Source organism: Mustela erminea, chromosome 3 (assembly GCF_009829155.1).
Source record: "Mustela erminea isolate mMusErm1 chromosome 3, mMusErm1.Pri, whole genome shotgun sequence".
Taxonomy (NCBI): domain Eukaryota; kingdom Metazoa; phylum Chordata; class Mammalia; order Carnivora; family Mustelidae; genus Mustela; species Mustela erminea.
This window is the reverse complement of record NC_045616.1, coordinates 3136370-3208458: the sequence shown is the minus strand read 5'-3', so window position 1 is coordinate 3208458 and position 72089 is coordinate 3136370. Positions and strand designations below refer to the sequence as shown.

The 72089-nt window shown below is 40.6% G+C and overlaps 2 protein-coding genes across 2 annotated transcripts; both read right to left on the bottom strand.

Annotated features, from left to right (window-relative positions):
- Nucleotides 1-26417: 26417 nt before the first annotated feature.
- On the bottom strand, nucleotides 26418-27362 carry LOC116585528 (olfactory receptor 2W3). Its single transcript, XM_032334913.1, has one exon. It carries the CDS (start codon nucleotides 27360-27362, stop codon nucleotides 26418-26420), a length of 945 nt encoding a protein of 314 aa, XP_032190804.1.
- An 11527-nt stretch (nucleotides 27363-38889) lies between these two features.
- TRIM58 (tripartite motif containing 58) lies at nucleotides 38890-62869 on the bottom strand. The gene is made up of 6 exons (XM_032335057.1): nucleotides 62423-62869; nucleotides 47244-47339; nucleotides 45888-46118; nucleotides 43865-43887; nucleotides 43669-43769; nucleotides 38890-39655 (listed from the first exon to the last, which is right to left on the bottom strand). The coding sequence occupies exons 1-6, from the start codon at nucleotides 62843-62845 to the stop codon at nucleotides 39066-39068; spliced, it is 1464 nt and encodes a 487-aa protein (XP_032190948.1). The 5' UTR covers nucleotides 62846-62869; the 3' UTR covers nucleotides 38890-39065.
- Between the last annotated feature and the right edge of the window lie 9220 nt (nucleotides 62870-72089).

Here is a 72089-nt window from a genome sequence, read left to right as displayed (position 1 = left end):
AGAGAGAAGCCTCAGTCTGGCTGCAGAGCCCATATAAATCCCCCCTTGGCCACTGGCAGATCAGGTTCCCAGTTGCAGTCCCTGGGAACTCAGGATTGTTTGCTTGTACCGAAAACCAAGGCAGTGGTGGCTGTCTGGACAGCTCCAGACTGCCAGAGAAGTTCCAAGCAGGGATCGCACACTGAGATTTTCCTGCTGGCCCGGGCTGGGAGTGCCTGGTCTTTCTGGTCTGAGAGCACCTGGCTGGCATTTGTGTGCACCTCTCAGGGGAGGGCACGGGACAGGACTTGGATTCTGATGGCAGGACAGGGCACTTGCGTGGGGCCTGCAAAAAGGCTGTGCTTCTGTTGGCTGGTGAGGTTCCCAGCCCCTCATGGGAGCCAGGCGCCATGCCCTCTCAGGCGTGCTGTTGGTTCAGGGACTGAGACCTAGTTTCTCTGCTGCTCTGTCTCTGGCTCTGTGCCGGGGAGGCTGTCCTGGGTCTGGGGACTTAAGCCCTGACCCTAACACCCTGATTCCCGCATTTTGCCCCCGTGATCCTTTGCTCTTTTTGAGTGCTTTCTACCAGAATCCCGAGTTAATGCTGGTCCCCAGGCACAGGGCACTCTCATATTGGGATATTACTTTCCAATGGTCACCTCTGGTGGCTCCCTCCCCCTTTTGTTTATCTTCTGATATCAGTCCGACTTTCCCACTCTGCTTTACCTGCTCACTGGCGTCTTCTGCTCCAGTAGAGATCCAGACGTGTATAATTCTAATCTCAGGCTGATTTCGTGGGTGATTGCGGAGTTCTTTGGAAGATAATCAGCTCACTTTAGGGTCCAGGTTGAAAGGGCGCCTCCTCCTACTTCCCTACCATCTTGTCCCCCTATATAGATAATTTTTTAACCTATTTACCATCACAGTGAGCTGTCCAGTATATCAAATTTTATAATAACTTTCTAACCTGAACTTTTTGATACATATACGTGTGTTTTCCTTTTCCATTTCTATTTTTTGAAATTTTTAAATTTTAGTTTAGTTTAGTCTAGTTTATCCTTTTAATTTTTATTTTCTAATATTCATATAGAATTAAACTTCAAAGTAATCCCCTTTCCCCAGTCAATATTACCCTTATAGGTAAACCAATTTTTAATCCCTCTTTATCCTATGAAAGTTGAGTCCTTTAACAAAGATATCAAGATACATCCAGGAAGAATCAAAACAACCTTCCTCGCCCACACTGAGAATTTATAATTACTCTCCCGTCTTTTTCTTCAACCAGTGTTTCTGTGTTTTTGTGTTTGTCCTGATAGTATATAAATCTTACATTTGAAGTTCTTTTCGATGAGGTTCTTCCTTTATTTGCATATATATATATATTTTCTCTTGTTATGTACTTTTACAGTCTTGTTGTTTGTTTGTTTTTGTTTGTATACCTCATAAATCTTACCTTGGGGCCCATTTGGGCTGAACCTTCTCTTTCATCTTCCCTTTTTTCCCTGTCTCTCTCTCTCTCTTTTTTTTTTTTACTTTTCCTTTTCTTTTTTCTCTCATTTGGGTGGGGAATTCTGATTTCTCAGAAGTGTTCCAGGGTGCACCCTGACTGCACCACCGTCGATACATCTAGCTACATCTGTTCAGTCATCTATCACCAAAATGACTAGGAGGAGGAATCCCCAACAGAAGAAAAACGCAGAGGATGGACCTTCTGCAACAGAGCTAATGGTTATCAACATAGACAATATGTTGAAAAGAGAATTCAGGCTAACAATTATCCAGACAATAGCTAGGTTGGAGAAAGCCATGGATGACCAAATGGAATTGATTAAGGCTGATCTGAAAGCGACCAGACAGGATATTCACAATGTTAGGGCAGAGCTAAAAGCTATCAGGGCTGAGGTTCAAAATGCTCCCAATGAATTCCAATCTAATCTAAATTCTCTCAAAGCTAGGGTAACTGAGTCAGAAGATAAAATTAGTGATTTGGAGGATAAACAGATAGACAGAAAGGATCAAGAGGAAGCCTGGAACAAACAACTTAGTAAACAATATGTCCTGATGAAAATGCTTCAAAGTATAGGGGTAGAGGGAACATTCCTAAACTTCATCAAATCTATCTATGAAAGACCCACAGCAAATATCATCCTCAAAGGGAAAAAGCTTGCAGCCTTCCCGTTGAGATCAGGAACACGACAAGGATGCCCACTCTCACAACTCTTGTTCAACATAGTATTAGAAGTCCTAGCAACAGAAATCAGACAACAAAGATAAATAAAATGTATCCAATTGGCAATGAAGAAGTCAAACTCTCTCTCTTTGCAGATAACATGATTCTTTATATGGAAAACTCAAAAGACTCCACCCCCAAACTACTAGGAATCATACAACAATTCAGTAACGTGGCAGGATACAAAGTCAATATACAGAAATCATTGGCTCTCTTATACACTAACAATGAAAATACAGAAAGAGAAATTAGAGAATCAATTCCATTTATTATAGTACCAAGAACCATAAGATACCTGGGAATAAACCTAACCAAAGAGGTTAAGGATCTGTACTCAATGAACTACAGACCACTCATGAAAGACATTGAAGAAGACACAAATAGATGGAAGACCATTCCATGCTCTTGGAGCAGAAGAATAAACATTGTTAAAATGTCTATACTGCTTAGAGCAATCTATACTTTTAATGCCATTCCGATCAAAATTCCACCGGTTCTTCAAAGACCTGGAGCAAATAATCCAAAAATGTGTATGGAATCAAAAGAGACCCTGAATCACTAAGGAAATGTTGAAAAACAAAAATAAAACTGGGGGCATCACGTTACCTGATTTCAAGCTTTACTACAAAGCTGTGATCACCAAGACAGCATGGTACTGGCATAAAAACAGACACATAGACCAGTGGAACAGAGTAGAGAGCCTAGATATGGACCTTCCATTCTATGGTAAATTAATCTTCAACAAAAAAGGAAAAAAATATACAGTGGAAAAAGACAGCCTCTTCAATAGATGGTGCTGTGAAAACTGGGCAGCTATATGTAGAAGAATGAAACTCGACCATTCTATATTACCGTACACAAAGATAAACTCAAAATGGATAAAAGACCTCAACATGAGACAGGAATCCATCAGAATCCTAGAGGAGAACATAGGCAGTAATCTCTTCGATATCTGCCTCAGCAACTTCTTTCAAGATATGTCTCCAAAGGCAAAGGAAACAAAACCCAAAATAAACTTTTGGGACTTCATCAAATCAAAAGCTTCTGCCCAGCTAAGGAAATAGTCAAGAAAACAAAGAGGCAACCCACGGAATAGGAGAAGATATTTGCAAATGACAGTACAGACAAAAGGTTGATATCCAGGCTCTATAAAGAACTCCTCAAACTCAACACGCAGAAAACAGACAATCATATCAAAAAATGGGCAGAAGATATGAACAGACACTTCTCCAGTGAAGACATACAAATGGCTATCAGACACATAAAAATTGTTCATCATCACTAGCCCTCAGGGAGATTCAAATTAAAACTACATTGAGATATCACCTTACACCAGTTAGAATGGCCAAAATTAGCAAGACAGGAAATAACATGTGTTGGAGAGGATGTGGAGAAAAGGGAACCCTCTTCCACTGTTACTGGGAATGCAAGTTGGTGCAGCCTTTTTGGAGTACAGTGTGGAGATTCCGCAAGAAATTAAAAATAGAACTTCCCTATGACCCTGGCTTTGCACTCCTGGGTATTTACTCCAAAGATACAGATGTCATGAAAAGAAGGGCCATCTCTACCCCAAAGTTTATAGCAGCAATGGCCACGGTCGCCATCCTGTGGAAAGAACCAAGATGCCCTTCAACGGACGAATGGATAAGGAAGATGTGGTCGATATACACTATGGAGTATTATGCCTCCATCAGAAAGGACGAATAACCAACTTTTGTACCAACATGGACGGGACTGGAAGAGATGATGCTGAGTGAAATAAGTCAAGCAGAGAGAGTCAATTATTATATGGTTTCACTTATTTGTGGAGCATAACAAATAGCATTGAGGACATGGGGTGTTAGAGAAGGATTTGGGGGAAATTGGAAGGGAAGGTGAGCCATGAGAGTCTATCGGCTCTGAAAAACAATCTGATGGGTTTGAAGTGTTGGCGGGGGTGGGAGGTTGGGAGAACCAGGTGTTGGGTATTATAGAGGGCACGGATTGCATGGAGCACTGAGTGTGGTGCAAAAATAATGATTGCTGTTATGCTGAAAATAAAAAATAAATTAAAAAATAAATAAAAACAATGAATACTGTTATGCTGAAAATAAATAAAAAACAAGTAAATAAATAAATAACCCCAAAAGTATGGCATATTTCTTGTGGGCGATGACTAAAATTCCCCAATAATCATATGAAGCAATATGAATGAATTCTTTTTCTCCACTACTGTTCCCCAACATGTGTAGATTATGTATACATTATCTGTAACATACTTCCTAACTTCTGTATCTTAAAAGCACACACACACATATATGCAAACACAGTTATACACACATATGTGTGTATGTTTTGTCAGTGACCAAGAATTCTTGGTCCTTGTAGCCTAAGAATCAAATTGACAGGAAGCAGATTAGTTTGGAGAAAATCAAGTTAATAGTGTATACAGTGGAAATTCACACAGACATAGAAATTCCAAAAGCAATGAGGCAATATGATGCTTAAGAGCTAAGGAGAAGGATAGGGGTCTGAGAACACAAAGGGGAGGACGACCATGAAGAAGAAGGTGAGAGGACATGTTTTAAGACAAAGGTTGCCCTATTATATAGACAGGTGTTTTAGATAATGAAGATTTTGTTAATAGCTCTCTTCCTGGTATAGGCAGATAGCTGAGGGGGAGATAAAAGAGCTTTTCCAGAATCTGCTGGGTTTTGATTACTTTCAATTCAAAGTAATGTTCATACCAGAGTGGCCTGTTTGGGGTAGTCTGTCCTTGGCTCCTACAATATTATGTATATATATTTTATCTGTGTCTATGTGCATATAATATGTAAACATAACAAAACAAAACATCAATCACAGATTAAATAGCTATAAGTATTTACATTTTTTATATAGAAAATATTTTTAATAATTTTATGTTAAATATTCCAGGAGATTAATTGGGATTCCATAGAATCCCAGAGAGTTCTCCCTATGGCCATAAAAAGTCATAAAATTTAGAGTCATAAAAATCATAAAAAGCTGGTAAGAATCTTCAGTGAGATTGATACTAACACCTATGCAAAAGTAAGGAAGTGAGACAAAAATCAGAGGTGAAATGACTTATCTTTGGATCTTCATAATTTTGTTGATTGCCAGAAGTAGAGTCCCTGCTGTAATTGTTTTCCCTTTAAAAATATTCCACAATACAAGATTTGGCCTCTCAGGGAACATTGTATTTGTGTACTATAAATATTCTATAAATATTATGGGAATTTTCCTCATCTAGGAAATCCATAATTTCTACCAGATCTGATATCACTGGTAATATCACCCCCAAAGGGACAAAAATTAGTTCTATGAGTTCAGAAAAATATCAACTACTGGAGTGACTTTTGACTCTCTCTTAACTACTTAAATAAATTTAGACAAGGGGCCTGAATCAGAGAGAGAGAGAGAAATTACCAGAGATAAGTGTTACCTGAGGGACCTACAAATATGACAGGGAAATCATTACTTACCAAACATCTGACTGTGGGTCACCTTCCCTCTTTTTGAATCTCCAGGTGCCATGCCATTTGTTAGTTCAGGTTGGCACATAAAACTCAATCGGCTAATTTGTCTTCAGGTCTCATATTTTTAGGGCACCCTTTACACATGTCATTAAATTTGTTTAGCTCTTATTCATCTGTCTTATGTTAATTTGAGGGTTAGAGCATACAGAAGCCTAGAAAGGTAGAAGGAAAAGCCTAAGGGATAAGGAAAGAGCAGATTATCTCACTTTCCTGTGGGGGATAGGAAGTGTCCATGAGAGAGATTACTTTACTCATCCCAACCAGAAAATTAAAGACTGAATGGTCAAGACTACTTTCCTGGGGAAGGTTGAAGCTGCAGTTTGGTGAGGCATCAAGCTTATTTCACTGTTGTGGACTTTGCTTAAGTGACTCCATTTTGGCCTACTCTTTCTTTTTAACAATCCCCTCACTTTTGATCAAATTCTTAGCTTATCTGAGAGAGGTGATCTGAATTCAAGGCATTGGCACTAATCTCAGCTATTGATTGCAACTTTGGTTGAATATTTTTAGTATCCAGAGGTCTTGACATTTTTGTTTAACTCCTATGTTATTCATAGCTTATGGCTTCAGGTAAACTTTTTTTTTTTTTTTTTTTTTTTTTTTTAGTCAGCTATTTTCTTCATTCCTACCTGGCTATCCAGTCTTACAGAAATCCTTTGCTCTGTGGCTAACAGCTGGAAGCAGGTGTTTAAGGTTTTGAAGAGAATAAAACACACCAGGGAGACCACTATGGTTATTAGAAGTAGGACCATTTTCAATATTTGGAGTTCACTGCAGAGTCATGATCCCCAAGACCCAAACCAATAAAAACCAATAAGTCAAAAAAAGACCCCATTGGAGTCATATCTTTAAGCCAAGTGGCTTGCTCAGTGATCTTCCATAATTGAGTTTCAATGTCCCCAAAAGTTTTAATCCAGGTTAAGCAGGTGGGAATAGTGACACACAAATATCTTGTTCAACTAAAAGATGATAAAGGGCTATCCTTTTATCAAAAGTAACTTTGGCTGGAGTATCCAAGAGTCTTTATTGAGCAGATTTTGTCTTAGTGATAAATTCCACAACATTGTAAGGAATTAAAAAGAGGTTCCTGCTCATAGCCTTATTTACAATTTCTCCGTACCAGGGACATATGATCCTGTTAAAGAAAACGAATCTGAATCATGAGTGCCTCCTTAAATTCCCACTTGAATCTGTCAGTCAGAACCCAGGTAGTTCTCTTCTCATTAACATTGATGTGCACCCCTTTCTTAGAATGGAGCTTAGAACAGGATTTCCTAAGTTTGGGATTCTGAACCAGAGGCAGGGAAATAGTCCAGGGGTCTCGATCATCATAAATAGATCAGAGATTTTTAGGAAAAGTCCAACAGACTGAAAGTTTATGCTCATTAGCAATGACCTGGAAGGTGATGGCATTATCTTTCCGGCCCAGTTATAGAATAAAGGGAAGATAAATAGGATTTTTTGTTTATTTGTTTTTCACTTTTGTTTTTGTTTTTTAAACAAGATGTTTTCATACAGTGTCTTGGGAGACAGCAGTCTAGGTCAATGTCATACAATGCCTTCTTTAGCTATGAGATTTACAAGTCCCTGAAGTTTGGTTGTCATCTGGGTAGTGAGGAAGTCCTTGTAGAGTCCCTTCCAAGGAGATTCAAGGGCAATCTTTATTCTTAGTGACTCCAAATCTGAACAGTGAAAGAAAATTGAAAATGCTAGTTTGGAGAATTGAGGAGATTAGAATTCAGGATCCAACCCAGTTTAAGAAATGTAACAAAATGTCAAAAACAAGCAATAGGATTATAATCTAATAACTTGAAAGGCATATTTTTTCTTTCTACAATTACCCCACAATTTTAAAAGATTATCACAGTAAATGAAGTTATTTTTTACTCCAGTGTGGCCTAAGTATTCACATACATACATACATACATACATACAACAGGAGTAATGAGTGACATATTTGAAACTCTTTTTGAGATTGTTTTGCCAAAAACTTGTAAATAAGCAACCAGGTAAACTTTTCAAGGGACTTTATTGGCTTTATAGAGTCAACCTTAATTTATCAAAACTGTCTGGTCATATCTGAGTCTATGCATACCTGTATTAAATATGACAATTCAGCTAAACCCTTGACAATATAGCTGATATTGTCAATTATGTCCTGTTACAAGGAGAGGAGACTCTCATTGCACTTATAAAAATAGCTTACTATATTGCCCTGAAAAGAATACACAAGAGTTTCTGAGATCTCTTGGGAGAAGCTAGGGAAAAAGTAAGTATGTCACCTTTATTTAAAATGTACACTTGAGTTGTAAGTCATAGATTAAGATGATAGTTTCCTTAAATCTGGAAAAGCAAAACAATAAAGAACAAATGATGTTTCAAGCAAGAAGTCAAAAAATATAAGGTTTCCCTCAGTCATTCAGTCCTATGTGATTAATTCTTATACTGCTTGAAACAAGTATTTCTATTGATTTTGGTAATTCTTACCCAGTTCAGATTTATGATCATGAAGTTATGAGAAAATGTACTTTTCAAAAGTCCTTTTCCTGAATGTCCTTGAAGATGAAGCACTTCCACAGGAGCACTTTTGCATGTGGTGCATAAACAATGAGTCTTGGAACACTGAAAAAATAAAACAAAATTTAAAAAAATAAAGAACACTTCTGCAAAGTATCAGAGTAAAGCAGTAACTGTCAACATTAAGCAAGACTTCTTACCATGTGCATTGTTAGAGATCTAGTGAGAGTTCATTACGATGAAATTGACAAGGAAGTTTTTTTTTATTTCTCTAATATACCACATTTCAAGATGAATAACTGAACTTATGACTGATAATATTATATAAAGACATATCAAACTTTAGGAATTTCACACAATTTCTAAAACTCTTTTTTTTGTTAAACAAATATACAAGTTATACAAATACAACATAAAAGCAACTTTGTATCATTTCTTATTTGACAATGATTCCTGTATAATTTAACATATCAATAAGTCTAATTAGTTTAACGTGTCCTTTTAAAAAAATAACTAAAAAAGAAATAGAAAAAGAAAGAGAAAGTTGGGATTGTTACAGGGGCCTTCTGAGAATTCTCAGTTGTTTGAGATCAGAAAGATTCCATTCAGAATTTGATTTGGGGAAGTCAAAATATCAAAAGGTTTTAAAACACTGGATCAAAGAGTAACATAGGTCACTGTTAAATAATACTTAGGATTTATAAGACAGAATACTCAAAATTTTAAAGTAATCAGCGACCTGATTAAAATAATGCAGGAAATTATGTTGATTAAACTCAAAATATGTTCTTTCTAGGCAAATGTTTAAAAGGTAAAGAAAACAAAACAAAACAAATATATATATATATATATATATATATAAAGAGGAATTTAAACAAATATATATGTATATTTGTTTAGATATTTGTTTAAATGTATATAATATAATAATGAGGAATTTAAACATATATATTTGTTTAAATTCCTCATTATTATATTATAGGACAAGTTTTCTTAATTTTTTTCACTGTTTTTAATGAGGAATTTAAACAAATATATATATGTTTAAACATATATTTAAACAAAAATATATTTATTTAAATAAATATATATATTTCAACAAATATACATATATACATATATATATGTATATACATATGTATATTTGTTTATATGTTTGTATATATGTTTAATATGTTTTAATATATGTTTATATGTTTGTATATATGTTTAAACATATATTTAAACAAATATATATTTATTTAAATAAATATATATATTTAAACAAATATACATATATATGTATTCACATATGTATATTTGTTTAAATTCCTCATTAAAAACAGTGAAAAAAAATTAAGAAAACTTGTCCTTTTAATACAGAGAAAATGGAATTGCAATTTTTATTTATTTATTTTATTTATTTATTTTTTTTTTAAAGAATTTTTTTTTTTAAGATTTTATTTATTTGTCAGAGACAGAGGGAGGGAGAGAGAGCGAGCGAGCACAGACAGACAAAGAGGCAGGCAGAGGCAGAGGGAGAAGCAGGCTCCCTGCCGAGCAAGGAGCCCGATGTGGGACTCGATCCGAGGGCCCTGGGATCATGACCTGAGCCGAAGGCAGCTGCTTAACCAACTGAGCCACCCAGGTGTCCCTAGAATTGCAATTTTTAAACCAACTTGCTCTTTCTTAAAGATTTTATTTGTTTATTTGAGAGAAAGAGGGCACAGGCAGAGAGAAGGGACAGATGGAGAGGGAAAAGTAGACTTCCCTGGTATGGAGCCCCTTGTGGGGCTTGATCCCAAGACCTTGGAATCATGACCAGAGCCAAAGGTAGACAGTTAAATGACTAGCCACCCAGGAACTTCCTCCCCCAACTTGCTTTTGATACTAAAAATCTTTTACCTAAATTCACTTATATTTATTCCAGTCTTAGTTAACTCTAACTTTTTTGTTATTTCTAGTAGTTTTAATTACACATATTATCATTTTCAGCCTTAAAGATCTTAGATTTCTAGTGGGAAATAAGGAGCAAGCAATTATGAGTTGTCCTTTACATTAGCATTCTGTAGAATGGCAGACATAAATAGTTTTTATAATTTCTAGAAACAGTTTTTAACAAAAATTTCTCAACATGGCATAAAATATACTTACTAACAGACCCAAAATCTTTACTTATTTGTAATAAAAAGTCAAAAGTAGAAATGCTATGTTCACTAATTAATGTTTCATTGCTTTAGATTTTTTTAAAAGTGATCTATTTAATGATTAACCATCATTTAATTTAACTTGATAAAACAGTAAGACTTCAGATTACCTAAAAGATCTGAGGAAACTAGTTTAAAAATCACTTTAAAACTTGTATTTATTTCACATTCATTTATTTACTTATCTCAACAATTACATTTTGATTACTTATGAGAATTTCATCATAATAAGTTGCTTTTCTTGATGACAAGCTTTTGGCAGAGATGATATGAAGTAGCTTGACAAATAAACAGAATAGACTAATAGATTATGTCTACATTATAATCAATGTTGGTAACACTAGACATTTCCATTTAATTAAACCAACAAAGTCTAATTGAATATTTTCCCAGATTGTGTGGACCTGAAAAGCATTTGGGTTATTTTTTAATAATATTTCTGAGAGTTTGGGCAACACTTCATTCATATAACCACTTATTTATTTTTAAACCAACTAGATGGCACTATTTTACAACTTTTTTTTTTAATTTATTTTTTTTTTATTTTTGGCATAACAGTATTCATTATTTTTTCACCACACCCAGTGATCCATGCAATCCGTACCCTCTATAATACCCACCACCTGGTATCCCACCTCCCACCCACCTGCCAATTCAAACCCCTCAGATTGTTTTTCAGAGTCCATAGTCTCTCATGGTTCACCTCCCCTTCCAATTGCCCCCAATTCCCTTCTACTCTCTAATTCCCCATGTCCTCCATGCTTTTTGTTATGCTCCACAAATAAGTGAAACCATATGATAATTGACTCTCTCTGCTTGACTTATTTCACTCAGCATCATCTCTTCCAGTCCCGTCCATGTTGGTACAAAAGTTGGGTATTTGTCCGTTCTGATGGAGGCATAATACTCCATAGTGTATATCGACCACATATTCCTTATCCATTCATCTGTTGAAGGGCATTGTGGTTCCTTCCACAGTTTGGCGACCATGGCCATTGCTTCTAGAAACATTGGGGTACAGATGGCCCTTCTTTTCACTACATCTGTATCTTTGGGGTAAATACCCAGGAGTGCAATGGCAGGGTCATAGGGAAGTTCTATTTTTAATTTCTTGAGGAATCTCCACACTGTTCTCCAAAGAGGCTGCACCAACTTGCATTCCCAGTAACAGTGTAGGAGAGTTCCCCTTTCTCCACACCCTCTCCAACACATGTTATTTCCTGTCTTGCTAATTTTGGCCATTCTAACTGGTGTAAGGTGATATCTCAATGTGGTTTTAATTTGAATCTCCCTGAGGGCTAGTGATGATGAACATTTTTTCATGTGTCTGATAGCCATTTGTATGTCTTCATTGGAGAAGTGTCTGTTCATATCTTCTGCCCATTTTTTGATATGATTGTCCATTTTGTGTGTGTTGAGTTTGAGGAGTTCTTTGTAGATCCTGGATATCAACCTTTTGTCTGTACTTTCATTTGCAGATATCTTCTCTTAGTCTGTGGTTGCCTCTTTGTTTTCTTGACTTTTTCCTTTGCTGTGCAGAAGCTTTTGATTTTGATGAAGTCCCAAAAGTTTATTTTGGGTTTTGATCCTTTGTCTTTGGAGACATATCTTGAAAGAAGAGATTACTGCCTATGTTCTCCTCTAGGATTCTGATGGATTCCTGTCTCACATTGAGGTCTTTTATCAATTTTGAGTTTATCTTTGTGTACGGTGTAAGAGAATGGTCGAGTTTCATTCTTCTACATATAGCTGCCCAGTTTTCCCAGCACCATTTATTGAAGAGACTTTTTTCCACTGTATCTTTTTTCCTGTTTTGTCAAGGATTATTTGACCGTAGAGTTGAGGGTCAATTTCTGGGCTTTGTACTCTGTTCCACTGGTCTATGTGTCTGTTTTTATGCCACTACCATGCTTTCTTGGTGACCACAGCTTTGTAGTAAAGCTTGAAATCAGGTTGTGTGATGCCCTCTGTTTCATTGTTGTTTTTCAATATTTCCTTCGTGATTCGGGGTCTCTTCTGCTTCCATACACATTTTTGGATTATTTGCTCCAGCTCTTTGAAAAACTGGTGGAATTTTTACCGGAATGGCATTAGAAGTATAGATTGCTCTAGGCACTATAAACATTTTAATAAGGTTTATTCTTCTGATCCAAGAGCATGGAATGGTCTTCCATCTTTTTGTGTGTTCTTCAATTTCTATCATAAGTGTTCTGTAGTTCCTCGAGTACAGTTCCTTTATCTCTTTGGTTAGGTTTATTCCCAGGTATCTTATTATTCTTGGTGCTACAGTAAATGGAATCAATTCTCTAATTTCCCTTTCTGTATTTCCATTATTAGTGTATAAGAAAGCCACTGATTGCTGTACATTGAATTTCTATGCTGCCACGTTGCTGAATAACTGTATGAGTTCTAGTAATTTTGGGGTGGAGTCTTTTGGGTTTTCCATCTATAGCATCATGTCATCTGTGAAGATGGAGAGTTTGACTTCTTCATTGCCAATTTGGATACCTTTTATTTCTCTTTGTTGTTTGATTGCTGTTGCTAGGACTTCTAATACTATGTTGAACAAGAGTGGTGAGAGTGGGCATCCTTGTCGTGTTCCTGATCTCAACAGGATGGACACAAGCTTTTTCCCATTGAGGATGATATTTTCTGTGGGTCTTTCATAGATAGATTTGATGAAATTCAGGAATGTTCACTCTATCCCTATACTTTGAAGCATTTTAATCAGGAAAGGATGCTGGATTTTGTCAAATGCCTTTTCTGCATCCACTGAGAGGACCATGTGGTTCTTCTCTCTTCTCTTATTAATTTGTTCTATCACATTGATTGATTTGCGAATGTTGAACCATCCTTGTAGCCCAGGGATGAATCCCACCTTGTCATGGTGAATAATCTTTTTAATGTGCATTGGATCCTGTTGGCTAGGATCTTGTTGAGAATCTTAGCATCCATATTCATCAGTGATATTATTCTCAAATTCTCCTTTTTGGTAGGATATTTGCCTGGTTTGCGGGTCAGGGTAATGCTGGCTTCATAGAAAGAGTCAGGAAGTTTTCCTTCTGCTTCAATTTTTTGAAACAGCTTCAGGAGAATAGGTGTTATATCTTCTTTGAAAGTTTGGTAGAATTCCCCAGGGAATCTTTCAGGTCCTGGGCTCTTATTTTTAGGGAGGTTTTTAATCACTGCTTCAATATCATTACTAGATATCAGTCTATTTAGGTTGTCGATTTCTTCCTGGTTCAATTTTGGGAGTTTATAGTTTTTCAGGAATGCATCCATTTCATCTAGGTTGCTTAGCTTATTGCATATAACTGCTGATAATAACTTCTGATTATTGTTTCTACTTCCTTGGTGTTTGTTGTGATCTCTGCCTTTTCATTCATAATTTTATGAACTTGGACTTTCTCTCTTTTCTTTTGGATTAGTGTGGACATTGGTTTATTGATCTTATTTATTCTTTCAAAAACCCAGCTTCTAGTTTCATTGATACGTTCTACTGTATCTCTGGTTTCTACCTCATTGATCTCAGCTCTAATATTGATGATTTCCCTTCTTATGTGTGCAGTTGGTTTGATTTGTTGTTGATTTTCCAGTTCTTTCAGGCGTAGACACAGCTGCTGTGTTCTGGATTTTTCAATTTTTTTGAGAGAGGCTTGGATGGCTATGTATATCCCCCTTAGGACCAATTTTGCTGTATCCCATAGGTTTTGGGCCGAAGTGCCTTCATTCTCCAAGGTTTCCATGAATTGTTTCAGTTCTTCTTTGATCTCCTGGTTGATCCAAGCATTCTTAAGCAAGGTGGTCTTTAGCTTCCAGGTGTTTGCGTTCCTTCTGAACTTTTCCTTGTGATTGAGCTCCAGTTTCAAAGCATTGTGATCTGAAAATATGCAGGGAATAATCTCAGTCTTTTGGTATCGGTTGAGTCCTGATTTGTGACCCAGTATGTGGTATATTCTGGAGAAGATTCTATGTGCACTTGAGAAGAATGAGTATTCTGTTGTTTTAGGGTGGAATGTTCTGTATATATCTATGAGGTCCATCCGGTCCAATGTGTCATTCAATGCTCTTGTTTCTTTATTGATTTTCTGCTTTGATGATCTGTCCTATTCTGAGAGAGGCATGTTAAGATCTCCTACGATTAGTGTATTCATATCAATATGACTCTTTATCTTGATTAACAGTTTTCTTAAGTAATTGGCTGCTCCCATATTGGGAACATAGATATTTACAATTGTTAGATCATCTTGGTGGATAGTCCCTTTAAGGATTATGTAGTGTCCTTCTGGATCTCTGACTACAGTCTTTAGTTGGAGTCTAATTTATCTGATATGAGAATCGCTACCCCAGCCTTCTTTTGAGGCCCATTGGCATGAAAGATTCTTCTCCATCCCTTCACTTTCATTCTGCTTGTATCTTTAGGTTCAAAATGGGTCTCTTTTAGACAACATATGGATGGGTCCTGTCGTTTTATCCAGTCTGCAACCCTGTGCCATTTTATGGGCGCATTTAGGCCATTCACATTGGGTGACTATTGATAGATACGTTTTTATTGACATCGTGTTACCTTTGAAGTCTTTCTTTCTGTAGATTGTTTTATATTTCTGTTCAATGCTATTCTTAGAACCCCCCTTAATCTTTCCTTGCAGTGTTGGTTGCATAGTCTTTAAAACCTTGCCGTTCTTGGAAACTCTTTATCTCTCCATCCATTTTGAATGTCAGTCTTGCTGGATAAAGTATTCTTGGCTGTAAGTTTTTCTCATTTAATGCCCTGAATTTGTCTTTCCAGCCCTCTCTGGATTTCCAGGACTCTGTGGACAGGTCTGACGTTATTCTGATGGGCTTTCCTCTGTAAGTAAGTAGCCTCTTTGTCCTAGCGGCTTTCAAGAAATTATACCTACAATTATGATTCCTCAATTTGACTATCAGGTGCCTTGGAGTTTTTTGGAATCTATAATCTTGGGTGGAGACCTTTTGGCCTCTAGTACATGAATGCTGGTTCCATTCGCGATATTGGGAAAATTTTCATGAAGAACTTGTTCCACTATATCTTCTAGACTTCTTTCTTTCTCCTCCCCTTCAGGGATTCCCATAATTCTGACATTGGAACGTTTCATGGCATCATTTATTTCCCTGATTCTGTTTTCGTGGTTTTGAAGATGTTTGTTCCAGGCTTCCTCCTGATCCTTTCTATCTGTTTGTCCTGGAGATCACTAATTCTATTTTCTGTCTTAGTTACCTGAGCTTTGAGAGAATTTAGATTAGATTGGAACTCATTGAGAGCATTGTGAAGTTCATCCCTGGTAGCTTTCAGCTCAGCCCTAACATTGTGAACATCCTGTCTGTTCACTTTCAGTTCAGCCCTAATCAATTCTGTTTGGTCACCCACGGCTTTCTCCAACATAGCTATTGCCTGGATAATTGTTAGCCTGAATTCTCTTTCTGACATATTGTCTATGTTGATAGCCATTATCTCTGTTCCAAAAGGTCCATCCTCTGTGTTTTTCTTCTGATGGGCATTCCTCCTCCTAGTCATTTTGGTGAGTGATGACTGAATAGATGTAGCTGGATGTATTGACAGGTGCATTCCAGGTGCACCCTGGAACACTTCTGAGCAATCAGGATTCCCCACCCAAACGAGAGACAAATGAAAAGAAAATGAAAAAAAGAGAGAGAAAGAGAGACAGGAAAGAAAGGGAAGATGAAAGAGAGGTTCAGCCCAAATGGGCCCCTATGTACGATTTATGAAGTATATAAACAAAAACAGACAAACAAAAAGACTGATAAAAGTATATGACACGAGAAAAAAAATATATGCAAATAAATAAGTACCTTGTCAAAAAGAACCCCAAGTATAAGATTTATATACAATCAGTACAAACACAAAAACACAGAAACCGTGGTGGAAACAAAAGATGGGAGAATGCTTATAAATTCTCAGTGAGGGTGAGTAAGGTTGTTTTCATTCTTCCTGGATGTATCTTGATATCTTTGCTGAAGGACTCGACTTTACTAAGATAAAGCGGGATTAAAAATTGGCTTACCTATAGGGGTAGTATTGATGGGGGAAAGGGGATTACTTTGAAGTTTAACTCTATATGAATATTAGAAAAGAAAGTAAAAAGGGATAAACTAGTCTAAACTAAACCAAAATTTAAAAAAAGAAATTCAAAAAATAGAAATGTAAAAGAAAAACACAGATGTATGTAGCACAAAGTTCAGGTTAGAAGGTTATTAGGGAATTTGATGTACTGGACAGCTCACTGTGATGGTAAATAGGCTAAAAAATTATCTATATTAAAAAAAATAAACCAGAATAGTGGGAACGAGTTGAAAATAAAAGTTATCTTATGAAGTAGTGGTGCTTGTTCTCTTACAGTCTTTTTTATTTTTTTGGAAATTTCTTCTTTTAAATTTATTTTTTATTTTTAACATAACAGTATTCATTATTTTTGCACCACACCCAGTGCTCCATGCAATCTGTGCCTTCTATAATACCCACCACCTGGTACCCCGACCTCCCATCTCCCCTGCCACTTCAATCCCCTCAGATTGTTTTTTAGAGTCGATAGTCTCTCATGGCTCACCTCCCCTTCAATTTCCTCCAACTCCCTTCTCCTCTCTATCTCCCCATGTCCTCCATGCTATTTGTTATGCTCCACAAATAAGTGAAACCATATGATAATTTACTCTCTCTACTTGACTTATTTCACTCAGCATAATCTCTTCCAGTCCCGTCCATGTTGCTACAAAAGTTGAGTATTCATCCTTTCTGATGGAGGCATAATACTCCATAGTGTATATCGACCACATCTTCTTTATCCATTCGTCTGGTGAAGGGAATCTTGGTTCTTTCCACAGTTTGGCGACCATGTCCATTGCTTCTAGAAACATTGGGGTACAGATGGCCCTTCTTTTTACTACATCTGTATCTTTGGGGTAAATACCCAGGAGTGCAATGGCAGGGTCATAGGGAAGTTCTATTTTTAATTTCTTGAGGAATCTCCACACTGTTCTCCAAAGAGGCTGCACCAACTTGCATTCCCAGTAACAGTGTAGGAGAGTTCCCCTTTCTCCACACTCTCTCCAACACATGTTATTTCCTGTCTTGCTAATTTTGGCCATTCTAACCGGTGTAAGGTGATATCTCAATGTGGTTTTAATTTGAATCTCCCTGAGGGCTAGTGATGATGAACATTTTTTCATGTGTCTGATAGTCATTTGTATGTCTTTATTGGAGAAGTGTCTGTCCATATCTTCTGCCCATTTTTTGATATGATTTTCTGTTTTGTGTGTGTTGAGTTTGAGGAGTTCTTTATAGATCCTGGATATTAACCTTTTGTCTGTACTGTCATTTGCAAATATCTTCTCCCATTCCCTGGGTTGTTTTCTTGACTGTTTCCTTTGCTGTGCAGAAGCTTTTGATTTTGATGAAGTCCCAAAAGTTCATTTTCGCTTTTGTTTCCTTTGCCTTTGGAGACATATCTTGAAAGCAGTTGCTGTGGCTCATATTGAAGAGATTACTGCCTATGTTCTCCTCTAATATTCTGATGGATTCCTGTCTCACATTGAGGTCTTTTATCCATTTTGAGTTTATCTTTGTGTACGGTGTAAGAGAATGGTCGAGTTTCATTCTTCTACATATAGCTGCCCAGTTTTCCAAGCACCATTTATTGAAGAGACTGTCTTTTTTCCACTGTATATTTTTTTCCTGTTTTGTCGAAGATTATTTGCCCATAGAGTTGAGGGTCCATATCTGGGCTCTCTACTCGGTTCCACTGGTCTATGTGTCTGTTTTTATACCAGTACCATGCTGTCTTGGTGATCACAGCTTTGTAGTAAAGCTTGAAATCAGGTTATGTGATGCCCCCCGTTTTATTTTTGTTTTTCAACATTTCCTTAGTGATTCGGGGTCTTCTTACAGTCTTTTTAAAAAATTTTTCTTTCTTGGTTTGTTTTCTGGGGGAGGAGCCTGTCACGTGGGTTTTCAGTCAATGATGTTCCCTTAGTTAAGTCCTCCCGCCCTCCTCTAGGGCGTGGGCTCTGAGGAAACTGGTTTTTTTTTTAGGCTTTTGTTCTCTGGCAGTTTTTATGTTTGTTCACTTTTTTTTTTCCTCTCACCTTGACCACTTTTGATGGTTTTGTAGTTTTAGAGGAAAATGAACTGCACCCTGACCTCCCTCTCAGAGAGAAGCTTCAGTGTGGCTGCAGAGCCCAAAAGAGTTTCCCCTTTGCCCCTGGCAGAGAAGGTTCCAATTCGTGGTCCCTGGGGACACAGGATCTTTTGCTTGTTACCCCAACCACAGCAGTGGCGGCAATCTGGGAGCTCCAGACTGCCAAAGAGGTTCCAAGCAGCGATTGCACACTGAGTTTTTTCTGCTGGCCTGGGCTGGAATGCCTGGTCTTTTTGGGTCTAAGAGTGCCTGGCTTGTGTGCACCTCTTTCAGGGGAGGCTATATGTCGCGTGCGCATATCAGGCACTGAGAACAGGGCGCAGGTCCAAAACCACCAGGCTTGGCTTTTGCGCACCTCTGTCACGGGAGAGATTGGGACGCGTGTCTTCGGCTCTGAAACAATAATGTGGGTCAAAGAGTGCTGGCTTGGCCTTTGTAACTCTCTCAGGGGAGTATGAGGGAGGCGCGGGCCTATCTCAGGCTTTGTAGCAGGGCTCGTGAGTTCTGCCATCTAGCGTGGCTCCCATCCCCTCACAGGAGCCAGAACCCACACATTCTTGGGCACACTGGCGGCTTAGGGACCAAGACCCGGTTTCTCCATCCCACTCTTTCTGGCTCAGCTCCAGGGGAGGCTGTTCTGGGACCAGGGACTTAAGCCCCTCTCCCTAGCGGCCCGATTCCCACAATTCCCACCCCCCCACCGGCTGCGATCCTTTGCTCTTTTGGAGTGTTTTCAACCAGTCTCCAAGTTAATGCTAGTCCCCAGATGCAGGGCACTTTCGGATTGGGGTATTACTTTCCAACCGGTTGCCTCTGGTGGCTCCCTCCCCCTTTTGTTTATCTTCCGATATCAGTCTGCCATTCCCACTCCGCTTTACCTGCCCACTGGCGTCTTCTACCCCTGTAGAGATCCAGACATGTATATTTCTGATCTCAGGCTGATTTCATCGGTGATCGGAGTTCTTTGGTAGGTAATCAGCTCACTTTAGGGTACAGGTTGAAAAGGCGCCTCCTCCTACTTCCCCGCCATCTTGTCCCCCACAACTTATTTTTTCAGAACCATCCAGATTTAGAAAAGGCTCCACATCTACAACACACTTATAGATAGACACATATGAACATATGGGCAGATAAAGAATCCTCATCCTACAGTTTCTGTAGCTAAAGCTTTTTATCACTAGTATATGTGAAGAGGACACTTATGATTTGTAGAGTTCTGACAACTAATCTTATGGAAGCTGTGAACAGCCTTTTTTTTTAAACCTCTTATATCCTTTATTATTATTTTCTCTTTAGTCTCAGTAATTGGGATGCTATAGATAAGAATTCCTAAAGAAATGAAGAAGGGAGGCAAGTTCTTCAAGTAAGATTTGGTTTCTCAAGGTCAGTATTTGCAAACCCTTTTGAGAAAAAAAAGGGAGGTTTTGTTTATAGCAGCAATGGCCACGGTTGCCAAACTGTTGAAAGAACCAAGATGCCCTTCAACGGACGAATGGATAAGGAAGATGTGGTCCATATACACTATGGAGTATTATGCCTCCATCAGAAAGGATGAATACCCAACTTTTGTAGCAACATGGACGGGACTGGAAGAGATTATGCTGAGTGAAATAAGTCAAGCAGAGAGAGTCAATTATCATATGGTTTGACTTATTTGTGGAGTGTAACAAATAGCATGGAGGACAAGGGGAGTTAGGGAGGAGAAGGGAGTTGAGGGAAATTGGAAGAGGAGGTGAACCATGAGAGACTATGGACTCTGAGAAACAATCTGAGGGTTTTGAAGGGGTGGGGGATGGGAAGTCGGGGTACCAGTTGGTGGTATTATAGAGGGTATGGATTGCATGGAGCACTGGGTGTCATGCAAAAATAATGAATACTGTTATGCTGAAAATAAATAAAAAATAAATTCAAAAAATAAGGGAGGTTTTAAGAGTGGTAAAAAGAAATAGGTAGACTTTGAACTGCCTCTAGAGCTGTATTTCTACTTTTGTAAAGATGTGTAAGAAAGATCAGTTGCTCTCAGTTCCTCAAAGAACTGCAGACTAAATGGCATAAAAATGACACCCATCCATTGAATTATTCTCCCTTCAATATGTCTAGGGGAGACACCTAAAAAAATGTTAGCATCAGGCTCTGGATGTCAGCTTCCAGTTTGGCCAACACTTGACTGCAGAGCCACTTACAAATTTCATTTAAATATCTTCTAATTTTTACCCAGAACAACTACAGGCAGATCTGGGGTGGGGGCTGACTTTGGAGAAATCTTACATAGTTTTCATCACTTTGTCAAGGAGCTCATCTGCATAGGTTCTGAGTGGGGTTTCAGTGGAGAATCACAGCTTCAATATTTAGCAGGGTTTGGAAAGATTTTCCTTTTAATTTTTATTTCCCTCAGCTGTTTAAGGGAATAATGTATCAATTTACCAGAAAATCCTTCAGAGTGTCATCAAATCTGGAAGGTGCTCACAGAGACCACCTTTCAAAGGTAGATATGGGGTTGTCTGGAAGGCCATTAACTTGTCTGACTTCTGTTTATAGACCAGTAGTCTCTTCAGAGTAGAAAGACAACTCCTACAGAGGATTGCTAAGATGAATATTCAAATAAGGGAGCAGTAAGAATTACATCAGTTTTATGTTTTTTTTTTTTAATTAGGTACCTCTTGCATATTTATTTGTTTTTTTAAGGTTATTTAAATATATATATATATTTATATATTTATATATTTAAATATATATATATATATATTTAAATAACCTTAAAGAAAAAATATATATATATATAACTTATTTATTTGAGAGAGAAAGAGAGACAAGAGAGAGGACAGGAGAAGGGGTAGGGCAGAGGAACAGAGGGAAGCAGACTCCACACTGAGCAGGGAGCTCAATGCAGGGCTTTTGATCCCAGGACCTTAGGATAATGACCTGAGTAGAAGGCATACACTTAACCAACTGAGCCTCCCAGGGGCCCTGGTATCCCATTTTCTTTGTTTAATTTGGGAACTCTTACTTTCAAGTGCACTTCTTCTTTTTTTTTTTTTTTAAGATTTTATTTATTTATTTATTTGACAGACAGAGATCACAAGTCGGCAGAGATGAGCAGAGAAGTGTGTGTTGGGGGGGAAGCAGGCTCCCCGCTGAGCAGAGAGCCCAATGTGGGGCTTGATCCCAGGACTCTGGGATCATGACCTGAGCCAAAGGCAGAGGCTTTAATCCACTGAGCCACCCAGGTGTCCCTCAAGAGCACTTCTTAACTAATCTTATCTAACTGGAATTTTCCTCATAATGACCATTATAAATCCCCTGAGGGCCAGCAGCCATGTGGTAGGACCCTTAGTTGTAAATGGAGTTTAACCCACATTTCTGTCCAGCCATATCTGGATACAAATGGGGTGCAGCCCACGTTTCTGTCCAATCATATTTTGGGGCCCTAGCCTGATGGATCCCAAGCCAAGTTCTCAAGGACAAAGCTGATTTCAAACAAAATGTGAGACTTTAGTTGCCACCAGTAGTTCTCAGTGTGTAATCTGAGGAAGATTTCCAAACAAATGAGGAACTCCAGCTGGCAGTTCTTAAGGAGGTATCTGGAACAGAAGAAGCAAGCGCTGGGGCTCCAGTCAAATGGGGAATTGTGGTCCAAAAGTCCAGCAGTGCCTAAGGTAGAACTAGTGATTTCAAACAAATGGAGAATTGACTGAAAAGCCAATTAATTTGGGAAGTTTAACGCAAAACAAACAGAGCTCAGAACTGGGAGCAACTTACCTACAGCCCTCAGATATGGCAAGAAAGAGAACTGGAAAGGGTTTATAGGCACCATATACCTGTGCTTCTCCTTGTCCCCAGATGGGAACAGTGTGAGAAGTTTCCTTTGGATCCGACCATCATTTTCCAAAATCTATTAAATAGCATGAGTTCAACACAATAAATTTTTAATATCTAATTGGGCTTCTTAACAATTTATGAATCAGACCGCATCCTGTCTGGCAAATAGAAAGGCCCTCCAAGGAGTTGTGCACAATGGAAGGCTTTTAGACAGAAGGAAAAAGGGATAGGGAAAGAGCAGATTAGCTCATTTTTTTCTTTGGGGAATGGGAAGGGTCTCTGTGGCAGATTACCTCTTGGTGCTGAGTAGAAAATCCCAGGCTGTCCAGTTCCTTTACATTCCTAGACAAGTATGAAATGACAGTTAGATGAAAGCCTTGGTGTGATGACATGAGCTGAGCCCACATGACTCCATGTGAGGCCTATTGTTTCCTTTGAACTGAATTTGCCTGGAATTTGAAGATTGGCTTCTTGGATATATGGTGTTTCTGGACAATCAGAGTATTTACAGGAATACAAAAGTTCGGTTTGCTGACATGGCACCTGCTCCATCTCAGGTCTAGAAATTTATTTCAACACAAGGAATATCACCTAGAAAAGGAAGGGGCCTAAAGACTTATCTAGAAACTATGTAAGGGTGTCCTGACTCTGAGGAACAGGAGGGAGCATGTATCTGAGTCATTTAGAGAAGTCTTTTCTCTATAGTTAATATTCCCCTGGGGCACAGAAGAAAGAGTAGAGGAATTTCTTATGTGTACCTGTTTTCTGGGAGCACAGGGCTCTGGTAAAGTCAACTTTGCTCTGGCTCAGCTCCAGGAAGTGGAGTCTTTTCCAGGATTGAACGACTACCTCTATGCTGACTCTGTCACAAGAGAATCAGATGGGTTAAAGACAAAACAATGATCCCCAAATGTAGTCATTTAGATGAAGCCCCACATTACCAAACCAAGACTTAATTCCAGTTTCAGTTCTCCCAGAAATGGAATCTTACACTGGCTCATCGGGAATTTCCTGGTAAGCCCCCCCCCCTTTTTTTTAAGATTTTAAAAAATTATTTATTTATTTATTTGACAGACAGAGATCACAAGTAGGCAGAGAGAGAGAGAGGGGAAGCAGGCTCCCGTTTACCAGAAAGCCCTTTTTGGGGCTTGATCCCAGGATCCTGGGATCATGATCTGAGCCAAAGGCAGAGGCCACAACCCACTGAGCCACCCAGGCTCCCCCTGGTAAGCCTTCTTTAGAGGGTTGCCTGGGAAGCCTCTGCCATCGTCTACAAGGACAGCAGCCTTGCAATACTCAGGTCACTTTTGCTTGGCAGTACTTCCCTGTTTTTGCTCTCTTCTGCCTGTAAGAACCTTTCATTTGGTAGAGCTCTCTGGGATTCCTATCCACCTGTCAGACTGAATGTTGCCCAATTCTTTTATCACCAAATAAAGCAATAAGATCTTTAAAACTGGCTCCACTGGATTTTTCTCTTAACAGAGGAAACAACAAAACTATTCAGCAGAGTGCACATGACTACTTTTGTTAGAGTTCTGCAAACTTTCTTTGTTCTCTCTGGGGCACTTTTCCAAAAGTAGAAACACTGCCTACTTCAGAGCCCACGTAGGTGTACCTCTGGTCCCCTTGGGGCATCCCGCAAGTTCTTTCCAAAATGAAGGTGGGTTTGCAGAAGTTCTGGGCACACTGCCCCATGGGCTGTGTACTAAGGAGGTGTTGTGGAGTTTTAAAACTCTTTGGAGGAAACCTTGTCATACAAGTAACTCATCAACTCCTGAACATCACTACTTCCGCAGGATGGCAGTTTTGAATATTCTGATCAGGGTCACCCTGAAATGTGGTATGCCTTCTTTAAAGAGGCCCTGGTTTGTCCACAGTTAAATAATTTCATTGGGCTGGTACCATTCAAGATAAGGTGAGGTCAGGCAATAAGAAGGTTAGAAAGGGAGAGTGGCATTTGAGGACCATTGTGAAACAGGGGAGACTATGAAGCTTAGCTGCTGAGAATAGAAAGGATGGCATCACTTAGCCAGGCTCTTTTCCTCATTCCTTCCCCAACCTCTCTCCCCTTGTTCTATGCATCCCATTTCAGCTTATTCTAGAAAATGTCTGTCCTCCAATTACTGCAAAATCTTTATGTCTTTATGTTAAAATGTGGTCCAAGAACCAACGGCAAACAAGGGAGGTCTGCAGAAATGCAGAATCTTCAGCCTGTCCTAAGACCTGCTGGATCAGAATCTGCATGTTAATAAGACCAAAGATCATTCATTTGCACATTAAGTGGAAGACGCCCTTGATGGGGTTTAGTTCACGCTGCCTAAAAATATGGCACTTTGGTGTGCTGAATATTTGGAAATGGAGGAATTTGTGAAATGGTACAAGTAGTAAGGGCTTTTTGATCTTCTCCCTGAATCAAGTCCTAAGATGCTCATGTGGGATTGCTCTCTATTCCTAGAGGACAGAGACATCTTTATTCCCAAGATGGCAGGACCCAGAAAGGAGTCTGAAGACACAGGCCTTGATAGATTTCCCCCGTTTATTACATTTGACTTATATCCCCACTTGTTCTATCATATTTCTCCATTGTTGTCCACCCTTCATCAAATCTAGCGTAACAATCATTCTTCAGGGCCTTTATCTCCTTATGAAGTCTACGATGTCATGTAAACTTATATTAAACAAATTTGTATGCTTTTCTCTGATTAACATACCTTTGCTGGTTTAATTTTCACAACCAGTCCAGACATGATAAGGGTCCAGGAAAACCTTTTCCTCCCCACACTCTGTGCTCTATTATGCAAGCAATGACAGTAAATCCTACTCTTCTAGACCTAAAAGGTTTTGACACTACTTAAATGCCTAAGGATTTTTGCTCTTTAAAAATTAATGTAGCAGGAGAGATAGCAGGAATTGGGAGTCAGATGAAACTTGGAGTAAATCTTTCATTCATTTATTCATGAGTGAGTGATTTAATGTGCAGCCTCAAAGACCATATAGGTAACATAAAAACAATGAAAATCATGCTGATTTCTGACAAATGCCAAGAGGACTATATGATTTAAGGGCAACTGACTCACAGCAGGACCTTAATAAACATCAGGTTTTTCTCACTAATGAAATAAAAACATACCTGAAAAACAGTGCTGCATTAAGACTGAAATGACTCAGGGGCGCCTGGGTGGCTCAGTGGGTTAGGCCGGTGCCTTCGGCTCGGGTCGTGATTGCAGGGTCCTGGGATCGAGCCCCACATTGGGCTCTCTGCTCAGCTGGGGGCCTGCTTTCTTCTCTCTCTCTCTCTGCCTGCCTCTCTGCCTGCTTCTGATCTCTATCAAATAAATAAATGAAATCTTAAAAAAAAAAAGACTGAAATGACTCATGTGTCATTTATATGAGTTAACTTCTTGATTTGTCTACAACTTAAGCCAGATTTGATGGAAATGCTGAAGATTTGGGACAAAGGGTAGGAGAAAACAAAAACAAAAACAAAAACAAAAAACCTTGACTTGATGAAAGGCTTTGGTATTTGGGGAAAAAATACCCAATGTGTTAAAATAGCCCATGTTTGATGGTTTTCACCTAAAAGAACTTATTATTCCTGATCATTCTAACTAAAATACCCAGCAAGTTGTTAATAAGTTAAAAATATTAATAAGTTACAAATAGATGAAAAAGGAAAAATTCTGATTAAGAAAAGTAGTTTCCCACTTGGCATTCTGGTGTAAGTTGTGAAAAATATAACAACTCAGCACTCTGTACTTCAGTCCTGCTTTATAGATCATTTGGCGGTATTCGAATGCCAAGCATTGTGCATTGAAACATCATTTGGGACTGAAATGGTTATAGAAATACAGGAAAAGTTATGTAATTTTGGAAGGACAGGTGAAAAGCAGGTCTGACTCAATGGTTCGAGATGCCATCATTGGCTTCTGAAGGAGCTGACCACCTGATGGAGATGCCTGTCTCCCACTCACTCTCAATCCTTCCCCACCTCTCTGTTGCCCAGCAGCAGCCTCCTCAGGGCCCCCTTCACCTCCTTGTTTCTGAGGGTGTAGATCAGAGGGTTCAGGAGTGGTGTGACAATGTTGTAGAAGAGGGTGAGGAACTTTCCCTGGTCCTGGGAAGAGCTGTTTCCAGGTTGCATGTACATGTAGATTATGTTTCCATAGAAAAGGGAGACCACGGTGAGATGGGAGCCACAGGTGTTGACGGCTTTGTGCCTCCCTGAGGATGACTGGATGTGCACCACGGCCCGTACAATGTAGCCATAGGACACCAGGATGAACACCAGAGGTGACAGCACAATACCCACTGCGAGGACAAAGACGGTGCCCTCAATGGCAGCCGTGTTGACACAGGCCATCCGGATCAGAGCAGGCATTTCACACAGGAAGTGGTCCACACTGTGGTGCCCACAGCGGGGTAAACGCAGGGTTACTGGGGACATGATCAAAGAGTTGGCCACCCCACAGCCCCAGGCTACCAACACCAAGCCCAAGCAGAGTTGTGGATTCATGATCACCATGTAGTGAAGGGGCTTGCAGACTGCAACAAACCGGTCATATGCCATGACCGCCAGGAGCAGGCATTCTACACCACCCAGGCCCAGAAACAGGAAGAGCTGGATGGCACAGCCTGTGTAGCTGATGGTCTTGTCATGCCCATTCAGGTTATAGAGCAGCTGAGGGATGGAACTGGTGGTGAAACTGAGGTCCAGGAAGGATAGGTGGGTGAGGAAGAAGTACATGGGAGTGTGGAGTTTGGGGTCCAACCGGGACACCAGGATGATGGTGGTGTTGCCCACAAGGGTCAGGAGATATGCAATCAAGATGACCACAAAAAGGATCCTTTCCAGATAGGGGCGGTCAGAAAACCCCAAAAGGATGAAATTTCCCTGAGTGCTCTCATTGGTCCCATCCATCTCTACTGTACCTGAGGAGGAATATTGATACTAGTAATAGTAGCACCTATTAGAGAAGAACACTTACAATGACTCAAATGTTCCTTCATGCTCTTTACACTTATTTAGCTATTTAAGCCCTAATATCAAATATCAGTGATATGGAGTTGGCCTTCTTATTATCCATGACTTACAGAAGAGGAAACAGAGACAGATGTGTTCAGCAAATTACCATATTCTAGAATGGAGCAGAGCTGATTTTGAATTCAGGAAATGGAATTTAGAATCTTCATCCTTTACTGGAAAAGATTCTAATTCCATGACAGGAAAGGAAATGCTGCTTCAGCCCAATCATTGATTCCTCTCAAAAGCCAACTTCCTAAGCTCCTGCTCAAACCTCAAAGGCACCCAATGGAGCTCCAGAATAACCAATTAATAGTATTTGGAGACTATCCCTTATATGTGGAATACTTTATCCAGTCTTTATCCAAAAGACAAACCTCATTCATTGTGATGTTCCTGAGATGATTTTGAGTAGATAAATAATGTAGGAACAATAAAATATTACTAAAGCAACATACACATAAAATCACCCCCCCCCACACTTCTCTCTCTCCTTCTTTCAACTGGGGATGGTATTTAAGAAATGAGTATCTGGGGTGCCTGGGTGGCTCCATCACTTAACTGTCTGTCTTAGGCTCAGGTCATGATGCTGGAGTTCTGGGATCGCAGCCTGTGTGGGCTTCCTGCTCAGCTGGGACCCCATTTCTCCCTTGCCGTCTACCCCTCCCCCGATGCACTCTCTTTCACACACGTTCTCTTCCTCTCTCAAATAAGTGAAATCTTTAAAAAGAAAGAAATACGGGTATATCTTTTTCTTTTAAAACATTATATAGTGTTTGAGGAAAAAATATCACATTATCCAACAGACAAGAAAACTTGAAGGCAATAATTCACATGTATGTGCAGAAACATCGATCCCATTTAAACACCAAGAATGAATCACAATCCAAGGAGAGCCTAACCCACAACTCTTGCAGATCAGTGTCAAGGAAGAGACATAAAAAAATCTTGGGCTACAGCTCCAATCTCCCTCTTCACAATCCCTTAGCCAACAAGACACAACTATGAGATCTCAGAAAGTTCTTCACCTTCTTCATAGTTTTCTAATCTAAAATAGTAATAAACAACATAGTTTATTTTACAGGTGAGTTTTAAGATTGTTTTTTAAATAATGAAAGAACGTCAATCAGTGTGAAAATCTGTATGTATGTGACATAAAGGTTATGTCTCATATGAACAGGTAATGGTAAAATAAGCCCATGAGACTAGAAAAGGAATTTCTTTTTTTTAAAAAAAGATTTTATTTATTTATTTGACAGAGATCACAAGTAGGCAGAGAGGCAGACAGAGAGAGAGAGAGGGGAAAGCAGGCTCCCTGCTGAGCAGAGAGCTTGTTGTGGGGCTCGATCCCAGGACCCTGGGATCATGACCTGACCTGAAAGCAGAGGCTTAACCCACTGAGCCACCCAGGCGCCCCTAGAAAAGGAAGGTCTGAAGAAAAAAAAAAATTCTAGTGAGAGGAAAGTACCTTTAAGTATATTCAGACATACTTTGGAAATATAATAATTTTTTAAAGATTTTATTTATTTATTTGACAGAAAGAGAGATCACAAGTAGGCAGAGAAGCAGGTAGAGAGAGAGCAGAGAGCCTGATGCGGGGCTCGATCCCAGGACTCTGAGACGATGATCTGAGCTGAAAGCAGAGGCTTTAACCCACTAAGCCACCCAGGCACCCCCAAAATACAATGATTAAAATAGGATCACTGACAAGGAATTTGAATGGGGTCACTGTGGATCCCTAATTCACTACTTTCACAAAAAAATTTAAATCAAACAGCTAGTATATAAGGAAGAATGACAGTTCTCTTTTTTTCCCCCCTGATTATCTTGGATTTAGTCAGTTCTCACAAAACAAGTTGCAATTCTCAAAAGCTCTGAGGCAAAATACAAATCAATTTGATAGCATATTAAAAAAATATTTAAGAACTACTACTAACAACACCTAAGAAATAATCACAATAATAGAAGAAATCAACATGATGATGGACAGGGTACCTTGTTTACCATTTTTTTCAAGAAATTGGAGTGAAAACATGTAATGAGAAATAGGTAAGGACTTAAAGAAACAGCGCACAAGAAAATAAGTTATTTACAAAACTGTGATTTGAAACATTAAGGTTTTAAAATATAAATATAAGGTTATTTGCTTTTTATATAGGTTAGTATTTGAACATGTGTTATATACAGAGCTGGGAAAGTATGGGGAAATAAGCCCATTAAATTTTGATAAGAATTAAATGGGGATAATATCTTTGGAAGGTTAAAGATCATTAATTAAAAATTTTTATCTGGACATTGTTGACATTGTCCATGTCATTTTAACAATAGAAACACCTATCTTCTATAAAATTTAAAATTAATTAGTCCGCTCCCCCGGTCTATCTCTTCCTTTACCCCTTCCTCCATTCATGCACTCCCTCTCTTTCTCTAAAATAAGTAAATAAATCTTAAAAAAAAATACTGCTCTATATATTATATTAAAATAGAAACATTATCTGAAAGCATACCCTGAACTGTTAAAGAGACCTACTTCCAGAGAGTGTGATGGATTTTTTTTTTAAGATTTTATTTGTTTATTTGACATACAGAGATCACAGGCAGGCAGAGAGGCAGGCAGAGAGAGGAGGAAGCAGGCTTCCTGTTGAGCAGAAAGCCCAATGCAGGGCTCCATCCCAGGACCCTGAGATCACGACCTGAGTCGAAGGCAGAGGCTTTAACCCACTGAGCCACCCAGATACCCTGAGTGTGATGGATTTTAAAGACTTTGGTTTTTACATGATCTATTCTTTATTAATTAGTAATACATAATCATGTATTGGGAAATCAAAAAGGATATATGTAGATATTGGATGTCAGCCCTTTGACTCTAGTGTCATTTGTGAATATCTTCTCCATTTCTGTGGGTTGTCTCTTTGTTTTGTGGACTGTTTCCAGGAATATGAAAACAAACAAACAAACCAAAACAAAACGAAAACCAAAGGGGCTCTTACATTGTAAAAATTGATAAATGAATGAATGAATGAAAAAAATATATATATACACATAAATAAAATAAAATATTTACAGCAAGAAGAAAAGGAGATTTGATATTCAGGAAATTCCCCTATGGATGATTTTTTCCCCTGAATCTGTTAATATGTCTTTTTAACTTTGACATTCCTTTTTTACAGAAATCATTGTCCCATTAATTAACAAACTAAAAAGGACATAAACATAGGAAGAAAGATAGAAAATAAGGAGGCAAATAAGACTGAAACAAATTTCCAATCACTCTAATAATGTCAGTGTTTTACATCAAACAGCTGCACAAGCTTCTCACCGTAAAATTATGAATCCTCTGAAATAACAGAAAAGTAAGACTGGGGAGCTCAAAATAATCCAAATACAATGAAAGGGCCTGAGTTTGCCTTTCAGGATAATTTGAATTCTAGTCTCCTTCTGAACTGTTTCCACAGCTCCCATGTGGAGGTAAAAAAGACCCTAGGGGAAGGTGTGGGAGACAATGAGGAGACACCGTTAATGTCATAGCTCATCTCCCAGCTCCTTGTCTTGTCTTGTGTTTGGGATGAGGGGAGTCCCTTGTCCCACCACTGGAGTTCTGGGAGGGCTGATGCAGGAGCCCTGCGGCTTGCAAAGGCTCTCTCCATGGGGGAACCTGGTGTCTCACGAAGAACATGGAATACAGTCATTTTATGAATGATTCTGGGGAAGTCACACCTATTTTTTCCCTTAAATTCAAACTTTGGAAAGAATGTGATCATTTTTTTTCCTTGTGTGGAGATCCTTCTCAGCACACTAGCTCAGCATTAACAACCTCCCAACACACATTTCACATGTTAGAAGGACTCTCTAGAGCCACTGTGACTGTCTTCATACTTGACCTTATTGGACACCCGCCCCTGCAGAAAGCATATCTTACTGTGTGTCATGCAAATTTGCCACTACTTTCCTGGTGTTGGAGAGATTGGGCAATACCGTTATTTTACCTTTCATACATGGACACAACTTAGTAGCTCAAAGGATAGACAATTAATTGCCTCATGTGGCATTTCAACTTTGCCCTCCCTGGAAGCACATCCTCTCCATTGCTCAAAGCTGGAGAAGAAAGGCAGCATCAGATGCTTAACTGGAAAGACCTGGCCTCTCCCCACCCATGCAGGTGGCTACTCGTGGAAAGGTCAGGACATCAACCTAGTGACTGATGACTCGGTTTTTCAGACCTAGTTTTGTGTGGAATTGGAGCTAAAAGAGCCTCGTGCCTGCAGAAACGAGATTATTGCTTTGCAAAAGAACAGATTTTTGTGTTTTGGGGTGTGTATTCTGGCAGGGTATGGAAAGGTATAACATGTTTCTCCCTGTAGGTGCTGGTTGAACTCTGGGAATGCCATTGCACCTAAATGCACCATCCTACTGCAGAAACACCCACCTTTCAAACACAAGTCAAAGAAACCTACTGCCTTTCAGTTCTGGAGGGCAGGTGGCCATGTGATCCAGAAGTTTAGCTTGTTTTCCAAGTATTTTTAATCTTAAAGACATTTAAACTCACAAGAACTGTGGCCCCAATGGTGGATGATAAGGAATTCGATCGATGTATTGAGGAGGGGATGGGGCAGGCCCATCTCCAGGCGAGGGCTGACATCACCCCAGCTCCCTCCAAGAAATTGGGAATATTATTTCCTTTTCTTTCTTTTTCTCAAAAGGAAACCCACATCTCAGATCTTGTTTTCTCAAGTTTTCCTGACTGCCTTCCTTATTAACACTGATTCCAACATTAAAAAAAAAAAGGAACTCACATGTTTGTTTCTTCATATTTTGCCTTGTTAGCACTTTTACTTGCTTTCCTTTTTTTTTTTTTTTTAAAGACTTTTTACTTACTTGAGAGAGGGAGCTAGTGAGAGAGGGAACACAAGCAGGGTGAAGGGCAGAGGGAGAAGCAGGCTTTCTGCTAAGCAGGGAGCCTGATACAGGGTTCAATTCCAGGATCTGGGATCATGACCTGAGCCGAAGGCAGACATTTAACCGACTGAACCATTCAGGTGACCACATGTTATCCTTTAAAGTGATTTTGCTTTGGTAGATGTTTTTTTTTGTTTTTTTGTTTTTTGTTTTTTTCTATTGTAGTTAAAGAACATGAGTTGTGAAGTCTGGGTTTGTGTGCAGCTTTTGTCTTGATCTGTTGGCCATAACCCATAAGCTTTCCAACAGCAAGAACAATGCTCCTCATTTACTACTTTTCTGTTCCTTTGGTTCATTCCATACAACTTTTTTTTTTTTTTTTTTTAACAAACCAAAAGAAAAGTACAGATTCATAAGTTGAGTCCCTAAATCCAGAGATATACTCACCATTTTTACTTGTATGTACTGGATGCCACTAAAAGTCAGAAGGCAGAAGGTGAAGATCTAGGTGGAGGGTTCCAGGGGATTGTGCAGTGTCCTCTCCCTGACTGTGCATTCACACGGCTGCTCTAGGCAGGGGTAATTCCAGACATGGGAAGAAAGGAAGGCACCTCTCCTGGGCTTGCCGTACCCCTATAAATGCAATGGACCACAATGTTTGTGCAGAGAGCCAGGAGGGCAGTGCAGATGGCTGTTCTGAGGAGAGACGGGAGGGGTTTTAATGGTGGTCCTGATTAATCAACAGCCCAGTGCTCTGGGGAACCTGTAAGCCCACAGGGGTCATTAGTACATGCACGGAGCTGTGCTGTAGGCATGCATGACATTGAACTGTTCAATCCCCTGTAGGGTCTAGACTCAAAATGAGGACCAGGAGAATTTGTCCCTTGATATAAAAGGGATTTATTCCTTCGTGTAAGTAAATCTGGGGACTCAGTGTGTTGTTCTTTAAACATAAACACTGATGGGCCCTTTGCTACCATCAATATTGCCCCCCAATTTCCCCCCAATCCCCAAATTTCCCAAAGTTGCTCCCAATTTTGTGTGTCTAAAAAACAAATGAGGCATAATCAGTCCCACACAACCTGGAATAGGATCATGCTTTATCTATTCCTACTTATTCTTCCTTTTTTTTTCTTTCCTCTTTAATCTATGGAAAATATAGCAAAAGTATTTTGACTTTTTTTTTTACTAAAACTGTAATGTATGATAAGAAGACAGCATTATCTAGTAAATAATAGTAAAAATAGTAGTAAATAGTAAATAATTACTTATTATAATAAATAGTAAGTAAATAGTAAGAAATATAAATAATAGTAAAAGTAGTAGAAATAGTAAATAATTACTTATTATAATAATAGTAAATAAATAGGAAGAAATATAAATAATAGTAGAAATAGTAAAAGAATGACACAGGTGCATTGATTAAGAAATATTTTGTTATTAATTTAAGGAGGTAATTGAGTGAAGTCATTTGTTTCATTTATTTATTTGTTTTTGGACCTGAAGGGAGGATGTTAGCATATACTGATCTATACTACATCATTTTAAAACTAGAGGAACATTAAGCAGGCATCATAGGCCCCTAATTTTATCAGATTATGTGCCTATGAGCGTGTTTTTTAAAGCTTTTGGAGAAGCCAGTATGACTTCAGGTAGCTAGTTTATTTTTTTTAATAATGATAAAGTGAATAAATTGAAATCGAGTCCAGGCAATCAGCCTCGTGATATCAGAGAATCATCTGACCCATTTGAGTCAATCAGCAAGGGGATTAGAGGGATGGTTTGGGTGCTTCTGCATTCATACAGCTACAGAATCAGGGGATGAGGAGGATATCCCATATAAAGTAAGAGGTGTGACATGCAGGTTGGTGGACTGTACCCTCTCTGTATCAGACCACCTTTCCTGTGTAAGAGGAGCAGTGTTGGGCCCCAGCAGAACCCAGGAAACCCACGTGCTTGAGGGGCAGACAGGTTTAAGGAATCCCAGTGTTCCCAATGTCTCTGCCCTTGGAAACATGCAGACTTGAGATCACCACCCTAAATTTGCTGAGTGCTCTCTCCCCACTAACCTGGGTTTTGGACTCCCTGCTTCCACCCCATCCTGCATATGACTCTCCTCCCTCTTCCCCTTATTCTGTGCCTTCTTAACACCTTGGAATCATGGCCTTACTTCCATAACTCACCTGAAAAAAGCCATCCCCCGACAGTTAGGGACATTACCCGCTTTGGTCTTCGACTTGCCAGGCTTCTGTTAATCCGTAAACAGACCTTTTTCCATGATTTCCACGATTTAGTCTTCTATGTCACTGACTGTCTCCTCTACCTCATTCAACCTAGTGGTCAGGGCCTCCATTTTTCACTTCATCTCAGTAATGACATTGTTAACTTCTGCATGATTAGATCTTAGTTCTATTATTTCTGCACTGAGGGATTCTCCCGTTTCTTTTGTTCCTTTTTCAGCCCCAGACTGTTATCTTCACAAAGATTGTTCTGAATTCCAGCTCCAACGTCTTACATCCTGATTGATTAAATCTATGGCAGGGAGTATTACCTCTGGTTCTTTCTTTGGTTGTGAATTTCTCCTTCTAGTTGTTTTGTTCAGAGAAGAAAGGAGGAAGGAAAGAGAATGGGGTGGGGGAGGAGAAGAAAAAAAAAACAAACATAAATCAGCCCAAACAGCAATACTTCTCTCCACAGCTACCACGTCTTCAGGAAACAATTCTGGTGCATGCTGATTTATCTCTGGCCAATGCCTAAGATCCAAAACTCCAAGTTTGAAAAAGCCTGGTTATATGGGTTTACCCACTGCTGTTGCAAGTGGGGAGGCTCCAGCCTTGCCCAGCACCATCCAGTCCCCAAAAGTCTTCACACAGTGCACACACAGAGGTCAGAGTTCATTGTAATACTCAGCAAAAACCTGCAGCCAGGGTACCAGCCATGTGTCCCTGACTCAGTCCCCTCCTGCCCCGTGTCCCAGAAAAGCTGCTGCAGAGGCCTGAAACTGTGTGGTAGACAGCAAAGCAGTGTCCAGGCTAGTGGTGATCTACTCCATTCTCTGCTCTGTGCCTAGCTAGTCCCAGAAATCAGCTTCCTCAAGCACACACAAAGGTTCAGGCCTGCTTTGGCTCACACCAAAAAGTAAGAGGTTTTCTGGCTCTCTGCATGCCCTTCTGACCCCACCATGGAGCTCCACTCCATGCCTCCCCAGATGTTCCTGGTCTCTAGAGAAGACAAACAATGCTCTTCAGCTCCCAGAAAGGGGAGAGATCTCTCCCTGAGCAACCCAGGGATCTGCTCGCCAGGATGTACTCAGAGTCACAGACCAGGGCAGTCTTTCCCATGTTCTCCCTCTTCCTGGCTTGGCTCCGTGAACCCAGCTTCCTTCCATTCCCAGACCCACAGCTTCCTGTCCCCCAGTTCATGGCTCTGAACCTTCCTCCTGCCAAATTCAGTCACTCTGAATGTGCACATTGTTTCTCTACTCCTCTGATCTTCTTCCTAGTTGTTCAAAATAGTTGAAGGTTGTATTCAGAGGACAGGGCAAGTTCAGGGTCCCCCTACTCCCTGCCATTTTGGAAACTACTAGCTCCAACTGACCCTTCTAATCAATTTTCTCTATACCCAAAAATTGATTCTATGCATTTAGCATTTGACCTTAAATGTCATTGCTCAGTGGTTGTGCAGTTATAAATAATAGTGATGATAATGACAATAATAATAATATATAACATTCTGAAAAACACTTTTAGACCATTAAATTCTGTCCCGTGAAAGTCAATAATGCGTTTATTCAACAAATATGCATTAAGTGATAACTACATTCAAACCAATAGTATTTGAGGGGCTTGAGATATGTAGAAAATATTGTTATCAATAGACAAAGATCCCTTCCTTCAGAGTGCTCGCATTCTACCAAGAAAAGGCAAAACAAACAAACAAAAGCAAACCCATTAAATAAGATAACAATATAGTAGAATGCATCTAGAAATCGTTAAGTGTAATATTGGGGCGAAAAATCCTCCATTGGGCCTAGTAAAAAGGACGGGGAGAGTGGGCTCTGAGTAGATCCCGAGGTGGTTCAGACTGTGTAGTTTTTTTTTTTTAATATATCTCTGTCATTTGACAGAGAGAGAGAGATCACAAGTAGGCAGAGAGGCAGGCAGACAGAGAGGGGGAAGCAGGCTCCCTGCTGAGCAGAGAGCCTGATGTGGGGCTCGACTCCAGGACCCTGAGATTATGACCTAAGCTGAAGGCAGAGGCTTGACCCACTGAGCCACCCAGGTGCCCTATATTAACTTTGTCTAGGGACTATAATTCTCTGTTCATGCCTTGGACATGGTAGAAGGTCTGAGAGTGTGCCATGGAGTCCTTCTGTGTGTTGAGCTCCAGTGGATGGGTGGGACCTACTGGGGAAACATGCTCTCAGAGCAGCGACTATGTCCCTCTTGAAGCCCATAGACAAAGGTCCCTACTTCTCTGAGGGTATGTTCTCTGTATGGCCTCCTCTCATGGACCCCTGGCATTACAGCGATGTGGGTAGGTGTTATGCTTGATAAATTGCCAGCTCCTGGTTAATCCCTGAGGATGGGGAAGTGTGAATGGAAACCTAGGGCATGAGCCTCTTCTCCACTTAGACCATGCATGGAAGAGGCCTCAGGTATGTGTGGTCTATAAAATATCAACAGGAGGCATAAATAATACATTAGTATTACCTCCATCTGGAGAAGAGAGATGAAGAGAGGACTTGCTTCCTTATGATCAAACAAAATGCATCACACATGAATGCACAGAAATCTGTTTAATGCAAGGACTCATCAATAAAGTATGTAGAGCCATCTGGAAATAGAGTTTATGAGATTGTTCCATTAAAATTATTATACTTTAGGATAGCCCTCCAAATGTAAAAGGACTGTCAAGAAAAAGAAAAATGTTTGAAAACTCTAGGAAGAAAACTATGTTAATGATGTTATTGGAAAGTAAATGAAAGATTTTAGTCAAAGAGATCATTTAGGAAGATAAAAATATGTTAAAGTTCAAGGTGGAGTTAAAGTGGTGGATTAAAATGTTGACAGATTATTATCAAAGTCATGTTAACTAAATTTCCCATTAATTAACAATTGTATGGTACTTAAACATTTAGCATTGAAGTATTTTACCCCCTGTCTGGCAACTATTAGACAGAGATGTATAGAAACATAGCAGCAAAGTTAGCCCTCAATGACATAATTTTTTTTTTTTTTTTTTTAGGAAGAAGAGTACACTTGGATGCAACATGGGGGCTTAAGTGGGTAGGAGAAGAATCAATGAAACAAGATGGGATTGGGAGGGAGACAAACCATAAGTGACTCTTAATCTCACAAAACAAACTGAGGGTTGCTGGGGGGAGGGGGTTTGGGAGAAGGGGGTGGGATTATGGACATTGGGGAGGGTATGTGCTTTGGTGAGTGCTGTGAAGTGTGTAAACCTGGTGATTCACAGACCTGTACCCCTGGGGATAAAAATATATGTTTATAAAAAATAAAAAATTAAAAAAAATAAAAATAAATAAATAGAAAGTAAATGAATATAGTCATAGGAGAATTGAATGTAAAAAGAAATGTTTCTGAACCTGCTAATCTAGAAGAAAAGAGATTATCAATCATATGGATAAAACAATAAATAAAAAGTCAGGAGCAAGAAAGAAGGAAAGAGGCAGAGGCAGACTGAGAGAGGAAGAGAAACAGAATTATGGATCTGATACTGGAGTGACATTGGACTGTTCCACCAATTTAAGTGTTGCCATATCTAAAAAGAAATGATATTTCTTCTTCTTAATAAGAGTTGGAATGAAAGGAGATTTAAAGGAATGAGAAATTATAACGAATGTCTAGAAATCTTTAACACAAGCTCCATTGACTTGGACAAAGCCTCATCAAGAAAATGGGTAGCGCCCTTTGGAAGACTTAGGAAGTCTGCTCCATTTCTAAAATTATGATCTATGTGGGTGCCTGTCCAGCTCAGCCAGAAGAGCATGTGATTCCTGATCTCAGGTAATGAGTTCAAGTTCCACATGAGCTGTAGAAATCATCACTTACAAAATTAAATATATATATTTATTATTCATATATAATTTATTTATAAAGCATGTGTGAATATATATTTATATATAAGTCATAATATATGTATATAATCATTATATATTTATATAAATGTATATTTATATATGTAAAATATAATTTATAATTATATTTGATATAATTATACATTTATATAATATATAAGTTTTATATATAATATAAATGTATATTTATATCAAATATAATTCTATTCTATATTCTATTAAATATAATTATATTATCAAATATAATATATATAATTTTTATATATATATTATATATAAATGTATATTTTTATCAAATAATGTATAATTTATAATTATATTTGATATAAATATACATTTTATATATATTATATATTATATATAATATATATTTATATGTTTATTTCTAATATATTTACATATTATAAATATATGTGTATTCTACAATTCTCCTCCAAATATAAATATTTAATATTTTCTGTTTTATCCTGATGGAAAAAAGTGTCCATAGCAGGAAGGATTAAAGAACTGGTCTGAATGGGGGCATTTGCTGGGGCCTAGCATGTCTGTATCCTCATTCCACTCCAGGAAATTCTGCTGGGCATAAACTCCTCAGGAAGTGAATTTTAGGAGCAATCGTGTCTTACACTAGAAGCAGAGTCAAGATGACCACTGCACGCCCAGTCTCCTGACTCCACGTCTGTCATAGATGGTAAGGTAAGAGGAATCGTGTCACAGATGAAGAAATAAGGTCGGAGAATACCAGAGAACAGCTGATTGAACGTGTAGATGTAAGACCCATTCGTTACATTGTAAAAGGAGATTTCCCCTGCTTCGTAGTCAAGAAAGATCCCAATGCAACGAGGCCGGTCCAGGTGGAGGAGAGGCACCGATGGAGAGGCAAGGACCATGTATTCATTCCCTTTCAGCAGCCACATGGCCCAGACCCCATTCTCAGGAGATGGTGTGGTCTCCCCCTTCCTGGGCATGGTCTCCTGACATACACCTAAGCCCCACTCTGCTCTGTCTCCCACCACGACTTCCCAGTAATGCCTCCCCGAGGAGAAGGTCTGCAGACCCAGGATACAGGGCCATGTGTCAAATCGCTCGGGGTTGTTGGGGAGCTCCCTCCACAGCTCTCCATCTTGCACGCTGCGCAGATCGGCGGTCAAGAGAAGGCTGGGGTGCGCGGTGACGGGGTCCAGTTTGACATCAACTGTAGGAAGGATTCGGGGGGGGGGACAGGGAAATGGTCAGAGGAGACTGGTAAAAGCCTAGGAAGAACAATATCTCATATAATAGCCACACCTCTCCTCACTCTTCCCTCTCAAATGAGTACTAAAGAAAGCAAAGTAATATTTGACCCTGGAGGTCACTAGTAGACTTCTCATTGCTACCTCTGCATCATTCAGGATTCATTACTACGCCAGTAAACACACAACTGTCAATGACGTGATGAACCATCAGCGCAATTATTTAGATCCCTGTCACCTACATTCAGAGTACTTGTGTGCTCTTAGGGAGATCTTCTGTATTTACTTATTTTCTTCTCAAAATCACAGGAAAATGTCTTTAATTTGAAACCTACCACTTCCAATGTTATGTCACTCTGGTAGGCAGAATTCTAAGATGGCCCCATGATCTGTAGCCCCTGATGCTACTCTCATGATTATATTTTATGATAAGAACAGTATCTGGGTGGATCTCCTCTAATCCCAAGAGCCCTTAAATCAGAAAGGTCTCTCCAGCTGTCAGGCTGGTGGTAGAACAGGGAGTCAGAGAGATTGGAATCTAATGTGCCCTTGCTGGCTTTGAAGACAGAGGAGACCACATGAGGAGAAAGGCCAGTGACCTCCAGCAGACAGCCAGCAGGGACACGGGGATCTCAGTCCCACAGCTGCCATAACAACATTCTGCTCTTCTGAATAAGCTTGGGAGTGGACCTCTCCCCAGGGTCTGCAGAGGAGCCCAGCCTAGCTGAAACCTTAATATGGATCTTGTGAAAACCAAGCAGAGAAATGAGCTCATCTCACATAAATGTCTGGTCCATGTAACTATGGCCCAATAAATTCAGGTGGATTTAAGTAATGAACTCTGTGGTAATTTGTTACATGATGATAGAAAACCAATACCAATACTGTGAAGTCCCAGGACATGGATGTGACATTTTACTCAGGCACATTAGTAAACCCATTTATGAGTAAAATCTCTGCAGGGAGGAAGGATGGAAAGTAGCCTGTGTCTTCTCTTTAGAAGCATTAAAAATGATAAATTTCATTAATATAGTTTTTTAAAAATATCATAATAATAACAAATTTGTCTGTAAATCCACATCTGTGGGTCTTGTGTTGACATTCCAACCCGAGCGGGTCATGTATGTACTATATCATCCCTACTCACCTGTTTAACCACCCTCAAGCTGACTGGTATCATCCCCACTTTATAGAGGAGGAGACTCAAAGTCAGAGTTCATGTGACCTTCCCAAATCTAGAGGTCATAACAGACTGACAGGTGGGTTTCCATGGAACCGTGTTAGGCCTACTCAATATCTGTTGTCTTTACACATCATGTCCACCCCAGCATATGTCCTTGTTCCATTTATAAGAAAATAAATCTGTGAAATGGTTGTGAATAGGGTCTATCCCCAATAGCTTCCTTTCTCTACCTTTCTCTCTCTCTTTCCTTTTTTTCTATTTCTTTTTTAAAATTAAATTTAATTTAGTTTAATTTTTTCGGTGTTCCAAAATGCGTTTATGCACCACACCCAGTGCTCCATGCAATACGTGCCTTCCTTAATACCCACAACTAAGCTCACCCAACCCCACGCCCCCCTCCCCTCCAAAATCCTCTCTGTTTCCCAGAGGCCATCTGGGATCATCTCCTATACTCAGCTTCTCATCACGCTATAATGGTACTCTAATGGGAATTCCCAAAGACCTCCACACTGGTTAGTAGTCATTGGAGTTCAGCTTAAATTACTTTTCTGCAGCATTCAGTGCTGTTGAGAATCCCTGCATTCTGGAAAACCTCCTTTCTCTTTCCCAAAGACACTGATCATCACACTTTCCTTCCCTCCCTACTCATCACTCCTTCCTGGTCTCCTTGGCGGTTTCCCCCTCTTCTCCCTCCAATAGCTCCAGGACCAGGACTTCTTTCTTTCTCAGCTCCCTCTCAATGTGTTCTGGGCTGGCTTGATCATTGCTTTGATTTAATTCCACTCATTTACTTACTGATTCCAAATGCATGTGTCTACATTTGACCTTTCTCCCAAAACTCTGCATTTGCAGAATCATCTTCTTACCTGACATTAAACTCTGGATTTTTAACATACACCACCACATTGATACATTCAAAACCCAACTCCTTCCTCTGCCACACCTGCAGCTTTAACTGTCTATGTAAAAAACAACTTCTGGCATCATTTCTGACTTGTCTCTTTTTTTCTGACAATGTGCATCTAATCTCCCAGCAGATTTTGGCAGTTCTACCTCTGAATCTGACCAAGATTCTGTCCACACTCCACATTTCAGCCCCTGGGGTAATATTACCATGTTAATCGAACCATCATCATCTCTGACGGAATTATAACAAGAGTTCCTAATGGCTTTGCCCACTGAAAGCCTTGCCCCTTTGAATTTATTCAAATTCAGAGTAAGACTTCCAAAACATTAATCTAGTCATGTTATTCTTGCATTTACTACTTTCCGGGGATTTCCTGTTTTACCAGAAGGTAAATCATCCTGGTCCCAGTGCCCTGCCCAGAGCATCCTATGCTAGCTGGACTTCCCTTGGCCTCTCTGACCCTGCCTTTATGTACTCCTCCCCAGCCACACAGATCTCCTCATCACTCCTGGAATAAATCTTTTGTACTTCTGCCTCAGGCCTGTGCACTCCTTGTTTCTGCTGCTTGAAAGATTTTCCTCCACATCAGATATGTGATGAGTTAGCCCCAAAGTGACTTCCTTGATCATTAAATTCAAAATTAGATGTCTTAACCTGAAAACTTTTGGCCACCCTGACCTTATTTTTTCTCCCATTATTCTGTCAATATTCAAACATTCTGTGCATTTTGCATAATTTACATAAATATGTACAACATGAAAACATGAAGTTATGGATTTGTAGGATTTTTTTGTTATTGCCAGATAATATATTTCAATACTTAGAAAAGTGTGTGGAACAAAATACAGAACATTTATTGAATTGATCCATTAATTATTCGATTCATTAAAAATAGGAATATGAGGACACTGATTATGGGAGTGTAATAAATTTCAAGAAGTCATTTGGTTAATACTTGTTAATCTGCCCATCATTGAATAGGGGGGCTAAAATGGGTTTTCTCATTATGGGTTGAAGTTTCCATCTAAGTAATGAAACCAGTAATTAGTTTGTGTGCAATGTGTGCATTGCACTGTTTTTTCCCATTTGCATACATTGTATATATTTTTCTCATTTGTATACATTAGTATACATTGTATTTCTTTTTCACATTTGTATACATTTTTCAGTGTTTTATAAATAAGGAAATAATTATTCATTGGAATTAGTGTTACTCATATCATAGCTAATAAGCTGGGAACCTCACTTTCAAGCCTATTGTGATAACTAAGTGGAGCTTAAATGGGGGTTAGGGACTCTGCTACCCTTTATGACTTTACACAAATATCCCTGTTCTCTTGCTTCTGAACATGGTGCTCTCTCCGGTTCCCCTTCTAACTTGGCTTGATCATGGGACCCACTGCAGTCCTTAAAATCTTCAGGGAAGCTGTGTGCCACTTTAGTGTGGATGCCCTTAGGACCAGTGCCTAATCCACCCTAACCTGACCCTTTCCAGGGCCACCAGCAACAGAAGGGATGTGGGGCTCTATCTGCATGGGTCCTAGAGGGAGATAAGGTGAAACAAAATTGTCTGCAATCCCTAGTAAACCAGTGACATCATCTAAAAATGGACCTTTGCTAGGCAGCCTGGAGGCTCAGTCTTGGTTTTAGCTCAGGTATGATCTGAGAGTCATGAGATCAAGTCCCACATGAGGTTCCACCCCCAGTGAACAGTCTGCTTGGGTCACTCTCTCCCACTCTCTGTCTTAAATAAATAAATGCAACTTAAAAATCAAAACTAAACTTTGGGTTCTGTGACTGCAGCCTGACCTGCATGGTAGAAACCGTAGAAATCCCTGAACCCTACATAGACATTGCAGTTGTCCCAGCTCAAAGACGCAGCCCACCTTGGAACTTCCTCAACATTTCCCTCATCCCAGGGATGCGACATGTTGTCCTCAGCTCCATGGGGACAGGCTCCAGTTCTGGCTGTGTGACATCCTTACTTCTGAGAAGGTCAGAGAAGTGAAAGTTCTCAGTAGTGTTCATGCACCTGCATCCTTGTCCTCCCTAGCCCAGTCCCTGGTTCAGAAAGGAATATACCTGCTCAAGGCTCCTTTCACACCCTGGAAGGAAAGGGGAAACAGAGGCAGGGGCGAGTTATAGCTGAAGACTGTGTCTGACAGAAACAAACCACCAACCCTGCTTTAGGAATAACCAGACATGGTACAGTATGAACATAAAACTGTAGGAGATGTGAGTGTCTCTCAACAATTTTAAAATCTGTTGGCCTCTACTACAGGGGAGTCAGACCACACCAAGTTTAGGTTAATTCCAATGGTATCAACCACTTTAACTGTTTTCTGAATTGATAATTCTGGCTTTTGGATATATTAGTAAAGAGTTATGTTCTGTAACAAATGTAGAAGGAACTAGGGTAAAAATAGACCTTAAATATCTCCAGAATTTAGTTGGGGACAGAGAATGGTATAGACAAAAAATGTTACTCCCAATGCCTCTGTAAGACCTTAAATATCTCCAGATATTTGCTTGATGGAGAAAGGTATAGCCCAAAAATTTTACTCCCAATGTCTCTGTGAAAAAAAAAAAAATTCCTCTTTCTTTGAACCACCACACCATAGCTATGAACTCATGGGTGAGTTTGTTACCTTATTGGATAAAAAAGGAAGTTACTAATTAATTCCAATGTTTTATCTCAAAGGACATTATTTAAATAAATCACTTGCTTTATATTTTCCTTGTCCCTCTAAAAATAGTCACAGTGTCAGAAAAATTTTGAGAAGGCACAAAAACAGGAATATAATTGCCTTTCCTTTTTATGGGGATGGCAGGCCTTGTTTTTGGCCTCTGCTTCATTTTGGGGGTAAAATGCTGCTTACTGGTACTGAGGAGGAAAGCAAAATGTGGATATAAAAATGAAAATAAATATAGAAAAAAATTTTCCATAAGATTTGTAGTATAATTCTGTTAACAAATTCTTTTTCTCAATGTTGTGTTTTGAAATATAGTAAAAGAAGGTGATGGATGTCATTATGCAAAATATGAAAGTTCTGTGTATATTTACTATTTGAAATTCAGAAATTATTTCCCTTCTGATGCTCAGTTTGTTTGCATGAAAATAAGCCTAGCAACTTTAATAATAAAAATAAAAAATAATAAATATAAGTGTTGCTTATATATATGACTATATAGAAGACAAAATGAGCTATTAAGACAAAATCAATAAAAACATTCTGTAAGTTCATTCCATTAATGAACTGCCCACTATGTAACCTGTAAAGATAGTGAATATGGAGATTTCAGGACAGTTTCAGCGTTGGGAGCTAACTCAAGGTGGAATCTGAGGGTCAGCGGGTGGATGAGGGTGGGGGTACTTCATTCAGAATCTGCCGTGCATCCTATCATGATAATACACATGCATTACCAACGAGGGCTTTCTCAATACACTTGGGATTTTGATGACCTCATGCATGATTAAAAACAAGAATTTTCCTTTTTTCCTGTTTTGTCTCTTTGCTGTACAATCCCTTACAGACTTGGGGCAAATGGCAAGGAGCGTATTTAAGCCCTTCCCACCAAGCAATATGGACAAGCAAATTCATGTTTGCCACAAAATTTAACCGGAAAACATAAAGATGGACAATTTAAGACCTCATTCTTACATTCAGCGACACAGAAAAGGGGTGCCAAAGACTTCTGGAATTGGTTATGCACATTGACAGATTAACTGGGAGATTTTAAACTGTTTTTCAGGCCACATAGCATTGCCTATCCTTATTTTTGTATAACCTTATAGGTTAGATATCAAATTAACTTTATTTTTTAAAAAATATTTCATTTTGGTCTCTAAGATAAAAATAAGATAAGTATAAGAAACATCTTATACAATTCTTGAGAGTCTCCTCTCATTCTGATGCTAAGACTTAGAATTCAGGTGCTTTCCAAACTGATGTCAAGGGTCCTTTTTCCTAAAAGGCATGAAGGTGCAAGTGGATTGTGGTGGCAAGTGTCTGTGTGTCACCATGTTCTCTCACATGGCCCTGGCTTGGCTGAGAGGCCTGGGATCACCTCATGCTGACCCAGCCGCTGAGGGACGAGGGCTCACCTCCAACAGCTCCAGTTCTGGGCGCTGGCTCCTCTCCTCCAGCTCCTGGGCCAGCTCCCTCAGGGCCCTGCTTTGCTGCCCCAGCCGGTTTTTGTTCTCACGGAGTCTCTGCAGGGTGGCTCGCTCCTCCTCCTCCAGCCGCCTCAGCTGCAGCTGCTCCTCCAGGGCCAGAAACCCACGGTACTTTTCAAACTCCAGCCTGAAGCGCTGCCTCTGCATTTCCACTTTCTCCTGGAGTGACACACGGAAGCAGACACCCACCAGGGGTGCTGCAGGTGTGGGCCAGGCAGGGGCGGCAAGGTGCAGAGACCTTGGCACCCTAACTCTGTCCACTCATGAGCTGCCTCTCATCAACAACAGAAAGCAGACACTGCTCTGAGGACACGGGGCCCTCAGGTGGACAGTCTGAGAGACTGCTGGATCTGAGTCCTCATCCTGCGATGGACACGGGGGCAAGACAGTTTTACACACAAGGATTCCCACCATATCTAAATTATGGGGCAAGAGGAGTACAGGGATTAAGATGAAATATCTGTTAAACTGCTGAGCAAAATAAGTATCACAAGGACGTTAACATACATCATAAAAGTAGTCACTAGAATGAGAACAGGGTCAAAACAACTGTATCAGTATGAAGAGAGATTACAGAGACCTGATTTGTAAATATGAAAAAAAAAGGTCTCAGACATTAGAAACTTGAACATTACTTAGTAATATGGCAACTGTGAAACCTTAAAGATTTTACTTATTTATTTGACAGAGAGATAGCATAAGCAGAGGAGGAGGTCAGTGGAAGACTGAGAACCACTATGTGTGTGTATGTGTGTGTGTGTGTGTGTGTGTGTGTGTGTGTGTGTAAATAGGTAAGCGAAAAAGCTGATGGAGTGTAAAAATAAAGAAGATACGTGTATGGATTACTGACAAGAGGCTGAAAGTTCAAATTGTCCTCCTATAGGTAGAATGATCAATATTAGCTATATTTCATATATATATATATATATCTCCTATTAAATATTTATTATGTCATTTTTCCAATGAATACACATACATTTATACACACATGTTTTAAACTAGTAAAGATAGTCTGAGACTCTTCTGTAGGTACTGGAATGGAGCAGTGAGTTATAGTACACTCGAGATCAGTAAAACTATATTTATTATTTGGATTGAGGATGTACTGGTAGAGATAAAGAACACACACAATATAATTTGAGGGGATGTGATGATCCAAGATGACCCAGGTGTTTCCCCACAGCAACCATGTAAATGAAACCAAAGTGTGCAGCAAGGAAGATGCTTGAAGAGTAATTTAATGATGCAGACTGGGATGTGTCAGTAGTCCCAAGGTTCTCTTACCTTCCAAATGACAGTTTTCTTCCCCAGGTTGGCCTCCTGAGTGAAGGTCTCCTCCATCTCCTTCCTTACAAGCCCCAGGGCCATCTGGAGCTTTGCCTGTTTGGAGAGATGTGCTGAGCCCATTATAGATGCCCAAATTCAGTACCTCGTATCAACTATGAATATCAGGAAATGCAAAGCTCAACCAAAACAGGCCCCGGAAAGCACATAAAAATGTTCAGCCTCATCAATGATCAAGTAAAATATGAATATGTTTTTAAATACTAATGCCAGATATAATCAAGGATTTATCAAAACATATGTTCATTGCAGCATTATTTAAAATAGTAGAAGTAACTTATCAAATGTGAAAAATAGGAAAGTGAGAAAGATGAATTTTATATTGACATGATGGTATCAAAATAGAATGCTGCAGAATATTGAATGGCAATAAACATTCACAATTACAAAGTCAATTAAGGTAAGTATATTTTAGAGAGGGGGACAAGATGGTGGGGAAGTAGGAGGAGGCACCTTTTCAACCTGTACCCTAAAGTGAGCTGATTACCTACCAAAGAACTCCAATCACCCATGAAATCAGCCTGAGATCAGAATTATACACGTCTGGATCTCTACAGGGGCAGAAGATGCCAGTGGGCAGGTAAAGCGGAGTGGGGATGGCAGACTGATATCAGAAGATAAACAAAAGGGGGAGGGAGCTACCAGAGGCGACCGGTTGGAAAGTAGTACCCCTAATATGAGCAAGAATGCCCTGGGGACCAGCATTAACTTGGAGACTGGTTGAAAGCAATCCAAAAGAGCAAAGGATCATGGGGGTGGGGGACTGTGGGAATGGGGGCAGCTAAGGACAGGCTTAAGTCCCCTGTTCCAGGACAGCCTCCCGTGGCACTGAGCCAGAGAGAGTGTGGCGGAGAAATCAGGTCTTGGCCCCTGAGCCATCAGCGCGCCCAAGATTGCATGGGGTCTGGCTCCTGTGAGGGGATGGGAGCCACGCCAGATGCCAGATGGCAGAATGCACGAGCCCTGCTACAGAGCCTGAGATGCACCGCCCCTCATCTTCCCCTGAGAGAGGTGCACAAAGACCCACCCAGCGCTCTTAGCCTGGCGCCATTGTTTCAGAATCTGAGACACACGCCCCAACTCTCCCGACAGAGGTGTGCGAAGGCCCAGCATGGTGCTTTCAGACATGCACCCCACTCTCAGAGCCTGAGACCTGCACTCGACCCATAGCCTCCCCCGAGACAGGTGCACACAAGCCGGGCACAAGCCCACACAGAAAGACCAGGCACTCCCAGCCTGGGCCAGCGGAAAAATCTCAGTGTGCGATCACTGCATGGAACCTCTCTGGAAGTCTGGAGCTTCCCAGACAGCTGCCACTGCTGCAGTTTTGGGTACAAGCAGAAGATCCTGCATCCCCAGGGACCACGACTCAGAACCTGCTTTGCCAGTGGCCAAGGGGAAATTTATATGGGCTCTGCAACACTCACAGAAGAACAGACTGAGGCTTCTCTCTGAGAGGGAGGTTAGGGTGCAGTTTGCTTTCCTCTAAACCTATAAAAACCATCAAAAGCGGTCAGGGTGAGAGGGGAAAAAAAAAAAAAGTGAACAAATACAAAAACCTCCAGAGAACAAAAGCCTGAAAAAACCGTATTCCTCGGAGCCCACCCCCTTGACCAGGACTAGAAGACTTAACTCAGGGAACATCATTGAGTGAAAACACATGTGGCAGGCCCCTCCCCCAGAAAAATAACCAGGAAAGAAAAACAAAAAGACGACAAGAGAACAACTACCACTACTTCATAGGACAACATTTATTTTTAATTTGTTCCCACTAATCTGGCTCATTTTTTTTTATGCCAAAAAATATGTTTATTGTAGCAACATTGTTTTTTTTTTAATTAATTTTTTATTTTTTATAAACATATATTTTTATCCCCAGGGGTACAGGTCTGTGAATCACCAGGTTTACACACTTCACAGCACTCACCAAATCACATACCCTCCCCAATGTCCATAATGGCTCATTTTTTTTTATAGATAATTTTTTAACCTATTCGCCATCACAGTGAGCTGTCCAGTACAATCATATTCCATAATAACCTTCTAACCTGAACGTTTTGATACATACACCTGCATTTTTCTTTTGCATTTCTATTTTTAAAATTTCTTTTTTTTAAATTTTAGTTTAGTTTATTCTAGTTTATTCCTTTTTTATTTTTATTTTCTATTATTCATATAGAGTTAAACTTCAAAGTAATCCCCTTTCCCCAATCAACACTACCCCTATAGGTAAACCAATTTTTAATCCCCCTTTATCTTAGGAAAGTTGAGTCCTTTAACAAAGATATCAAGATACATCCAGGAAGAATCAAAACAATCTTCCTCGCCCACACTGAGAATTTATAACCACTCTCCCATCTTTTTCTTCCACCAGTGTTTTTGTGTTTTTATGTTTGTCCTGATAGTATATAAATCTTGCACTTGGGGATCTTTTTGATGAGGTTCTACCTTTATTTGCTTTTATATGTATATATATATATATATATATATATATATATATATATATATGTGTGTGTGTGTGTGTATATATATATATATATATATAATTTTTTTCTCTTGTCATATACTTTTATCAGTCTTTTTGTTTGTTTTTATGTGTATATTTCATAAATCTTACCTTGAGGCCCATTTGGGCTGGACCTTCTCTTTTATCTTCCCTTTCGTTCCTCTCTCTCTCTCTCTTTTTTCTTTTTCTTTTCTTTTTTCTCTTGTTTGGGTGGGGAATCCTGATTGCTCGGAAGTGTTCCAGGGTGCCCCTTGCTGCACCATGGTCAATACATCCAGCTACATCTGTTCAGTCATATCTCACCAAAATGACTAGGAGGAGGAATGCCCAATATAAGAAAAATACAGAGGATGGACCTTTTGAAACAGAGCTAATGGAAATCAACATAGACAATATGTCAGAAAGAGAATTCAGGCTATTAATTATCCAGGCAATAGCTAGGTTGGAGAAAGCCATGGAAGACCAAACGGAATTGATTAAGGCCGAAATGAGTGACCAGAGATGATGTTCACAAGTCAGGGCAGAGCTAAAAGCTACCAGGGATAAGGTTCACAATGCTCTCCATGAGTTCCAATCTAATCTAAATTCTCTCAAAGCTAGGGTAACTGAGATAGAAGATAGAATTAGTGATCTTGAGGACAAACAGAGAGAGAAAGGATCAGGAGGAACCTGGAACAAGCAGCTTAGAAGCCACAAAAACAGAATCAGGGAAATAAATGCTGCCATGAAACAGGATCCAACAGCACATTAAAAAGATTATCCACCATGACCAGGTGGGATTCATCCCTGGGCTACAAGGATGGTTCAACATTTGCAAATCAATCAATGTGATAGAACAAATTAATATGAGAAGAGAGAAGAACCACATGCTCCTCTCAATCGATGCAGAAAAAGCATTTGACAAAATCCTGCATCCGTTCCTGACTAAAATGCTTCAAAGTGTAGGGATAGAGGGAACATTCCTGAACTTCATCAAATCTATCTATGAAAGACCCACAGCAAATATCATCCTCAATGGGAAAAAGCTTGCGTCCTTCCCATTGAGATCAGGAACATGACAAGGATGCGCACCCTCACCACTCTTGTTCAACATAGTGTTAGAAATCCTAGCAACAACAATCAGACAACAAAGAGAAATAAAAGTTATCCAAATTGTAATGAGGAAGTCAAACTCTCTCTCTTTTCAGATGACATGATTCTTTATATGGAAGACCCAAAAGACTCCACTACTACTAGAACTCATACAACAATTCAGCAACGTGGCAGGAAACAAAGTCAATGTACAGAAATCAGTGGCTTTCTTATACACTAATAATGAAAAAACGGAAAGGGAAATTAGAGAATCGATTCCATTTACTATAGCACCAACAACCATAAGATACCTGGGAATAACCTAACCAAAGAGGTAAAGGATCTGTACTCGAGGAAATAAGAACAATAATGAAAGAAATTGAAGAAGACACAAAAAGATGGAAGACCATTCCATGCTCTTGGATCGGAAGAATAAACATTGTTAAAATGTCTATACTGCCTAGAGCAATCTATACTTTTAATGCCATTCCAAACAAAATGCCACCATATTCTTCAAAGAGCGGAACAAATATCCAGAAATTTGGATGGAATCAGAAGAAACCCCGAATCACTAAGGAAATGTTGAAAAACAAAAATAAAGCTGGGGGCATCACATTACCTGATTTCAAGCTTTACTACAAAGCTGTGATCACCAAGACAGCATGGTACTGGCATAAAAACAGACACATAGACCAGTGGAACAGAGTAGAGAGCCCAGATATGGACCCTCAACTCTATGGTCAAATAATCTTCGACAAAACAGGAAAAAATCTACAGTGGAAAAAAGACAGTCTCTTCAATAAATGGTGCTTGGAAAACTGGGCAGCTATATGTAGAAGAATCAAACTCGACCATTCTCTTACAACGGCACAAAGATAAACTCAAAATGGATAAAAGACCTCAACGTGAGACAGGACTCCATCAGAATCCTAGAGGAGAACATAGGCAGTAATCTCTTCGATATCAGCCACAGCAACTTCTTTCAAGATATGTCTCCAAAGGCAAAGGAAACAAAAGCGAAATGAACTTTTGGGACTTCATCAAATCAAAAGCTTCTGCACAGCCAAGGAAACAGTCAAGAACAATGAGGCAACCCAGGGAATGGGAGAAGATATTTGCAAATGACAGTACAGACAAAAGGTTGATATCCAGGATCTATAAAGAACTCCTCAAACTCAACACACACAAAACAGACAATCATATTAAAAAATGGGCAGAAAATATGAATAGACATTTCTCCAATGAAGACATACAAATGGCTTTCAGACACATGAAAAAATACTCATCATCACTAGCCATCAGGGAGATTCAAATTAATACCACATTGAGATATCACCTTACACCAGTTAGAATGGCCAAAATTAGCAAGACTGGTAACAACATGTGTTGGAGGGTATGTGGAGAAAGGGGAACCCTCTTCCACTGTTGGTGGGAATGCAAGTTGGTGCAGCCTCTTTGGAGAACAGTGTGGAGATTCCTCAAGAAATTAAAAATAGAACTTCCCTATGACCCTGCCATTGCACTCCTGGGTATTTACCCCAAAGATACAGAGTTAGTGGAAAGAAGGGCCATCTGTACCCCGGTGTTTATAGCAGCAATGGCCATGGTCGCCAAGCTGTTGAAAGAACCAAGATGCCTTTCAATGGCCAAATGGATAAGGAAGATGTGGTCCATATACACTATGGAGTATTATGCCTCCATCAGAAAGGACAAATAACCAACTTTTGTAGCAACATGGACGGGACTGGAAGAAATTATGCGGAGTGAAATAAGTCAAGCAGAGAGAGTCAATTATCATATGGTTTCACTTCTTTGTGGAGCATAACAAATAGCATGGAGGACATGGGGAGATAGAGAGGAGAAGCAAGTTGGGGGAAATTGGAAGGGGAGGTGAACCATGAGAGACTATGGTCTCTGAAAAACAATCTGAGGTTTTTGAAGGGGCAGGGGGTGGGTGGTCAGGGTACCAGGTGGTGGGTATTATAGAGGGCACGGATTGCATGGAGCACTGGGTGTGGTGCAAAAATAATGAATACTGTTATTCTGAAGAAAAAAAGAATGCAACCACAAAGGAAAAAAAAAAAAAAGAAGAAGAACATGTAGTCGGTATGTACTATGGAGTGATATGCCTCCATCAGAAAGGATGAATACCCAACATTTGTATCAACATGGATGGGACTGGAATTGATTATGCTGAGTGAAATAACTCAAACAGACAAAGTCAATTATCATACCGTTTTGCCTACTTGTGGAGCATAAGGAATAATGTGCAGGGCATTGGGAGTTGGAGAGGAGAAGTGATCTGGAGATTTTTGAGGGGGAGACAAACCATGAGAGACTGTGGACTCTGAGGAACTAACTGGGGGTTTTGGAGGGGAATGGGGGCAATGCTGGGTGAGCCTGGTGGTGCGTATTGTGGAGGGCAGGTATGGCATTGGGAACTGGGTGTGGTGCCTAAACAATGTATTCTGGAACACTGAAAAGAAATTTTTAAAAATGTTTAAAAAAAGCAAGGAGATGAAAAAGATGCGGCTTGTTTGAGGACAACAGTGATTAGGCTAGTTTTGAAGGACTTCATGGTTGGTTGAGACAAGAAGTGTAAAAACAGAACTTAGGGCCTAGGAAGTCTTGACTTAGAGGCCAAGGCATTTAATGGATATTTATTTGCTATTTAGTTAAGGATTACTGAAATATATGGAACGTCTTTAGACATATTACATACAGCCACATTACGTTTAGGTCACTTCTGGTAAAAAGAAAGCAGAAATAGCGTACTTCAAAAGTGTGCCTGGAAAAGACCTAGCAGCTGGATCTTGTAGATGACAACCAAAGTAAGAAAAAAAAAAAAAAAAGAAGAAGGAAAGAAAGAAAGAAAAGCTAAGAGATGTTTCCAGGTATGTCAAGAAGGAAGTTGAGGTGGGCAGTATTCCAAAACCTTGATTTAAAAGGATCAAAGTTAAAATAATAATAATAATAATAATAATAATAATAAAGTTGAGGTAGTCCAATGTTTACAATGTATCTTATTGTGACAATACTTCAGTTAACCACGTAGGTAGAGTGAAGAATTGAAGACCACTACCATCTCCTTTCGGGTAGTGGGTGTTCTAGATATTGGGCATTGAAATGTGATCAGAATATGTCAAAGATGGGGTGCCTGGGTGGCTCAGTGGGTTAAAGCCTCTGCCTTCGGCTCAGGTTATGGTCCCAGGGTCCTGGAATCGAGCCTCAGATTGGGCTCTCTGTTCAGCAGGGAGCCTGCTTCCTCCTATCTCTCTGCCTGCTTCTCTGCCTACTTGTGATTTCTATCTGTCAAATAAATAAATTAAACAAACACAAGATGGCGGGGGAGTAGGAGGAAGCGCCTTTTCAGCCTGTACCCCAAAGTGAGCCGATTACCTACCAAAGAACTCAGATCACCCATGAAATCAGCCTGAGATCAGAATTATACGCGTCTGGATCTCTACAGGGGCAGAAGACGCCAGTGGGCAGGTCAAGCGGAGTGGGAATGGAGGACTGATATTGGAAGATAAACAAAAGGGGGAGGGAGCCACCTGAGGTGACCGGTTGGAAAGTAATACCCCAATACGAGTGAGAGTGCCCTGCGTCTGGGGACCAGCATTAACTTGGAGACTGGTTGAAAGCACTCCAAAAGAGCAAAGGATTGAGGGGGGAAATTGTGGGAATCGGGGCGGCTAGGGTCAGGGGCTTAAGTCCCCGGTCCCAGGACAGGCTCCCCTGGTGCTGAGGCAGAGAGAGTGCGGGGGAGAAACCAGGTCTTGGTCCCTAAGCTGCCAGCGCGCCAGAGAATGCGTGGGTTCTGGCTCCTGTGAGGGGATGGGAGTCACGCCGGTGGGCAGAACGCGTGAGCCCTGCTACAAAGCCTGAGATATGCGCGCACATTCCTCATGCTCCACTGAGAGAGTTACAAACGCCTGGCCGGCGCTCTTGGACCTGCGACATTGTTTCAAAGCCTAAGCGGCGCACCCCAAACTCTCCCCTGACAGAGGTGCGCAAAAGCCCAGCCTGGTGCTTACGGACCAGCGCCCCGTTCTCAGTGCCCAAGACGCGCGCCGCCTCTGAAAGAGGTGCGCGCAAGCCAGGGACTCCCAGCCAGAGCCAGCGGCAAAATCTCAGTGTGCAATTGCTGCTTGGAACCTCTCTGGCATTCGGGAGCTCCCAGACAGCTGCCATTGCCTTGGCTTTGGGTACAGGCAAAAGATTCTGCATCTCCAGCGTCCGCAACTTGGAACCTGCTCTGCCAGCGGCCAAGGGGGAACTTATTTAGGCTCTGTACCCAGACTGAGGCTTCTCTCTGAGAGGAAGATCAGGGTGCGGTTGGTTTTCCTCTAAAACTACAAAAACCATCAAAGGCGGTCAAGGTGAGAGAAAAAAAAAAGTGAACAAGCATAAAACCCGCCAGAGAACAAAAGGCTGAAAAAACCAGTTTCCTCAGAGCCCACCCCCTTGAGGGGGGCAGGAGGACTTAACTCAGGAAACATCACTGACAGACAACCCACGTGACAGGCCCCTCCCCCAGAAAACAAACCAAGAAAGAAAAAAAAAGAGAGAGAAAAAAAAAAAGGCCTACAGGAGAACAACCACTACTTCATAGGAAAACTTGTATTGTTTACTCATTCCCACTATTCCGGTTCATTATTATTATTATTATTTTTTTTTTTTTACATAGGTAATTTTTTTAACCTATTTACCATCACAGCGAGTTGTACAGTACATCAAATTCCATAATACCTTTCTAACCAGAACTTTTTGATACATACGCCTATGTTTTTCTTTTGCATTTTTATTTTTTGAATTCCTTTTTTTAAATTTTAGTTTATTAGTCTAGTTTATTCGTTTTTATTTTTATCCTCTAATATTCATATAGAATATGAATTTCCCCAATCAATACTACCTCTATAGGTAAACCAATTTTTAATCCCCTTTATCTTAGGAAAGTTGAGTCCTTTTTTTTTTTTTTTTTTTTTTTTTAAAGATTTTATTTATTTATTTGACAGAGAGAGATCACAAGTAGGCAGAGAGGCAGGCAGAGAGAGAGAGGAGGAAGCAGGCTCCCTGCTGAGCAGAGAGCCCGATGCGGGACTCGATCCCAGGACCCTGAGATCATGACCTGAGCCGAAGGCAGCGGCTTAACCCACTGAGCCACCCAGGCGCCCAGGAAAGTTGAGTCCTTTAACAAAGATATAAAGATACATCCAGGAAAAATCAAAACAACCTTCCTCGCACACACTGAGAATTTATAAGAACTCTCCCATCTTCTTCCAGCAGTGTTTCTGTGTTTTTTGTGTTTGTCCTGATAGCATATAAATTTTACACTTGGGGTTCTTTTTGACGAGGTTCTTTCTTTATTTGCATATATATATATATTTTTTTCTCTTGTCATATACTTGTATCAGTCTTTTTATCTCTTTTTGTTTGTCTACTTCATAAACCTTACCTTGGGGACCATCTAGGCTGAACCTTCTTTTTCATCTTCCCTTTCTTTCCTGTCTCTCTCTCTCTCTCTTTTTTTTCTTCTTTTCTTTTTTTTTTTCTTTTTCTCTTCTTTTGTCTCTAATTTGGGTGAGGAATCCTGATGGCTCATAAGTGTTCCAGGGTGCACCTTGACTGCACAACAGTTGATACATCCAGCTACATCTGTTAAGTCATCTCCCACCAAAATGACTAGGAAGAGGAATGCCCAACAGAAGAAAAATACAGAGGATGGACCTTCTGCAACAGAGCTAACGGATATCCACATAGACAATATGTCAGAAAGAGAATTCAGGCTAACAATTATCCAGGCAATAGCTAGGTTGGAGAAAGCCATGGTTGACCAAACAGAATTGATTAGGGCTGAACTGAAAGCCACCAGACAGGATATTCACAATGTTAGGGCGGAGCTTAAAGATACCAGGGAGGAGGTTCACAATGCTCTCAATGAGTTCCAATCTAATCTAAACTCTCTATAAGCTAGGGTAACTGAGACAGAAGATAGAATTAGTGATCTGGAAGACAAACAGATAGAGAGAAAGGATCAGGAGGAAGTCTGGAACAAACAGCTTAGAAACCATGAAAACAGAATCAGGGAAATAAATGCTGCCATGAAGCATTCCAATGTCAGAATTATTGGATTCCCTGAAGGGGAGGAGAAAGAAAGAAGTCTAGAAGATATAGTGGAACAAGTCCTTCATGAAAATTTTCTCAAACTCGCGAATGGAACCAGTGTTCATGTACTAGAAGCTGAATGGTCTCCACCCAAAATTTTACATTCCAAAAAATCATCACGACACCTGATAGTCAAATTGAGGAATTATAATTGTAGGCATAATCTATTGAAAGCCACCAGGGCAAAGAGACTCCTTACTTACAGAGAGAAGCCCATCAGAATAACGTCAGACAGAAAGGGTTGGCAAGATATATTCAGGGTACTAAATGAGAAGAACATGCAGCCAAGAATACTTTATCCAGCAAGACTGACATTCAAAATGGATGGAGAGATAAAGAGTTTTCAAGACCGGCAAGGCTTAAAAGACTATGCAATCACCAATCCGACTCTGCAGGAAATATTATGGGGGGTCCTATAAAAGAGGAAAAATCCCAAGAATAGCATTGAACAGAAATATAGAGACAGTCTACAGAAAGAAAGACTTCAAAGGTAACTCGATGTCAATAAAAACGTATCTATCAATAATCACTCTCAATGTGAATGGCCTAAATGCACCCATAAAATGGCACAGGGTTACAGATTGGATAAAACGACAGGACCCATCCATATGTTGTCTATAAGAGACCCATTTTGAACCTAAAGATACACCCAGACTGAAAGTGAAGGGATGGAGAAGCATCTTTCATGTCAATGGGCCTCAAAAGAAGGCCTGCATAGCGATTCTCATATCAGATAAATTAGACTTCAAACTAAAGACTGCAGTCAGACATACAGAAGGACACTACATAATCCTTAAAGGGACTGTACACCAAGATGATCTAACAATTGTAAATGTCTATGCTCCCAATATGGGAGCAGCCATGTACTTAAGAAAACTGTTAATCAAGATAAAGAGTCATATCAATTCATATCAATATGAATACACTAATCATAGGAGATCTTAACACGGCTTTCTCAGAATTAGACAGATCATTGAAGCATAAAATCAATAAAGAAACAAGAGCATTGAATGACACATTGGACCAGATGGACCTCATAGATATATACAGAACATTCCACCCTAAAACAACAGAATACTCATTCTTCTCAAGTGCACACGGAACCTTCTCCAGAATAGACCACATACTGGGTCAAAAATCAGGACTCAACTGATACCAAAAGACTGAGATGATTCTCTGCATATTCTCAGATCACAATGCTTTGAAACTGGAGCACAATCACAAGGAAAAGTTCAGAAGGAACTCAAATACCTGGAAGCTAAAGACCACCTTGCTTAAGAATGCTTGGATCAACCAGGAGATCAAAGAAGAACTGAAACAATTCATGGAAACCAATGAGAATGAAGACACTTCAGTCCAAAACCTATGGGATACAGCAAAGGCGGTCCTAAGGGGAAAATACATAGCCATCCAAGCCTCCCTCAAAAAAATTGAAAAATCCAGAACACACCAGCTGTCTATACACCTTAAAGAACTGGGGAATCAACAACAAATCAAACCAACTCCACACATAAGAAGGGAAATCATCAAGATTTGAGCTGAGATCAATGAGGTAGAAACCAGAGATACAGTAGAACGTATCACTGAAACTAGAAGCTGTTTTATTGAAAGAATCAATAAGATCGATAAACCATTGTCCACACTAATCCAAAGAAAAAGAGAGAAAGCCCAAATTCATAAAATTATTAATGAAAAGGGAGAGATCACAACAAACACCAAGGAAGTAGAAACAATCATCAGAAGTTATTATCAACAGTTATATGGCAATAAGCTTAGAAATCTAGATGAAATGGATGCATTCCTAGAAAACTATAAACTCCCAAAATTGAACCAGGAAGAAATCAACAACATGAATAGTCCAATATCTAATAACGAGATTGAAGCAGTGATCAAAAACCTCCCAAAAAACTAGAGCCCAGGACCTGACGGATTCCGTGGGAATTCTACCAAACCTTCAAAGAAGAAATAACACCTATTATCCTGGACCTGTTTCAAAAAATTGAAGCAGAAGGAAAACTTCCAGCCTCTTTCTATGAAGCCAGCATTACCCTGATCCCCAAACCAGGCAAAGACCCTACCAAAAAGGGGAATTTTACACCAATATCACTGATGAATATGGATGCTAAGATTTTCAACAAGATCCTAGCCAACAGGATCGAACAGCACATTAAAAAGATTATCCACCATGATCAGGTGGGATTCATCCCTGGGCTACAAGGATGGTTCAAGATTCGCAAATCAATCAATGTGATACAACAAATTAATATGAGAAGAGAGAAGAACCACATGGTCCTCTCAATTGATGCAGAAAAAGCCTTTGACAAAATCCAGCATCCATTCCTGATTAAAACGCTTCAAAGTATAGGGATAGAGGGAACATTCCTGAACTTCATCAAATCTATCTATGAAAGACCCACAGCAAATATCATCCTCAATGGGAAAAAGCTTGCAAACTTCCCGTTGAGATCAGGAACAAGACAAGGATGCCCACTTTCATCAATCTTGTTCAACATAGTATTAGAACTCCTAGCAACAGTAATCAGACAAATTGGTAATGAAGAGGTCAAACTCTCTCTCTTCGCAGATGACATGATTCTTTATATGGAAAACCCAAAAGACTCCACCCCAAACTACTAGTACTCATACAGCAATTCAGCAACGTGGCAGGATACAAAGTCAATGTGCAGAAATTTGTGGCTTTCTTATACACTAACAATGAAAATACAGAAAGGGAAATTAGAGAATTGATTCCCTTTACTATAGCACCAAGAACCATAAAATACTTGGGAGTAAACCTAACCAAAAGGTAAAGGATCTATACTCGAGGAACTACAGAAAACTCTGAAAGAAATTGAAGAAGACACAAATAGATGGAAGACGATTCCATGCTCTTGGATCGGAAGAATAAACGTTGTTAAAATGTCTATACTTCCTAGAGCAATCTATGCTTTTAATGCCATTCTGATCAAAATTCCACCGGTATTCTTCAAAGAGCTGTAGCACATAATCCTAAAATTTGTATGGAATCAGAAGAGACCCCGAATCGCTAAGGAAATGTTGAAAAACAAAAATAAAGCTGGGGGCATCACGTTACCTGATTTCAAGCTTTACTACAAAGCTGTGATCACCAGGACAGCATGGTACTGGCATAAAAACAGACACATAGACCAGTGGAACAGAGTAGAGAGCCCATATATGGACCTTCAACTCTATGGTCAATTAATCTTCGACAAAACAGGAAAATATACACAATGGAAAAAAAGACAGTCTCTTCAATAAATGGTGCTGTGAAAACTGGACAGCTATATGTAGAAGAATGAAACTCGACCATTCTCTTACACCGTACACAAAGATAAACTCAAAATGGATAAAAGACCTCAATATGAGACAGGAATCCATCAGAATCCTAGAGGAGAACATAGGCAGTAATTTCTTCGATATCAGCCACAGCAACTTCTTTCAAGATATGTCTCCAAAGGCAAAGGAAACAAAAGCGAAAATAAACTTTTGGGACTTCATCAAAATCAAAAGCTTCTGCACAGCAAAGGAAACAGTCAAAAAAACAAAGAGGCAACCCAGGGAATGGGAGAAGATATTTGCAAATGACAGTACAGAGAAAAGGTTGATATCCAGGATCTATAAAGAACTCCTCAAACTCAACACACATGAAACAGGCAAACATATTAAAAAATGGGAAGAAGATATGAACAGACACTTCTCCAATGAAGACATACAAATGGCTATCAGACACATGAAAAAATGTTCATCATCATTAGCCCTCAGGGAGATTAAAATTAAAACCACATTGAGATGTCACCTTACACTAGTTAGAACGACCAAAATTAACAAAACAGGAAACAACATGTGTTGGAGAGTATGTGGAGAAAAGGGGAACCCTCTTACACTGTTGGTGGGAATGCAAGTTGGTGCAGCCTCTTTGGAGAACAGTGTGGAGATTCCTCAAGAAATTAAAAATAGAGCTTCCCTATGACCCTGCAATTGCACTCCTGCATATTTGCCCCAAGGATACAGATGTCATGAAAAGAAGGGCCATCTTTACCCCAATGTTTATAGCATCAATGGCCACAGTTGCCAAACTGTGAATAGAACCAAGATGCCCTTCAACGGACGAATGGATAAGGAAGATGTGGTCCATATACATTATGGAGTATTATGCCTCCATCAGAAAGGATAAATACTCAACTTTTGTATCAACATGGACCGGACTGGAAGAGATTATGTTGAGTAAAATAAGTCAAGCAGAGAGAGTCAATTATCATATGGTTTCACTTATTTGTGGATCATAACAAATATGATGGAGGAGAAGGGTTGTTAGAGTGGAGAAGGGAGTTGGGGTAAATTGGAAGGGGAGGTGAATCACGAGAGACTATGGACTCTGAAAAACAATCTGAGGGGTTTGAAGTGGCGGGCGGATGGGAGGTTGGGGTACCAGGTGGTGGGTATTATAGAGGGCACGGATTGCATGGAGCACTGGGTGTGGTGAAAAAATAATGAATACTGTTTTTCTGAAAATAAATAAATTGAAAAAAAAATTAAACAAACAAAAAAAGAATATGTCAAAGAGCTTTTGAAGTGCACCAGTATGGGGTATTCTTTTAGAGTTTCACAGATGCCCCTTCTGGTGCCAACTCCTCCAATACGAGTTCCCTCTTCATTGAGGTTGCTCATGTTTTCAGTCCTGGAATGCGTGTTGAGTGGACTTAGCTCCTGGAATCTTTACTTCAGGGGACACATTCTACTGCAGGCCTTACAGGAGATAAGAGCTGTCACTGGGAAGATGCTAGTGTGCGGAACCCAGGGTTGTTTTGGTGACAGTTTTAACTAACATAGAGCTAAGCACTATGGAAAACAGGACATTATTTGACCAGTTTAGGAGGCACTGGCAGTAAAGATGGACAACTGTAACCCAGACCACACTGGAAAGCCTGCCCCCACTCCAGGCACTGACAAGTCCGGCCTCCCACAGTAGAGTCTGGGATCGGAATGTCAGCATCGCAGAGAACAAAGCCAGGATGGCAGCCAAGGGCTGCGGAAGGGAAGGCTTCATGGACAGGGGACCCTCTCCAGTGATCTAGTCAGGTGAAGCGGTGCATTCGAGCTCCTGAACAGTGGTCCCAGGGGGGTCACCATAGGGCCAGGCAAGGAGGCCCAGCTTGCACTGAGCTGGGAGGGAGAGCGGAGCTGGGAGGAGTCATTCAGGTCAGGATGCTTTCCTCTGGGTTTGCCCCTAAAGCATGGCCCTTGCCGCTCCCATTGGGGTTTCTGCACCTGTGCCCTGCAGAGAGCACAAGGCTCTCACCTGGTAATCCCTGGTGGCCTCCTGTACCTTGCCCTGCAGAGCCCGAGTTCTCACCTGGTAACCCCTGGCAGCCTCCTGCAGCGGCACGGTGCAGTGGTCCCTGTGCTCCAGGGTGGTCTCACAGACCCAGCACAGGGCCTCCTCGTCGTCCTCACAGAAGAGGGTCAAGTCCTCGCCGTGTCGCGCACACTGGTGCATGCCCACGGGCCCCGTGCACAGCCCTAGCTGCCGCACGCCATCCACCAGGCTGGCCAGCTGCCGGTTGGGCCGCAAGCTGTCCAGCCCGAAAGGGCCGCGGCACTGAGGGCAGGTGTACAGTCCGCCCTGTGTGCTGGTGGACTTCTCGCAGAACTCGCAGATGCACCTGCGGCAGAAGCTGTGGCCGCAGGCCACGCTGACCGGGTCCTGCAGAAAGTCCAGGCACACAGGGCAGCGGGCCTCATCACGCAGCCGCTCCCCAGGTGCCCCGGAGGCCATGGCCGCCTGCTAATGCAGCGCGGCCCTCCTCCGCAGCCCAGTTATCTGCGCTCACCGTCTGGCTTGGAAGGGAGGAGCACACAGCCTCCGGAGATGCCGGCACAACATGGCTTTCATCCCTGGCTCTAGTTCAAGAGCCCAGCAGAGCCCCTCCTGGCAACAAGTCACATACCAGCCCTCAGTTACAAGGACAGAATTCACATTTCCCCGGTCCCCCTGTGTTGCCAGGGAACTGGGCATGTGTAGGGGAACCCCTCCCATGATGTCTGAATGGAGCCCCTACTCCTTTTCTCACTGCTAGGGCACTGGGAGAATTCCTGAGCTGTCCTTCCATTATTTTTCTGAACTACCCCACAGCCTCCTTATCCTGTAAAGCAAAATAATTTCTCTTTTTTGGGTAGATTTTATTTATTTATTTATTTATTCGACAGAGAAAGAGTACAAGCAGGGAAAGCTGCAGAGAAGGAAAGCAGAACAGGGAGCCCCATATGAGGTTCAATCCCAGGACCTGGGATCATGACCTGAGCCCAAGGCAGACGCTTTACCACCTGAGCCACCCAGTCCTTCTTATACGGCATAATAATTTCTTATAGTGTTTGCCAAACTTTAGCCTCTTACCCTCCACTACTGAGCTCAGGATAAAGACATGAGCAGATGGGCTTATGTGGTGATGCCTGGATAGGTGAGTAAGGAGCAGAAGAAAGCTAAGAGAAGATGTGATCGCCGTTTGGAAAAATATGGTGAGGTGGCAAAAGCAGGGAGGGTCCCTCCTGGAGCAAAATGTGACTTCCGTTCTGCTGAATTTGGAGTGATGGTGTGAATGCCTGTACGAAGTCATCCAATCTGACCACAACACATGTTGTGGTTACCGGAGGCCCAGACACAAGGGCAAGTTCAAAGCGTTATGTACCAGTTCCCAGGGAGCCTCAGGGTGCATCAAGAGATCTTGTGCAATCACTGAGTAATGGCTGGGAGAAAGCTCAGCAGCAATAGGAACATGAGGGGACTCTGAGTTAGCCTGCTGGGTTGGGTGAGGCTCCCAGTGGTCTCTGGGCTAACAACAGAAGGGCCATCCAAGGAACAAGCAGGAAGGGAAGCCTAGGACAGAGCACTCTGAGACTGCAGGGCACACACACATGAACTGTGGTGGGAGGCAGCAGGAATCAGCCCTTGAGGCGGGCTGTGTGTGGCCAGATGAGGAGGAGGAGCCGGAGATAAGGTCCCCCAGTCAGAGGCGGGCGCAGATGACTCAGGTCTCTGGGGCTCCCGTGAGGTCTGTGGCCCTTATTAATTTGTTTTTAAAGATTTATTTATGTATTTGAGAGTGAGGGGAGGGGTGGAGGGTGTGGGACTGTACAGCAGACTCCCCGCTGGGCGAGGACCCCCCCAACAAGGAGGAGGGCTTTGATTTTATAACCCCGAGTTCATGACCTGAGCAGAACCCCAAGTCTTATGCTTCTCCTACAGAGCCACCTGTTCAGCACATGTGGGTCTTTATTCTAAGGACCAGGGCTTGCCCTGAAGCTTGGTGCTGGGCACCATCTGAAGGCTCGAGGTCATCTGCCCAAGGCCAGTTTCATAAACAAACTAGATTTCTCTGAGTGCAAACAGACATGAGTGTGAGCAAAGCAGCAGAGATAAGCCAGAGAAGAAGGCAGAAGGGTGCCGGGATTCTCAGTGCAAACACAGAGGCTGGTTCATGCTGAGGACTGTGTCCCTTTCTATCTCTGGGGACTTCGAGAAGGCCGTGTCCCCCTCTGCCTGCCAAGCGTCCTCTGAAACAGGAGGACATGGTTGGTGTCCCTCTGACAGTGCAGTTCAATGATAAGTCAGACTCATGGGCACCACGCATCTGCTTCAGGCTCCGGCACAAGTCCCTACATATGGTCACCTAAACAAAAAGGGCAAAGGGCATAATAGGTGGGAGAAGGATGGCCACACAGAGCTTAGCTCCATGGGGCAGGAGAGCTTTTTCCACCTTATGTAATGCTATGTTCCCAGTACCGTGAAGAGCGACGCCCGTTTGTACACCCAGGAAACCCTGGCTGAGTGAGCAAGCAGACATCAGACAGTGGTTCTTCCCCATAGGATTCTAGGGAAGCTGAGTTTAAGCTCTGCTTTGTCTCAAGACTCCTTGCTGAGGAATGAAGTTTGTGCCCTCATTGTTCTTAGAAAGACCCTTCCCTTGGAGCCTGTCTCTGCAGGTAACGAGTGCAACAGATTATAATTTGATTTTGTTGTGTTTACAAATGCCAGGAGAAGTGACCACCTGGGTGCTTTTTTGTTTAATAGGTTTGGTCTAATTGAAGTTTGTATTTTCTCACAATCTTTCTGCTAAGGTGAACAAAACATGTCCTTGTGGGGACACGGCCTCATTTTGGCGCACTCTCTCCTGGAGTCTTACCTGTCCTTTTCAGTTTGCCTTGTTCCAAATCCACCCTGACTCTCACCAGTACCTCTTCTCTAGTTCTCCTCCCCATTGGTGTCCTGTCTTCTCCAACAGCATGGGATCATCCCTCTATGGACATTCCTCCACGCTCACCTCCCCTAACTGTCCCCAGGGCATCCATATTGTCGTTCCTAGCTGGGTCCCTTGTCATTCTCCTGAAGACTCTCAGGTCTCCCTGGGCCTCAGAGTGTGGTTCAGCTCTGGGTACCCACAATCTCCTCTAGCCAAGCTCCTTCCACCCCACAGCAAAAAAAAAAAAAAAAAAAAAAAAAAAGTTCAAACCTCAAAAACCACAAATGCAACAGCCACTGACACAGCACTTTCCTTCCTGTTTGTGGTTTTCAAAAGGATTTGGGTGGGTTTTCATTCAGCCGTTATGCCCTGCATTATTATGGCTCCTTTTCCCCCAGACTCTGCCTTGGGGCTTTTTGAGCTGAGGTATGCAGATGTCCTTTGTGCACACAGCCTCAGCCTTCCCTCATTAGGCAAGGGGCACCTGTAGCCCATGGAGCTCCGTGTCTCCGTGGAGGGAACCCAGGAAACAGAGATGAACCAGAGAAGGTCCCCACGACTCTAAGGCAGAGAGAACATGTATGGGACACGGGATGGGCTGTGAGAGAAATGCCACTGCGTAGCCATTTTCCCACACACATGACCTCCACTCCCCATACGTGCAGGTTAGCAAAGGTGGATTCATGGAGTCATGCTGTATTTAAAAAAAAAATGATTCGCATTAGGATTTTCTTTAGACAATTTGAGGGACTTGAGAAAAATGCATCCTGTTCATAGCTTTATTCCAAAATCCTTCCCTTGGGTGCACAGGGTGATGGCTCAGTAGAGCTTCTGGAATAGATTAATAAATGCAATATCCCATCTAAGATTCGGAATCATTCTCTGAAATAATACTGTAAACCCGACACATATATTATATACAAGAAACCTGAGATGTAACAAATGCAGGTAATAGACACAGAGCCTGTCTTTGTTTTGTGCAGTGCTCCATGTTGATACTACTGTGCTCTCTAAAACCATGCAGGGATGGCATTCCTCCTACCATAGATGGTTGTAGGAGCTTGGCACCAGGTCCTGGGATCCAGTGCAAACCTAACAAAGAAGATGACCCCGGGTTTATACCCAGCCATAGGAGAGAGCTGGCATGGGCATAGAATAACAAGGTAGTGGCCGATATTCCCGGGTCCCCACAAGGGTGCATGAAGGGGCCTGCCAGAATGGAGATACAAACTGCATAGTCACGGATAAAAGGACCACAAAGGCACTAGTCTTGGAATAGAGTTTCCAGGGAGACCTAGAGCTGCAGCTTCCATCTGTGGGTCCCATGGAGTCTGGGCACAAGAAACACAAGAGCAGAAACCCCATTAATTCTGAAAGGACATTGGGTGTCTCAGAAGTTCCAGTGGTTCATTGTGGCTCCCAGTCTACCTGAGACTGGGGAAACACAGACTGATGGTTGATTCTGCATGTTCTGCAAGTTTGTGTAGATTTTTATTTGTGGGCAAAGGGCACTGGTGACAGATTTTCAGCTATCATCTCTGAGTGTGATATCCAATCCCCATGGCTGTCTTTCTTCGTGGTCTGGGTTTTAAAGCCCTGAGGGTCACTGGGAGTTAGAGTTCTGCCCATCCTCAGGGATGCTCCCATGTGGCCAGGGGTGTGGGGTGACATGGGACATAGGGATTTCTCTCAGCTGGTAGAGGCAGCCTGAACCCAACTGTGTTCATATAGATTCCATTATCGTAGGGCCAATAACTGTAAAAACAGACCTCCAAGCAAGGCCTCTGAAACACTCTTCCATGAGTACAACTGCTCTACTCCTTTTTCAATGTCCATTCTGTGTAAAATACATCAGAGACATTTCCCCATATATGTAGACTTCCACACAATTGTAAGTAAAGGCCAAGGATGGAATGCTATTCTTGTAAATCACTTTTACACAAAAAGTAGGCTTTGACATTTAGGACATACAGGATGTACCACATCCTAAGAATGTCTGTGCTTGTGAGTCTTCTACAAACACACTATAACATAACAAGGAAAAGTGTGAATCATAGAGAAGGATTTTTCCTGCTTTCTTATAATATTTAACGAAAGAGGGCCACCTGGGGGCTCAGTCATTAAGCATCTGCCTTTGGCTCAGGTCAGGATATCTGGGTCCTGGGATGGATCCCCACGTCGGGCTCCCTGCTCACTGGGGAGTCTGCTTCTCCCTCTCCCCCTGCTTGTGCTCTCTCGTGTCTCTTTCTCAAATGAATAAATAAAATCTTATTTTTAAATAAATAAAATCTTAAAAAAAATATTTAAGGGAAGACAAAAGGGCATATACATGCTTTTAATTAGTGGAAAGGTGGGAGACAAATCAGGAAGCTTCCATGGTGATATTTGAAAAGGGTTTCCCAAGACTGGACAAAAAGCACTTAGAACAAACAAACAAACAAACAGAGATTGCAAAGTTTAACCTTATTTTTTAAATAAATGAATACATTCCCAACGTATTAATGAAGAAGTTACATGTTCCTCCCCAAAGTGGGGCATTCCTATGAAACCTCTTGTGAACAAAAATGCATACTAATGAATCGTTGAACATTACAACAAAAATTTAGGATTATACATTGGCTAAATGAACATAACAAAGAAATTGTGAAGTGCATACATTAAAAAAAATAAAAGCAATTGCCATTAAAAACATTTTTGAGCATTTCCAGACTCCAAAATAGTCTCTCGTAGGCTTTTCTGATGCCTGGGGATGCATCTTGTTGACAAATGGACTCCAGGAATCAAGGGGAAACACAGGTGTTCCCAAAGACCAGAGCTGCAATGGCTGGATGTAGAGCCAGGCTCCTGGGGAAGGAGCCTGGTGGGGCCACCTCCACCGCTCCAGGGCATGTCGTCCCTGTGACAGCGCCCTACAAACCAGACACTGTACATGATGGTTTTGCTTTCCACCTCATTTTTTTTAAATTTATTTTTTATTTACTTTCAACATAACAGTATTCATTATTTTTTTACCACACCCAGTGCTCCATGCAATCCATGCCCTCTATAATACCCACCACCTGGTACCCCAACCTCCCACCCACCCTGCCACTTCAATCCCCTCAGATTATTTTTTAGAGTCCATAGTCTCTCATGGCTCACCTCCCCTTCCAATTTCCCCCAACTCCCTTCTCCTCTCTATCTCCCCATGTCCTCCATGCCATTTGTTATGCTCCACAAATAAGTGAAACCGTATGATAGTTGACTCTCTCTACTTGACTTATTTCACTCAGCATAATCTCTTCCAGTCCCGTCCATGTTGCTACAAAAGTTGGGTATTTGTCCTTTCTGATGGAGGCATAATACTCCACAGTGTATATGGAACACATCTTCCTTATCCATTTGTCCATTGAAGGGCATCTTGGTTCTTTCAACAGTTTGGCGACCATGGCCATTGCTGCTATAAACACTGGGATACAGATGGCTTTTCTTTCCACTACATCTGTATCTTTGGGGTAAATACCCAGGAGTGTAATGACAAGGTCATAGAGAAGTTCTATTTTTAATTTCTTGAGGAATGTCCATACTGTTCTCCAAAGAGGCTGCACCAGCTTGCATTCCCACCAACAGTGGAAGAGGGTTCCCCTTTTTCCACATCCCCTCCAACACATGTTGCTTCCTGTCTTGCTAATTTTGGCCATTCTAACTGCCGTAAGGAGATACCTAAATGTGGCTTTAATTTGAATCTCCCTGAGGGCTAGTGATGATGAACATTTTTTCATGTGTCTGATACCCATTTGTATGTCTTAATTGGAGAAGTGTCTGTTCATATCTTCTTCCCATTTTTTGATGATTGTCTGTTCTGTGTGTGTTGAGTTGGAGGAGTTCTTGATAGATCCTGGATATCAAACTTTTGTCTGTACTGTCATTTGCAAATATCTTCTTCCATTCCCTGGGTTGCCTCTTTGTTTTCTTGACTGCTTCCTTTGCTGTGCAGAAGCTTTTGATTTTGATGAAGTCCCAAAAGTTTATTTTCACTTTTTTTTCCTTTGATTTTGGAGACATATTAGAAAGATGTTGCTCTGGCTGATATCGAAGAGATTACTGCCTATGTTCTCCTCTAGGATTCTGATGGATTCCTGTCTGACATTGATGTCTTTTATCCATTTTGAGTTTATCTTTGTGTACGGTCTAAGAGAATGGTCAAGTTTGATTCTTCTACATACAGCTTCCCAGTTTTCCCAGCACCATTTATTGAAGAGACTGTCTTTTTTCCACTGTATACTTTTTTTTTGTTTTGTCGAAGACTATTTGACTATAGAGTTGAGGGTCCATATCTGGGATCTTTACTCTGTTCCACTGGTCTATGTGTCTGTTTTTATGCCAGTACCATGCTGTCTTGGTGATCACAGTTTTGTAGTACACCTTGAAATCGGGTAGCATGATGCCATCCATTTTATTTTTGTTCTTCAACATTTACTTAGCTATTCAGGGTCTCTTCTGATTCCATACAAATTTTTGGATTATTTGCTCTAGCTCTTTGAAGAATAGCTGTGGAATTTTGATTGTAATGGCATTAAAAGTATATATTGCTCTAGGCAGTATAGACATTTTAACAATGTTTATTCTTCTGATCCAAGAGCATGGAATGGTCTTCCAACGTTTTGTGTCTTCTTCAATTTCTTTCATGAGTGTTCTGTAGTTCCTCAAGTACAGATCCTTTACCTCTGTGGTTAGGGTTATTCCTAGGTATCTTATGGTTCTTGGTGCTATAGTAAATGGAATCGATTCTCTAATTTCCCTTTCTGTATTTTCATTGTTAGTGTATAAGAAAGCCACTGATTTCTGTACATTGACTTTGTATCCTGCCACGTTGCTGAATTACTGTATGAGTTCTAGTAGTTTGGGGGTGGAGTCTTTTGGGTTTTCCATATAAAGAATCATGTCATCTGCAAAGAGAGAGAGTTTGACTTCTTCTTTACCAATTTGGATACTTTTATTTCTCTTTGTTGTCTGATTGCTGTTGCTAGGACTTCTAATACTATGTTGAACAAGAGTGGTGAGAGTGAGCATCCTTGTGTTCCTGATCTCAACAGGAAGGCTGCAAGCTTTTTCCCATTGAGGATGATATTTGCTGTGTGTCTATCATAGATAGATTTTATGAAGTTTAGGAATGTTCCCACTATCCCTATATTTTGATGCGTTTTAATCAGGAATGGATGCTGGATTTTGTCAAATGCTTTTTCTGCATCAATTGAGAGGACCATGTGGTTCTTCTCTCTTCTCTTATTAATTTATTCTATCACATTGATTGATTTGTGAATGTTGAACCATCCATGTAGCCCAGGGATGAATCCCACCTGGTCATGGTGGATAATCTTTTTTAATGTGCTGTTGGATCCTGTTTGTTAGGATCTTGTTGAGAATCTTAGCATCCATATTCATCAGTGATATTGGTCTGAAATTCTTCTTTTTGGTAGGGTCTTTGCCTGGTTTGGGGATCGGGGTAATGCTGGCTTCATAGAAAGAGTCTGGAAGTTTTCCTTCTGATTTAATATTTTGAAACAGCTTCAGGATAAGAGGTGTTATTTATTCCTTGAAAGTTTGGTAGAATTCCCCAGGGAATCCATCTGGTCCTGGGCTCTTGTTTTTTGGGGAGGTTTTTGATCACTGCTTCAATCTCGTTACTAGATATTGGTCTTTTCAGGTTGTCAATTTTTTCCTGATTCAAATTTGGTTGTTTATAGTTTTCCAGGAATGAATCCATTTCATCTAGGTTGCTTAGCTTATTGGCATAGAACTGTTGATAATAACTTCTGATGATTGTTTCTACTTCCTTCGTATTTGTTGTGATCTCTACTTTTTCATTCATAATTTTATGAATTTGAGCTTTCTCTTTTCTTTTAGATTAGTATGGCCAATGGTTTATTGATCTTATTGATTCTTTCAAAAAACTAACCTCTAGTTTCATTGATATGTTCTACTGTATCTCTTGTTTCTACATCATTGATCTCAGCTCTATTCTTGATTATTTCCCTTCTGATGTGTGGAGTTGGTTTGATTTGTTGTTGATTCTCCAGTTCTCTAAGGTGTAGAGACAGCTGTTGTGTTCTGGATTTTTCAATTTTTTGAGGGAGGCTTGGATGGCTATGTATTTCCCCCTTAGGACCACCTTTACTGTACCGCATAGATTTTGGGTCTAAGTGCCTTCATTCTCATTGGTTTCCATGAATTGTTTCAGTTCTTCCTTGATCTCCTCGTTGATCCAAGCATTCTTAAGTAAGGGGGTATTTAGCTTCCAGGAGTTTGAGTTCCTTCTGAACTTTTCCTTGTGATTGAGCTCCAGTTTCCAAGCATTGTGAGCTGAGAATGTTCAGGGAATAATCTCAGTCTTTTGGTATCGGTTGAGTCCTGACTTGTGACCCAGTATGTGGTCTATTCTGGACAAGGTTCCATGTGCACATGAGAAGAATGAGTATTCTGTTGTTTTAGGGTGGAATGTTCTGTATATATCTATGAGGTCCATCTGTTCCAATGTGTCATTCAATGCTCTTGTATCTTTATTGATTTTCTGCTTCGATGATGTGTCTATTTCTGAGAGAGGCATTTTAAGATCTCCTACGATTATTGTATTCTTATCAATATGCCTCTTTATCGGGTTAGAAGATGGCGGGGAAGTAGGAGGAGGTGCCCATTCAACCTGCACCCTAAAGTGAACTGATTACCTTCCAAAGATCTCCAATCACCCACGAAATCAGCCTTAGATCAGAATTATACACGTCTGGATCTCTACTGGAGCTGAAG

Excerpts from the sequence above, each read along its gene's own strand:
- LOC116585528 (XM_032334913.1), bottom strand. The coding sequence starts at position 27,362 with ATGGATGGGACCAATGAGAGCACTCAGGGAAATTTCATCCTTTTGGGG.
- TRIM58 (XM_032335057.1), bottom strand. The coding sequence starts at position 62,845 with ATGGCCTCCGGGGCACCTGGGGAGCGGCTGCGTGATGAGGCCCGCTGC. Across the intron at positions 47,340-62,422 it reads AGGCTGCCAGGGGTTACCAG|GCAAAGCTCCAGATGGCCCT; the intron begins GTGAGAACTCGG and ends CTCTCCAAACAG. Across the intron at positions 43,888-45,887 it reads CAGAACTGGAGCTGTTGGAG|GGTGTGAAAGGAGCCTTGAG; the intron begins GTGAGCCCTCGT and ends CTTTCCTTCCAG.